This window comes from Bidens hawaiensis, unplaced genomic scaffold (assembly GCF_021521415.1).
Source record: "Bidens hawaiensis isolate Kalapana, Puna unplaced genomic scaffold, B.hawaiensis_p1.1 tig00009659_1, whole genome shotgun sequence".
Lineage (NCBI taxonomy): Eukaryota > Viridiplantae > Streptophyta > Magnoliopsida > Asterales > Asteraceae > Bidens > Bidens hawaiensis.
In genome coordinates, this window is record NW_027491724.1 from 632,768 (window position 1) to 704,856 (window position 72,089).

Here is a 72,089-nt window from a genome sequence, read left to right on the forward strand (position 1 = left end):
CCCCCCTACAAACATCAGTAAATAGATGGGTTGTTGAATTAGCTACCCAATTTGATGGCCCGGTGGGGATAACATGTTGGGTTCGTAGGCCTTGTTGGCCCGGTTTATTATATGAAGTCAAAAGAGGAGACGGGTGTGGGCGGTCGGGCCCAAGCCCGGCCCGGTTTAGATTTCTTGCATAATAATTTACTAACCCTAGTTCAGTCTCTATATAAACAACATTATGTACTTGTAATATTGGTCACTCAATAAAGATATACCTAGTTGCCACCCGTGGACGTAGGTCAGTTTAGACCGAACCACGTTAAATCCTCGTGTTCGTTTACTGCTTTCGTGTCGTGTTCAGTTTCGTGTGTGCGTTTAATCCTAACAAGTGGTATCAGAGCTTAGGTTTGGGATTACACGAAGAACACGAGAACCCACCGAGTTGTCGCCGCCACCCTACTGCGCTAGGGTTCCGCCGCCGTCGCCGTTCGATTCTCGCCGCCACAACAGCCGGTTGTCGCGGTCGCTTGCCGTCAAAGATTGGAGTGTTTGGGTTCCGTACGAAACAAGTTAAGCAACGCATCACCACCGTTCAGTTTGTTGTTGACCAGAAGAGGAAGGCGAGGAGAAGTTCGTTTGGATCGCCGAATTTGTTCATTATTGTGTTGGCCTAAAGTATTTGGCAGTTTAGTCAAAAACAGTTGAATCAAAATCCTATTTTTTTTGTTGAAGAACAGTTGAAGTCGTTTAAAGAAACGGAGAACCAGTGCCAACCGCGTTTGTCAGGTTTATCGTTTCAGTTTAAAGTTTCGGTTTCTGATTTACAGTTCGTTATTCCGCTGCACGTTAAATAGGTTGATTGTTTAACAGAGTTCAGTAGAACAGTCGTTAAGTTCAGGCTCGTGCCATTGTTGTGTCTGTCTCTGTTTTATCCAGTTTTTCGTTTTAGTCATTGTCATGGCAGAAGACGGAAAGGTTTCGATACAGAAGTTTGACGGACAGAAGTTCGGTTGGTGGAAGATGCAGATTGAGGCACTACTTTGTCAGAAAGACTTGGATGTAGTGTTTGAGGATGAAAAACCAGAAAAGATGTCAGAAGCAGATTGGAAGAAGTTAGACAAGAAAGCTAGGGCTTGTATTACATTGTCGTTGTCGGAAGATGTGGCGTTTAACATCATGAAAGAAACCACAGCACGTGGTATGATGGAGGCGCTATCCAACATGTATGAGAAGCCTTCGGCAGCGAATAAAGTCTATCTTATCCGAGAGCTAGTGACAACTCGAATGAATGAGGGTGGGTCAGTTACAACTCATATCAATAATCTTAATTCGATCTTGTCCCGCTTAGTGTCAGTTGACATTAAGTTTGATGATGAAGTTCAAGGCCTCTTGTTATTATCTTCTTTGTCCGACAGTTGGTCGCAAACAGTGACTGCAGTTTGTAGTTCGTCTACAAATATTACTTTCGATGGGATTCGAGATCTGATTCTGGGAGAAGATTCAAGACGCAGAAGTTCAGGTGAATCATCAGGCAATATGCTAGTCACAGAAGGTAGAGGTAGGGGAAAACAGCGAGGCAGTGGGAGCAGGAAGAGGAGTCAGTCTAAGACTCGTAAGGATATTGAATGTTGGGGTTGTAAAGAGAAAGGACACTTCAGGAATCAGTGTCCGAATTGTAAGAAAGAGGTGAACGTTACAGAAGACGACACAGATGACGGGGTCAGTAGTGATGAGGCTTTGGTTTGTAGTGTTGAGAGTAGCGTTGATGCTTGGGTGATGGATTCTGGTGCATCGTTTCATGCCACTCACTGTAGTGAAACGATGAAGAATCTTAAATTTGGGGATTTTGGAAAGGTTCGACCAGCGAATGATGATATTTTAGAGGTTACGGGTATGGGAGACGTTGATTTGATAACTTCAGCCGGTACTTCTTGGACTTTGAAAGACGTGAGGGTTATTCCAAGTTTGAAGAAACGTTTGATTTCAGTTGGGCAGTTGGATAACCAAGGGCACGATGTTAAGTTCGGGAATGGGCAGTGGAAAGTAGTCAAAGGGAATCTCGTTGTTGCTCGTGGAAAGAAAATGGGTTCATTGTATATGGTCGGCATGTCATCAAAAGGAGTGGATCCAGTTTTGGTGAAAGACAAAATCCGGTTCACAGAATCTCGTGGGCAGAAGAATGTTCGTTTTGCAAGTAACAAACCCAGAGCCAAAGTGAAGATTCAGGATGAACGAGCTAGGAAGGTTAAATCAGTTGGGGGACATCGTGACAGTGGGAGCACAGGTCGTGTTTCAGTTACAGTTCCAGGTCGACAGTGGATTAAGAAAACCAGTATTCCAGCTGTAAAAGTCTCTCCAATGAATTACTTGCTGAATATGGATAGTGTTTGTTCTCAGGTTATCTCAGGATCCGGTAGTTCGTTACAGTGGGAGCCGGTAGGGACAGAGAACGGGTCAGGGGCAGTTTCAGCCATGACTGACGTGTTGGAGCTCCGGGGAGCTTCAACGGGCCTTCAGGTTAATTGATGAGAAGGCGGTGGCAACTAGAAGAAGTTTAATGTTCAGATTACAGAAGTACAATCAGGAATGCAGACGAGAGTACTCAAGGCCTCCGAGTGGGAGATTGTTGGGTTCGTAGGCCTTGTTGGCCCGGTTTATTATATGAAGTCAAAAGAGGAGACGGGTGTGGGCGGTCGGGCCCAAGCCCGGCCCGGTTTAGATTTCTTGCATAATAATTTACTAACCATAAGTCAGTCTCTATATAAACAACATTATGTACTTGTAATATTGGTCACTCAATAAAGATATACCTAGTTGCCACCCGTGGACGTAGGTCAGTTTAGACCGAACCACGTTAAATCCTCATGTTCGTTTACTGCTTTCGTGTGTGTGTTCAGTTTCGTGTGCGCGTTTAATCCTAACGTAACATTCGTCAATTTACCATCTTTCTATGAGTTTCAATAAAACAATTATTATTATTATTATTATTATTATTATTATTATTATTATTAATTGTTGTTGGAAAACTATATTATTGCTCACCAGAAAGTCACTTAACATAATTTTTATTATATTAATTTTCACAACATGTCAAACATAAAAATTAAAAAAAATTGTTCAAATTTCATGCGTTTGGGATTATATTTTTTCAACAGTGTTTTGAACATACTAATCTTGACGATCCAAGCCTGATTTACTCAAGAATACCGTCAAGAAAAAACCAATCACTATAGAAAAACCTAATTAAGTCAAGTTTCAAACATAACACCTTAAGATCTCAAGTCTTAACCATCACCCTATGCGTTTACATTTATGATGAAATTGTGCGTACATATTGACTTGTTACAGCCTCAACTATTAAAAAAAATACTTTCATGATAAAATTTATGCGAAAAAAAAAAGAAAAAGAAACTTGATGTGAATATCTCAAATTGTAAATCAAAAGATAATGAGCCATTATTTTAATTATTTTCTAATTACATGCATATATTTTAAACAAATGAATAGACTTCACTATAGTGAAACTGTTTTACATGATTTTTCCATGTTTATAATATGTTAAAGTGTTTTTATATATCAAAAATCATGTTGAATATGTTCTTTTATGTTATTAACTTAATAATAAAAACAATAAATACAAAATTATTATCGGCTTAAATGGTTACTCCTACTAACCAGGAAATATCAAATTTAAATATAGAGTTGTAATCTTGTTATTAATTCCCTCAATCCCAAATTTATCGTATAAATTATGCTTTCGTCTCCAAAATATCACCTGCATGAAGGTATTTAGTTTTTAATCGATTTCTTTGTTTAATTTTGTGTTTCTTTAAATCATCATATTCTTCAGAATTGTTTTCTTGTTTTCGTTTATCAACAGTTGTTGATGTTTCTAACCATAGTGATGACGTCATAAATGGGGTACGTGCTGTTGCCACTATTGATTTGTTTGACTTGTCAAAAGTCAAAGTTAAACTAGTCTGGTTGACTAACTTGTTAAGTTGTAACTCTTTGTTGTTATTTTTTTTAGGGTGTTAATTGTCTTGGAAGTGGGGCAAGTAAAATAAGCCAAGAGATAGGTCTTGTGAATCATTCACAAAAACCGCCTGAGCCAAAGCCTGAGCCTGAGCTCGTTATTAAAAGTGAGCCTGAGCCCGAGCCCGTTATTAAAAGTGGGCCTGAGCCTAAGCCCAAGCCCGAGCTCGTTATTAAAAGTGACAAGTTGATCACTTGTGAATCTATGAAAAAAGATGATTGTATTTTATCTAGAGATGAAGAATGCCCTATATGTCTTGAAGGTAAATTAATTTTCATTATATTATTTGAATTCCCATCAAGAAAACATTAATTATGGTGGCTTTTTATTACTTTTGGTTTGGTTTGGTTTTGGTTTTGGTTTTACGTATACCTAAAACCCAAAAATTTTAACATGACAAATTTATGGAATTTCCGTATGGGACTTATCTAATTATCTATTTGTACATTACAACGAATTGTGTTGCAGATTATACCGATGAAAACCCGATGATTACAACTAAATGCTTGCATTGTTATCATCTTGGTTGCATTTACGATTGGCAAGAGAGAAGCGGACAATGCCCAATTTGTTTAGGGGTAAAACTTCTTTGTTCATCTTTTGTTTATAGCTTGTTAAACACATTTTGACTTTTTTGGTCAAATGGTTAATCTTTCATTCTCATTTGACTTTAACTTTCTTTTGGTTTTCTAAAACCGTCAACTATGATACTATTATAAGCATCAAAATCTGCTAGCTAATGTTTGTGATTGACTATTGTAGGTGATGGAGTTCCAGGAGATCAACTGATAGTGAAATTTCTTTGTTGACTTTTTTAGTCAACAGTATGTTGACCAAGAAATCCTAGCATGCTACTGCAAATAGATCATAGTCTAATTGTGGCCAAGTAAAGATTGTATTGGTTTTCTATCATTTTCTTAATTTTATGTTTCATAAAATTAAAATTAAATTGTCCCTAGAAGTTACAATTCAAATCTTTCATTTACAATCTTATCATTTACACAACAAAATTATTTTTTAAGTATATGAAGGGTTATTTGTCAAATCAGTTTAATGGTTATCATGGTAAGGTTGTGTGTAGAGAGCTACAATTTTCGACACGTGGCGTCACGTCAGCAAATAAGCGATTTACGTTTTAGTGGTGTAATGGTTTTGTAGCCCCATCACACACACACATATATATATTACACACACATACTAATATAATATATTAAACCAAATAACACCCCAAGGCGACAAATACATGCCGCCCTCGCCCCCTCTTATCATGCGTGTCCGGGGGGGGAGGTTCTCACCCTATGTCGCCCGGAAATCGCCCAACATGTCGCCCACTACACTCTACCTAATATGAAGGATTGGGAGTATTAAGTCTGAAGAAAATTTGCATGGTAGTTGGTTTGTTAAATTATTAAAAGCAATCGATATGTTAAGAAATATTGGAATACAAAGTTGTTGGCCTTTATTAAAAAAAAAAAAAAAGAAGAATGAAAAAGAAAAGAAAAGCCTCACCCTTCCTAATGTATGCTTTACAATTTACATGATGGTTTAGTGCTTTACAAATCAATTTCTGTCTTTTAACCATAGGTTATTCTTGACATATGTTCAATTATATGCCTCTTTTGGTGATGACCTATGGAAATTTATACAATTATGTACCTATTTTAGTCTTTTTATTGTTACATCCGTAACTATAAAGTGTATAGTAAATTAATGATATATTGATAAAAGTTAGTGCCATGATTATATATGATGATAACATAGGAGACTACTTAATCACGAGTTGTCAACTAATCATATCATGCACATTTTTCTTAAAATATCCTATTTGCCTCCTAGTGAGATACCGAATGATCGCTAAATACATGATTAATTTTATAAGGAGAGCTATAAGCACCGTAAATACATTCGTATTTATTGATTTAATATATTGTGTGATACATAATTACATGATATTCACCGTTTTTAACTTACACTTGGTTATGAATTGAACATCCCAACTCCACTATCTTTGTAAACCAAAATATTTGATCTCTCAAAAATCAAAGTTTAAATCTTCTATGTTATCTAAAATATAAAACATTACATATATTTATTATTAACAAAAAGTAATTTCATTTTAAGATTTTATTCAATAAAGAAAGGCCGGAGAACATGTAAAAGAAAAAAAGGTATTGAGATTATTTTAATGGATATGAATTATTTCTGGGTTAATTAATAATTTCTATTTGAAAGAATTCTTTACCATCAGCCCAAAAATGTATACTATAATATTATATAGAGATTTTCCATGGTGCACGAATACTCGGTTTTGTGTCTGGATCCAATAATTGCATTAGGTAACCGACTGAAATTAATAAAATTTGTGTAAAATCATTAATATTAATAATCATCAGTAAAGTAAATTAAAAAAATATTTATATTTTTTAGAACCGCTGAATTTTATGAAGAAACCTAATAAACTATTCCGTTGAAAGATACAATTACAATTATTTCTATACTGCCACATGGCCCCCCCAAGTCACCGTCATTACAGCGTGGATACAAGACCACAAGTTGTTTAACCTATTTCAACACCAACGAACCACACCAATTACACCAAGTTGGGATCTTGTTCGACAACATACATCATGAGAAAAAGTTTACCTTTTGTAGAATGAATTTATACCAACCGAGGCAATGAGTAGAATGATCAATGAGGGCCCGCACACTTTTAGCCGAGAAGTCATCTTCATCTCCCAAGAACCAAATCCCCTTGTCCACACTAACCGGCAAAGACACTAGATGAAGAATGTTCGATAAACTATTTCATACATTCATACACACTTAAATAAAGACGTCCTTAATAAAAGGCGTTGTTTTGTTGCATTTTCACTAACTACGGTTGTAACTAATGAGACTTAAGGATCAAAATTGCAATATGAGCACACAAAGAGGATAGTCATGTATTTTTTCTTTTATTAATGGTTGATTCTATAAATATATCTCACTAGTGTTTTAAAAACCGGTTCGTACCGGCCGGTTGAACTGGTAACACCCTTGTTTTACATATCAAGTCGGTATTTTTGGTCCATTTGATAGAACATCGAATCGGCGCTTTTTCTTATAAAATACCAGCTTAAACCGGCAAACCAGTTTTAAGCCCAAGAAATTTTAGAAATTTTGCAGCTCAAGAGATTTTTGCATTTATTATGGAATTATAATTTTGGTGATTCTTTGAGTTCAAGTTGCATTTAAAAAAATTATAAGGTAAACTATTCAACGTAGTTCAACCGGTTGTACCATTTTTTAGTTTAATCCTGTATGAGTGCAAAACCGGTTTTTAAAACATTGCATTTATATGGATGAAGAAGAAAACCTTTATTAATTGGTTGGATTCGTTTTGATGGATGAAGAAGAAAAATGATGTGGTTGAGGTGATTATTTTCACTGCTTCGTGGCTTATTTGGAATACTCGAAAGAAACTTAATAAGAAAGATTTTCTTTTCGATTATGTTGTTTCGGTTTCTTATTTATGACTTTCTTCTCGTAATTGTAATTTTAATTTGAATTGGGTAGTGTGGTTAAGAAACCCGCTACTTAGTATGTGACCTTGGTTTTTTTTTCCCTTATGGTTAGGCTTTTCTAAGCGGTAAAAGTGTTTTTTAATTAAAGTTGCTGGTAAAAAAAAACATTACATTTCATTACATATCGTGATTGACGTGTTAATTAAAGTTTAAACATTATTAACATTACTATTTAAAAAATATATATTTGGATATGTGTTAAGGGATTAGGTAAAAGGTCAACATAATTGTGGTAGGGCATGAACAAGCAAAGCCTGAATTAGGGTCTTTATCATCATGTGTTTATGATTTGGAACATGTGATTCCTCTTAATCCAACACTAAGTTTTGTTTGACCGTCCCTTTTATGAAATTAAAGTCTAATTTGTTAGTTAGGGAACAACCGCACTTTCTCATATCAAATCCCACTTTTTAACCATAATTATATGAGTTTGGTCTTTGGCCTTTTTGTCACTTTCTCCTAATTCATATTATTAATGTTATATTAATTAATACTACCATGCTTTTGTCCAAGACTTGTATCCCTAGACCATCGTCCATACATTAGGGGGTGCTTGGGATTCGGTATTTAGGCTTCTTATAACTTATATAAGTCATAAGTTATAAGTTATAAAGTTAAGTTGTAAGTTATAACTTATACACTCAAACTTACAAACTATAAGTCATAAGAAGATAAAATAAGCAATCCTAGACACCCCCTAAGAATAAAGTGCTTTTTGATATATAGATTGTGTAATAAGTTATATCCAAGGTAATTTAACTTTAACAAATTTTAAGAGTCAAATTCAAGGATGACAAAAAAGTGAAAAATGAGAATCGGATGCGAAAACTCAAAACCTGGAATATGTAGCACGAGTACTCTAGGGAATGGGGGCAGGGTATAGTCGTATAGGATTAGCAGAAAAAAATTACGCAGATTTAGATACAGGTATAATATTAGGTGTATTTACGATCTGTGATTTACCATATCCTGAATTTGTTATAGTTGTATGAAAATGTAAATTGTAATTAATAGATTGTTTATTGGATTACATCGAAACAGAATGCAAAATAAGGTAATATATATGTATGATCGGTACCCCCACAGGTAATTAAGGAATGATGCTAGACTGATATCGGTCAATATTTATCAACGGGCATGTGATTGGGATTATCAATACCATGTAATTGACATCTCTAGTCAAAAGGTATAGGCATATGTTCATATATACATATAAAGGGCCAAATAGTTAATGATTCATGTTTGTAAGAAACGTGGAATAAGTGGCCGTTATGTGAGCCTAATTATAAAGTGTAGCTATTAAATTGTGGCTGTAATCGACTAATATATTATTGAAGTGATGGTAAAGTATATCAATTGATCATGTGACTGACACACTCACCCTACCATGTAGTCGGGCATACAATGGGTCGATTTTGGACATAGCTTATAATATCAAATAGGGTCCGATATGGAGTTGACTAGGACCATATATCTTCATCGTTTAGTGTTAGGAAAGCTATCCATATGCTGGAGTGTAATATAGAGTGTACTATTTAGGTTAAATCTATTTAAGAGGTGTACTTAAAATACATTAATACAATGTAGTTATGTGACCATCAAAGACTGAATTTATAGATGAGAAAGTTGTGATTCTTCTTATGCACTTGTGTAGCTCGTGCATGATTTGTACTCTGGCATGAAGGTGATTTGAGGCTTGAAATCTCATGGTAATTCGAAACCTGATTCAAGGGCGTTTTCTCATAGTGGTGGGTTTCCTTCTTGATGGTGTTTCTAGATGAGTCATGAGGTCTAACGTGTCAAAATCAATATAGACGGTTGACATCCTGTCTCAAAAAGGCTCGCTCGGGTATTTAGGATAGTTCCAAACACTGTTAAAAACATGATTTGTACTATATCTTATCACTACAAATCTACAATGGTAGGAAATTGTGATATGCAATAATGTAAATATAAACAATATAGAAAAGATCAAGGACTTTATGATCAAACTTATTATTAAATTTTACATCTATTTATTTTTTCAAAACGTATACTTTTATAAATAACCATCGAAAAGGCCGAAATAAGCTCCCTCCACAAGCCGGAGGAGAGCCAAACACCTCACACAACACTATTACATGAATCTGAAATTACACCAATTTACCTAATCGATCGGGTATTTTTTAGATCTATAATTATACCATAAAAAACCTAACAATTTAATCTCCCCTAGAATCGGATCAATCCTAACCTCTTTTCCTTCGAAATTTTCTTTTGTTCCTTAAAATAAATTTTACATCTTTAATTTTATATTTATAATAAATAGATCCGTATTTTTTAATAAAAAAAACAAAATATAAATGATTGGTAGCAACTTGTGATATGGATGTTGATTCTTAAAAGGGATAGCAATGTTGCCAGGAGGTGAAGCCTGCAGCCTTTGCTTTTCATTTTCACTCTTTTTCCCATCTCTCACTTTTGTTTGTATGATACTTCCCTTCAACTACACAATTACTACTTTCTTATTCACAAAATGATTGAATGCACATAAAGACATACATGCATATTATATGCTAATATGGAAATCAAGACAATAAGACATTTCGGTTTTTAATCGTATGAACTAACACATATTATAAACATCAAGCCAATTTTAATAACAATTCATTTTAATTTATGAATCCTTATCTTCTATCCCATCCTCTTATATATTAATCACGTTATTATATCTCGGCCACATGTCGTTCCGTCTAATATCATCGATGCTTCACGACCACTGCTACGTCTCTAACACTATCACTAATTAAGATGCTTACTAGATTACACAAGATAAACAAATAACAAGACAATCGAGCGTACGATAAAAAAAAAACATACATATATTAAACTTCATGGTGCTAGTTATTTTTACTATGTTCATAACTTTATATGACGAAAGACATTTTTGCAAACCTCTACATAAACCTTTCAACCAATGTAACTTACACAACATCACCCTTTAATGATGACCAAACATAAAATACACTAAGTTTTTCATCCAGCAACATATAAAAAGTAAATTGATATTACCAGTAGTTGGTATTAAAAACTCGGTTCATTAACTAAACGTAATATTAAAAAAAAAACTAATATCGTTAAGTATATCTAATAATGATTACAAAGTAGAGCACAAAAAACCAAAAGATTACATATTCAAAGGAAAAAAGGGAAAAAACCCTTAAATTAATCATAAATAAATAAATAAAAAGAAAGAAGAAGGAAAAACAAAAAAAACAAAAACAAAATTAAAGATTTAAAAATGGTTTTCTCCTTGATTGTGTTTCTAGTGTTTAATGTGACCCACGTTTAATTCTTGCCCCCATAATTTAGTTTCAGCGGTACCAGGTGATGATGGAAGACTGGTCGAGTAGATGATATTCACTAGTTGGATCCTTAAACTGAACGAGTTTTATCCCACCGCGCCGTCGTGTCTTTGGGCGTGTGTTTATAGGCGTTGACCTTAGATGAGGGTTTTTCCTGAATCGGAAGGCGAGTGTATCCCGATGTATGAATTTAGCCAGTAGCTTATTTGAAGGATTCGCTAGCCGTTCAAAAAACAATTGGTGTCTCTAAATGACTCCGGCCTAAAGTATCAAAATCAGTATGACCAGTTAATATCTAGTCTTAAAAATCAATATGAACAATTAACATCCAGTCTTAAAAATCAATATGTACAGTTGATATCCCGTTTTAAGAGGCGTTCACAAGTCGAGCCCGAGTCAAGCCAGGGCGGATTCGAGCTCGATGTTGAAATTAAACGAGGCAACTCAGCTAGGCTCTATCTCAATTTTGAAGTTAAACGAGCCTAAGATCGAGCCAACGAGCCGAGCCATGACTCAAGCTGAGCTTGGGACGAGTTTGACTCGATTGCAAAAATGTGTCAACTCAGCTCATAACTCAGATTGTTTTAAATCAAGTTTCTTTAACTTATTTATTCGAACTTTTATCGAGTGAGTCACCAACCCAAGCTTCAAAATATTATTAAAAAAATAAAATTTTTTACTTTTACAATATAGAGTGAGGAACAAGACAAGAAAACACACTAACAATTACATTGAAAGAGAGAAAAAACAAAAAAAAGTCAAAAACACTTAAAAAAAAAAAATCTTAACTTCATTACATTACTACCTGTTGAAATAGAAGCCACTACTTCAACTCATTCTCTTCACTTTCTCTCTCATCAACACACAAACACTAGATTCCATTCCTATTCCTATTCCTATTCCTATTCCTATTCCTATACACTCTACTTCAATTCCAGATTTAACAAACTAACTAACAAACCCTAACCAAACCAATAACCACTTCATGCTTAATTAATCAATTAATTAACTAACTTAACTTACTTCAGATCCAATCCAATGGACGATCTCACCGACGACCTGATCCGACTACCCGACGACTACAACGGCGGCAATGCACGTGACACCACGCCGTTTACCGGTTCCGGAACGAGAGGATCCAGTGGTGCGAGCCGTAGGAGAGCTACGGTGAGGCCGAGCTTAGAGGCGGATGATCTTATTAATCTGCTCCATGGATCGGATCCGGTTAAGGTTGAGCTTAATCGCTTGGAGAATGAAGTTAGAGGTGATTAATGCAATATGATCTCATTATATTGTGTTTTGTTTTTTTTATTAATGTTTTGTTTTGAGTTTTGTAGATAAGGATCGAGAATTGAGCGAATCGCAAGCGGAGATCAAGGCGCTCCGGTTATCGGAACGGCTGCGAGAAAAAGCGGTTGAGGAGGTATTGGTTTTTTGGCGTGTAAATAACTAGAGTAATTATTAATTTATTATTGCTTTACGGTTTTTGGATTAGAGTAATTATTATTACTTTACCTTTTGTAGCGTAATTACTTTTGTCCGAAACTAAAGCGGTTGAGGAGGTATTGGTTTTTAGTGTTACGGGCGTGTAAATAACTAAAGTAATTATTGATTTATTATTGCTTTTACGGTTTTTGGAGTAGAGTAATTATTATTACTTTACTTCATTTTTTGTAGCGTAATTACTTTAGTTCGAAACTGCAGAGTAATAATAATTACTTTAGTAATTTGTATGCTTAGTAGGTTGAGTTTATTTACGGGGTGGGATCTAATAAAACGGGATTAAACCTACTAAACGTACAAATAACTAGAGTAATTATTGTTACTCTACAGCTTTGAACTAGAGTAATTACGCTACAAAAAATGAAGCAAAGTTATAATAATTACTCCGGTTCAAAAATTGTAGATGATTAATCTAGTTATTTGTATCTGTTTGTATTTGATCCTTACACTACTTTTTAAACCTTTGTTATTTTGTATGTTCAGTTGTTCACTAATGAAGTTGTGCTTATTAGGAATAATTAAGTTGTTTTTTTGATTTTTTTTCTAAACTTAGCTGCTTTGATTGAATGCGTATCAGACATTCGTGTCATGTTTTGAATTGTTGATGATTATTGCTTCTCGGTTTTATGTATAAGATATGCGGTTTCTTATTTAAGAATATTTTTTTAGATATGATTTGCAATAATTAGAGCCATCAAGAATATAACTAATGCTTATGTGATAATATGGTCTTTTTGATGTTGATATTTCATATTGCCCATTGAGAAAAAGGTCTGCATTGTCATTGTCTTGAGTATTACTTACTATTTGGTACTTAGTCCATTTCATGATTGAGAGATGGAACATGGTCTTGCTGTTTTCATGTTATAGTTTGGTGGTTCTTGGATACGAGTATCTTCTTCTTCACACGTGCCATATCCACTAGTCGTTTCCTTTTTCTAGTTTGTGAAATTGACATGAATACGATAAGGAACCAATAGAGTTGTATAATACATGATGATACGATATATTGGATTACTTTTTCTTGCTTTGTTTGTTTTCTTCTTTTATATCGGTGTTGGGCCATTGTTGTAAAATGTAAAGTATAATTAAAAGGGCCAAATTTTCTATTGTCGTCTTTTTCACTTTTATGCAAAATATCAATATACGCATGTTTGAATACTTTCCAATTTGTGTTTCTCCATGACTATAAATGTTATTTTTTCACTGCCCATTGAGTTATTATATAATGTAGATATTACTCTGTAATCTCATTGTTTTTATTAATTGGTGCTTTTCCATTGCACTTTTGTTCTGTTATATGGTTTCTTGAGTTTGTATTTTGTATTAGTACTGACATTAATTATTATTTTGTATTACTGCACCTTTTAGCTAACCGAAGAGTTGTCAAAAGTGGATGAAAAGTTAAAGTTGACTGAGTCTCTTCTCGAAAGCAAGGTACTCACTGAATTTGACCCGTTAGAGACAGAACATAACACAAACTGATCATAACTATACACACTTTTTTGGCTATTTAGAATCTTGAAATCAAGAAAATAAACGACGAGAAGAAAGCATCAATGGCAGCTCAGTTTGCAGCAGAAGCTACTCTAAGACGGGTTCATGCAGCTCAGAAAGATGATGATATGCCTCCAATAGAAGCCATTCTTGCACCTTTAGAAGCTGAGCTCAAGCTGGCAAGACAAGAGGTTTGACTTCTAGCCTTTGACTAGTCAATGCAGACGGTGATAACTGATAAATTCTCAAAACTATAATCTCACGGTTTTTGTATTTCAGATTGCGAAGCTGCAGGATGACAACAAAGCATTAGACCGTTTGACCAAGTCAAAAGAGGCTGCATTACTTGAAGCCGAGAGAACCGTACAGGTGGCATTGGCCAAAGCATCCATGGTGGATGATCTTCAGAACAAGAATCAGGAGTTGATAAAACAGATAGAAATTTGCCAGGTCAGACATTGAATTATGATCATTTCTTGTTTTTGGAAATTTGAACTCATGTTTCCTTTTCCCTTTTTGCAGGAGGAAAATAAAATTTTGGATAAAATGCACCGTCAAAAAGTTGCTGAGGTGGAAAAACTTACCCAAACTGTACGCGAACTAGAAGAGGCTGTCCTCGCTGGTGGTGCGGCTGCTAATGCTGTCAGGGACTATCAACGCAAAGTTCAAGAAATTAACGTAAAACATAATGTATTTCCATTCATTATTTATTTAAAGTTTATGCATGTTTGAACTAATAAATCAACTGTTTTTTTTATTAATAGGAAGAGAAAAAGACGCTAGACAGAGAGCTAGCTCGTGTAAAAGTTACAGCCAATAGAGTGGCGACAGTTGTTGCCAACGAGTGGAAAGATGGCAATGATAAGGTGATGCCAGTTAAGCAATGGCTTGAAGAAAGAAGGGTCTTGCAGGTTTCATGAACTTATATTATTAATTTCCATTATGTATTTTTATATGTTATTTAGTTATTGACTTGGACCCATGTGTTAATAGGGCGAGATGCAACAATTGCGCGACAAACTAGCTATAGCCGATCGCGCTGCAAAATCTGAAGCACAGTTGAAAGTACATTTTCAAAGATTTTCATTTATTTTCTTATGACTTCAATTTTTAATTAATTTTGGTAAAACCGTAGGAAAAATATCAACTTCGACTCAAAGTACTAGAAGATACATTAAGATCACCAAACACTGCTTCTTCTTCACGGCGACAATCAATAGGTGGAGCTGACAACTTTACCAAATTACCCTCAAACGGATTTTTACCAAAAAGATCACCATCTTTTCAAATAAGATCAACACTTCCATCTGGTTCAAGTTCAATATTAAGGCACGCTAAAGGTACGTCAAAGTCGTTTGATGGTGGGACCCGATTGCTTGACAGGGGAAAGCTTATTTCAAGTGGCGAGCAGTCTTGTGATGGAAGTAAGGATAACGATGCCCGCGACGGTTCATGGGAAGCTAATAATAATCCAGATGAAAAACCCGAGACAGAAGATACCGTCCCGGGCTTGTTGCATGATTTGCTGCAAAAGGAAGTTATTAGTTTGAGAAAATCTTGTCTTGAAAAGGATCAGAGCCTTAAAGATAAGGATGATGCCATTGAGGTTCATATCTTTTTTCGTTTATGTATTTAATAATATCATTCATTGTTTGGATCGTAATATTAATATGGTTTTATAAAATTAGATGTTAGCGAAGAAAGTTGATACTTTAACAAAGGCAATGGAGGTGGAGGCCAAAAAGATGAAAAGGGAAAAGAATATTTTGGAGAAAGAGGTAGCTGCGATGCGGGTCGATAAGGAGCAGGACAATCGATCCAAACGGGCTGGGAACTCAACGGGTCACGTGAACACACTTCCAGCCAGGTATGTTATATCGGGTTCCAGGAACATATACTCAAAATGGGCCGGGCCCGTTCCTGCGTTTTATTAAGTTGACCGTGTTGGTTGACGTATGCAGGAATGTTGGCCCGAAACAGTGAATAACAAAGGAAGGAGTTGGATAAAAGGTTAAGGTTATTAAGGTTGTTTTTACTTTGATTATATAAGGGTGTAACTAGCATGCATGCATACCCATGGGTAGATGGGTGGGTATGATTTTGTGACTATTTGTGTAGAAATCAGCAGGTGGGTGCGAAGCTGAGCTAACTTTTTTTTTTAATATTTTTTTTATAAATTTTTTATGAGTTTATTTGAGGATGTGCATAGTGTGATTGTGTTATGAGAACCAAGGCTTTTACATTAATTAGTATTGATTTGCTTGTGCTCTATGGGGCAGTGTTTTCATAACTGTCATCGACACGGGTCGAACTGGTGTTGAAACTCCGGTAATTTTTAATAAAATATGGAATTAATTTATTTGTTTTTTTGTTGTATTTTTTTAGAACGGTGACATTCTTATATGTTAGGCTACCGCACTCTCAAATTTAGAGAGCCTTGTTGCGCCTCACTCTAGCCAAACTAAGTTGTCTCTATCTGGGCCTATCTTGGCTTCAAGGTTTGACTTGGGCGTTTCCTCGGGAAACCATACCGCCGGCTGCCATTTGACAGTAGGAAATGAATCAGAAAAAAAGGTTTTTCTTAAAAAGTATAAATTCAAGCCCAACGCCGGTTTAGTTCAAGTGGTGCCATTTTTAGTTCGTCGATCTAAATGATAGCTGTTTAAGGATGTTCCAAAGTACTCCAAACTGGTTATGTAGGCGGCTTTCTGGGATGAACATGGTGTAAAAACCCATATGAACCTGGAGTTGTGGTTAGCTAGGTAAATCAAGCTCTCGGTTTGCTTAAGGCCGTATAGTGCCTTCAAAGCTGATGTCAAATTGAGTCAACAAAGCCGAAAGATTGTAATTTATGTACTTGACAAAAGGTGTTTGGCTGGTGATATAGGAATTAGTAAGAGGCATGAAGTGTAGCGAATTATATGTGCATGACTTCCTACCAAGCCAATCCTGTACTGTTACCTTAGTTTTACCATTAATTACCCTAAACTAAACTAAGTGGTGGCGCTAATACGTTCAATCACCCTAGAGAACTTTAACTTTTAATTAAAAACAAGTTCTACCCGCGCGCTGCGGCAGAGCAGGTTAAATGCATTTTATGTTCGAAAGCTATGGCGCGTTGCAGCATGTACACGGTGGGAAGTCAGATAGTATCAGTTCAATTCATTATGGTAAAAATTATGGAAAAGTTTTATTAACAAAGTCGAGGGGCTAAAAGTAAAGATGCAAGTCGAAAGAGCAAATATTTTATTACCAAAGTTGAGAGGCCAAAAAGTAATTATGTGAAGCTAAAGTTGAGAGGCCAAAAATTATATACGTGAAATTTTTGTGATCAAAATCTAATAAACAAAATTTGGTAAAACAATTGAGGGGTCAAATTTTATATATATGTCAAAGATTAGTGCAAAAGTTTAAGGATTGTAACTTCACTTGTTTTTCAATTGCCCGTGGGCTGATATTATTTGAGTAATAGTTATAATACTTTTGTTTTTGGCCAACAATTATAATACTTTTCAGGATTGAATCAAATACAAATGAAATAAACGTGCTAATTATGAGAATCAAATAGAGTAATTACATACACAAATAGAGTAATTATGTAATTACATCATATAGTAATTATGTAATTATTCAATAATATAATTGCATAATTACTCTACTTGTGTATATAATTACTAATTACTCTACTTGATTCTCACAATTAACAAGCTAATTTCATTTGTACGTTAACTTTCTCTTACTTTTTATTATGTTTGTATAATTTTAATATCTTGAGTTATTTATCTCGGGTTCGTGTGAAAGTTTTTTATGGTTAGTGTTAAAGTGAGTGCTCTTTCGGTCCACTGGTATCATACTGAAACAAATTGATTCTTATCGAATAGCATCCGAACTGGTAGTGAAATTATTTGAACACTAGATCATTTTTAGACTAGACCCTTATTGTTCATAGATAGGGCATATTACCAGCATTTGTTTTTATGGTTTTAGTTCGATGTATCTATTTTGGTTGCATATATAATAACGGTATATAAAAAAGGTTGATTTTCATGAAATTTTAAATTCTGCGATAAATGTTAAGAAATAGAAAAGTGAAGATTGAAGAAACCCGTTGTTGACTATTGTGTGCTCTAAAGTCAAACGAGACATGCTTAATTGGTTATCCCTGATCACATTCTAGAATCATTAAAATAAGTGTTGATAAAAGCAACACGGTTTCTATATTTTTTACCTACGAACACACACGACTCTACATCTGAAATCATCATTAGTGTATTTCACACGACTCTACATCATAAATCATCTTACGGGGTGTTTGGTACAGAGAATGGAATTGTAGAGAAATGGAATAGAGAAATGGAATTACAGAGAAAGGGAATTGGTCTGGAGAATGAGAATTGACTGTTCTGTTTGGTAGTACAGAGATTTCAGTAGAGAAATATAGCTGAGAATCATTTCTCTTGTTTGGTACATAGAAAATAAACAGAGAATTATATCAACTTTATCATTAGCACAAGTATTTTTTTCATAACAAATATTTATTAAAAAATAAAAAACATATAAAAAGATGCATAAATTCCAACCAAAATATGCATTGATCAAACCAATTCACATACAAAACATAGTTTTTAAGCAAAAAACATCAACCATAGTTAAAACCAATTCACATACAAAACATACTTCAACCATACACAACTATCCCATTGAACCATCGGTATACAACTCGACCATCTCAATTTTCTCTTCTATTGTCAACGCAAGAAAAGAACGTCCTAGATCCACATCTTTACCAATCAAATGAGCTGCTTTGAACCGTTTTTTCGTAGTGATACATAAGTTAACAATTCAACAATCTCAACATCTTTACCAATCAAATAAGCGGCTTGACATTTGACTGACCTCTGCATAAGTTAACAATTCAACAATCTCAATTAATTAACCACTTCCTCAAAATTATTTTATAAACAAGGTGTCACATTATAAAAGAACAACATTTTGACCAATTTTATAATGGCATTTTATGATAAAATACTATAACATATAAGATAATCAGAAACTAAACATCACACTTAATTTCACTATGCTATACTACTTCCAAACCCAAAAACATGCAATATCTGACTATACACATATTAGTTTAACGATTATTTTACTACTAATTAAAAATAAAGAAACGAACTTACGGTCCAATTTTTCACCAACGCCAAGAACTTCTTGTACGTTACGAGTCATAATTTGGTGAACCTCATAAAGTTCATCATTCAACTTAGAAATGTTCCTCTGAGTTCTTGTGTCCTGGTACAGTTTCTTAGTCCTCTGTATAAATGTATCTATTCAACAAATTAAAAAGAAGCAATTAAGCACAATACCATAATAACAAAAAAAGCAAAATGAAACAAAAAACAAGTAATATCTTACCAAATTTTATGAAAGCATACGGTCTTGCAGCAGTTTCAATTTGATTTCCATAACCACGCTCGAATTCATTCTTAAGATCTTCAAGATATTGGAAAGCAAGTTTCTTCGGATAAGCACGATCACACATTGTTAAATAACAAACACGCCCTTCAATAATATAACTAATTACATAAGTTAAGGAACCTAATGCATATGATTTAGCATTTTATATGAAAATTAGCGTACGAAAAGGAATGCTAAAAAAACACTAGCACAAACTTGGTAGCCAGACCGTGAGTAGCCAGTCTGTGTTTGTTCGTTTGTGTTTGTGAACCGTTCACAAACAAATCCAATTTCTTAACGAACAAAAAATTCCGTTCGGGTTAGGTGTTCGTGAACCGTTCGCTTATCCTATAATAGCTTAACGAACGAATATGAACACGCAATCATGATATTAAACAAGTTAGGGCAAATGTAGGATACTGGAAAACATAAGGGCCGGTTTCAACGGACATCCTGGATGCATCATTTTGTCCCCTCGAAAGATTCTTAAACAATGCTTTAACTTGCTGTTTGTAGAACTCTGCATCCTGCAAATCGCGACCGTCGTCAAGTCCTTCGGCTAACGGAAGGCCATCAGTGACACGTGCAATCATTGTCAGCTTCACCATCTTTAGTTCGAGAAGCTGTCACTGTAATAATAATAAATCACATAACAATAATATTATAACAGATCGATACAACAAGATGAACATTATTTTCTATCCTATTTCACAATTCATTCAGGTGAGCATAATCGATCGAGAATTAACTTGATTCAGGTGAACATAATTGCAATTTGATCTGGAAAATAATAAGAAATTGAAGATTACCTCATGCGTATGTGATAGGATCCGACGGATTCGAAACGGATCCAGAAGAAGGCAAATTGAATTGCGATTAGGGTTTTGGTGATCGAAAAATTGGGGATGCAGTCCAAATAGAAATAGAAATACAAATAGAAAGATCGAACAGCAGGGAGAATTCTTTCCATTTCTCCGCTTTTTTTAGAGAAACGAAATCAGAGAAATGGAAATGGTTTATTTCCATTTCTCACCTCTTTCTTTCATAAACAAACAAGAGAATTCTTTCCAATTCCATTTCTCACCCCTCAATTCCCTCTACCAAATACCCCCTTAGTGTATTTTGTATTTTGCAGGATTTTAACCCATAATAATTAAAGAGCATATCACTTTACCATCAGAATAGCTTCTTGAAAGACCAATACAATTTATATACCTAAGTTTAAAATTTAAAAATTGGTTGAAGAGCATGTCACTGTAATTTATTCTTGATAATCCAGTTTCTTCGTATTTCGCTTCTTCATCAATGCTTCCTAGGGATAACTATCGGTCTTCGAGAATAGTTAAAACTTCCTGGGCCGAAGGTGAAAAAAAATTAGGCCTTAAATAAAAGGGTTTTTTTGTTGGGTTTAAGTGCAAACGAGCCGAGCCGAGCCGAACCTGAGCTCGGCTCGTTTAACTTAAGCAGAGCTTGAGCTCGACTCGTTTTGAGCTCTATTTTCAAAGCTCGAGCTCGGCTCGTGAGTAGATTTTTAAGCTTGATCTCGGCTCGGACTCAGCTCGTTTACTATTTATTAATTATTTACTAGGCTTTTTAACTTACACAGAGCTCGAGCTCAACTCGTTTTGAGCTCAGCTCGTTTCGAGCTCCATTTTCAAAGCTCGAGCTCGGCCCGTGAGTAGATTTTCAAGCTCTAGCTCGGCTCGGGCTTAGCTCGTTTACTATTTATTAATTATTTTTTATATAATTATAATTATTTCTATATATTTTTTTCTATTATAATTTTATATATAAAACAATATATATTCTTTAGTTTTTTTATTTATTTTTGATAATATTATATATATATATATATATTAATTAATAATTATTAAATACATATTTTAAAATTTTATATAAATGACAAGCTCTTTAGACTCGCGAGCCAGGTCGAGCTCAATCAATGAGACTCGGGCTCATTTATTAAACGAGCTTACTTTTAGGCTTGAGCTAGGGCTTGGGCTTGATAAAGCTCGGTTCGATCGAGGTTTTAACGAGCTGATCCCGAGTAACTCGGCTCGTTTGGACCCCTTTTTTAAACTATTAAATTTTTAAATATAATTAGTTGGTTATGATTTGGGTTGTACAGTTTTTTATTTTTATCTTTTCTATAAAAATAAGCTTAAATGAGTTAAGTAATTGAGTTTAAACAATAAAAATACCTATTTTTTGCACACATATATATATATAGGGTGGGATCTAGTGAAAACTTCTCTTAAAGAGAAAACTTAAAAACTTCTAAAAGCTCCTAAAAAACTATTTTTAACTTTTTTTAAAATTTTTTTTGAAGTTTCTCTATTTTTCCATTGTTCTTATATGTTGTTGTTGGTTCAAAAAAAAAAAACCTTGTCGGTAACCTCGTCGGTGTAGTGCGCATGTGTAATAGTGTGCATTGCATATATGCAAAAGTGTTTGTATTGTATATAATACAACACTATTGCACATATTTGATACACACTATTGTATATATGCAATATAAGACTAATACACACATCAAATACATATTAGTATGTGTAATACAACAATTAACGCACATGTGCACCACATCGACTTTTATTTTATTATTTTTTTTTCATATAATACAACACTACTAAACATATACAATACACAAATATTTAATATATGCAATTAAACACTATTTAACTCAAAAATACATAGTAATACACATGTGTAATACAATGGTATCGCACAGTAATACGTATGTGCATTATAGGGGTTTTTTTTATTTTTTTATATTTTTTTCGAGCAAAGGGTAAGATATAAGAATAATGGCAAAAACAAAATTTGAAAATATTTTTTTATTTTAATTAAAAATAATTCTTTAGAAGTTTTTAAGTTTTCTTTCTAAAGATGAGTTTTCTCTTGATCCTCTTGCTATATATATATATATATATATATATATATATATCTTAATTATATATAAACGAAACCTCCATACATTCTCTCAAACAACCAAATTGTTTTATTTGTAAATGAATGTGTCTCAAGCATTTGATCAGAATTTATGGGTATGTGTCTCACCGCCCTTAAACGGGTTATAGCGTCTCATTATATTAAAAATTAATCTCATCAAATATTTGATATAAAAATCATATAAAATACGGATATAGTAAAAATTAATATCTGATTAAAAAAAAGATATTTAGAGCATTCTCATCCAACCCCTTATTTTGTGCGAGGTGTATAATTTAGAGAGTGATTGAGGGTGTTGTGAGTGAAGAGAGTTTTTATATTTTAGAAAAAATAGTGAGTTTTCTGTATATTTGAAAAGTTATTGTTCATCCCCTATAATTTTTTAATATATTTTGAAAGTGGTTGTGAGTGAAGGAAAGAGAAAAGTTAATGATAAAAAGTATTATTTAATTGAAATGGAGAGAGAAAATGTAATAAGTTTTAGTGTAATTTTTGATTTAGAGATAGGGAGTGGGATGAGAATGCTCTTATTCAACCCCTTATATTATGTGAGGGATGTTTTTATAATTTAGAGAGTGATTGAGGGTATTGTGAGTGAAGAGAGTTTTTATATTTTAGAAAAAATAGTGAGTTTTATGTATATTTGAAAAATTACTGTTCATCCACTATAATTTTTTAATATATTTTAAAAGTGGTTGTGAGTGAAGAAAAGAGAAAATGTAATGATAAAAGGTGTAAAAAGTATTATTTAATTGAAATGGAGAGAGAAAATAAAATGAGTTTTAGTGTAATTTTTGGTTTGAAGATAGAGGTAAGATGAGAATGCTCTTAGTTAAGAAAAATTATATAGTAAAAAAAATAAGTGGGTCATGGGTCTAATCAAATCCAGATAGCTTTTAAACCGGGTTATAACATCACATTTGTTTATAAAACACTTTCATCATCAAATATTATGTATATTATTAACTAATTACTTATAATAAATAAAATTAAATTCAAAAACATATATAAATATTAAACGAATAATATAAAATAACCCCGTAATAACGGGAATAAAAGCTAGTGTGAATGTATGAAGGCCTTATAAATTTAGTTACCAACACTCAATAATTTTGTTTCACAACAAAATCAATTAAAAAAAAGTTATGCTATTTGCTGAAGATCTTGAATACAAATATGAAAAAACCAAAAAAAATGTTCAACTTGGAATAATGGAAGGAAACCATGGATTATTTAAAATGAAAAACGAGTTTAAGGGTAAAATAAAGTAAACTTAATAGAAAAGGTAATTATCTAAAACAGTGAGATTTTATCATACTAATAAACCTTTTATATAAAATAAAATAAATTTTGAATCATGTTTTATATATTTTTGGGCTGTTTTTTACAACTTTATAGTTTTCTTATAATTCTTTCCACATCTTTATATTATATTCTTAAATGTATAACGTGATCTGATTTTATTGTTTTTAAAAGGCCCACTTTTAAAGTTAGCCTTTTTCTGCCTCTCATGGATCACAATGATATTCTATAAGAAGTCATAAAACACATACGGACCTCCTCATTATAATTAATTTAATCCTACTATCCTAGATTACCTGTCCTTCGTTTTTTTAAGAAGCTAGGTTAAGTTAAGCAGAGCCGGCTCAATTTAGTCGGAGGCCTAAAGCTATATAAAATGTTGAAGCACTTTTTTATGTTTATAGTATTAGAGAGTATCCAATAATTATGAAAGATGAATGACATATAAGGATAATAGATATAAGGCATTCCTTCTTAACTTATTGCCTATCACTTATGTACTTATTCTAAAAAAAATCTATTTTCAAAAACCCAAAATACATACCAGCTCTTTTAAATGGAGGCCCTATAAGACTGGAGGCCTAAAGTTATGACCTGAGTTAGCTTATCCACGAAACTACTTTAAACTTAAGACACTCATTTGGGTTTAGAGAGAGATTTGTGTAAAAGAGGGAGTGTGTGTAAAAAAAAGTTGTCTGTATGGCAAACATGTTTTTTTTTTATCTGAAACTAATCCACACGATTGAAGTACAAAACACACAATTAGTTAGTTATAAGCATGCTTTAAGTGAAAGTTGATACTTAACAAATCACATGCAATCATGTGGATATCTTGACTAGAAACCACTTCAATTATATTATCATTCGATTAATTATTAATTTGAATAAAAAATGAGGTCGCTCCAAATGCAGCCCACAATCCAACTTTATTAATCTTAGTATACGAGTATCTATCTATTTATCTATCTACCTATCTATCTATATATATATATATATATATATAGACTCAATTTCATCCCATTCATCAACTGCGTTTTTATAAACCATAAATATGGCAACAAGTGATCATCAACTCAAACTCACTCAGATGAAAGAACATATCCAAAAGCTCGGATCTTCAGCCGAGGTATGTAATTAGTCTTATTGCTCCAGCTAGCTTCATGAGGTTCGTTTTATGGTCGGCTCAACCTTTTGTGTCGCTTTAATTAATCGATCTATTTAAAAAAAAATAGTTTTATGCTTAGCTAGAATCTTCACAAGTATTTTTTGTATACGGTTTCCAAAAGACACAAAATCACAAAATTCCAACATAAAATTCGCGACATGATTAGAAAAGAAGAAACGATATTTTTGGAAGTTTGATTTTTAATTTTTTAGAAGTCATGGGTTTTTGGTTTTGTGTAGAAATATGGAGATCCAACACTAGAGAGGTTCTTGATAGAAAAATCTATGGATCCAAATAAAGCTGCAAAGATGTTTGTAGCATGGCAAAAATGGAGGGCTTCTTTTGTCCCATTAGGGTTTATCCCTGAATCTGAAGTTGCTGATGAACTAAAAGCTGAAAAAACATTTCTTCAAGGTTTATCCAAAAGTGGGTTGCCTGTTGTTATTCTTCAGGCTAGCAAGCATTATCCTGCTAAAGATCAACAACAATTCAAGAGTAATAACTCTTTTACTTGTTCTTAAAAGTTAAAGATGCATTTTTTTTTTATTTTTCTAGTCACTTAAATCGTTGTTAATAATATATAAACACTCCGTTAATCAAGAACGCACTGAACCATATAATCATCCATATAATTATCATGAATTAGTAGTCGCTACCGGTTTACATACTTTGATTGAAGAGTTAAATTGGTTTTAATGATGTCTAAACACTCCTGGTAAATAAATGTGTTGCTAAAAGAAAATATAATTACATTGTAACATTGATGAATAAAAAAACATTACTTAAGTAGTAATTTTATGTAACTATATTTAGCTTCATCAAATTTAGCTTTGAGCATCAAAAGTTAAATATTGGTTTATCTTTGTATTTAGTTAGAACTTATTCTACAAATGTGAACTATTTTTCCTTTCATATTGCAGAATTTTTTGTTCACATGCTTGAGAAAGCAATTGCTAGGTACGTACGTGCTATTGTTTATTGAATTTTAAATTAATTTATTTTTTTTCTGTATTTAATGCTAAACAGTTTTAAAAGAAATATCTAGTACCATAAGTTATCATTTGGTTTTATTATGTAAGTAGCAAAGCTAGAATATTTTTTTTATAGCGTCACTATTATTTTATGCTTGAATTTCTAACTTGACGTCAGAATTTTGGTTCTGCTCGGGTCATATAACAAAAAAATGCCTTAATAAAAGTATATTGACATTGAAAAATGATATAATCAAAGGCCGCGGGACTGAGGTCGCTCACTATTCAGATACGATAGTTAATTCAATCGACTTTTATTTTTTTTTAGGTTAAACATTTATGGAATTGGGAAAAATAAAAGGTGATATTTTAAAATGGTAAAAGATTTAGGCTTATTCAAAAAAGAAAACAATTAGGATTCTTTAAATTGAAAATAAGACTAATGGTTTGAATGATTAAACTTTAATAATAAAAATAAAATTAATTAGTAAAGTTTTCATGAGCAGTTTGTTTTATTTATTTGTATCACAAAATCAATAGGCTCAGTCGTTAAAAAAAGACTGGGTTCATTCGAAATTATCATGTTATACGTTTTATATGAAACTCAACAATGAAGGGTATCAGTTGAAGATAGCATACCATCCATGTATGGAAATACATAATTAACTTAATTGTTGAGCGCAATTTTAATGGATTGGTACATTTTGCATTCAGTGGAATCAAAGACAAAGAAATTGGAAATGAGAAGGTAATTGTGATCATGGATATGCAAAACTTAGCCTATAAGAATATCGATACTCATGGATTTATCGCTGGATTTCAAATGTTGCAGGTAAACTTCATCATCTATATAATATATATTCACGTATGAAAGATTCATACCACTAAATCCTGTTGCAACTATCATAAAAACTAGCAAGAAGTTAAAATAGAAAAGGTTTAATGATAAAGATTCAATAGTTTCTTTCTAGTTATTAAGTTTCCAATTTCCAACTATAATTTTATGGAAAAGTTAAAATAGACAAAAATGAGAAGTGTGAGAAGGATTTGTAGCCACACAAAAAATCCCTTAAAAAAAATTTCAAAAAATTAATAAAAAAAATCATAAATCAAAATATAAACAAAAAAACTAAAAAAATTAAAAAAACAAAAATGTTTCCCTCGTCATTCTCGTTCCAAAAAGGAAAAAAAAACACCGAAAAGACACAATGCAGAGACAAAAAACACAATGAGAAAATAAACAAAAAACACAATTATAACTAAAAAAAGACACATTAAATCGCAAAATATAACACAATGCCGAACAAAATATAACACAATGTTGAGTAATATAACACAATATCAAGAAAAGAAGACACAATCAATGACGAAAATAAATATAAAACACAATAATAAACAAAAAGACACAATGATCTTTTGCCCTTAACATTGTGTGTGTGTGGTTTTTTTTTTAAGAACGAGGAATACGATGGAAACATTTTTATGTCTTAGTTTTTTTTTTGTTTTTTTATTAAATTTTGAGTTTTGATTTTTTATTTAATTTTTAAAAATTTTTTTGAAGTATTTTTTTTATGTGACTATAAATCCTTCTTATTTTTGTCTTCATTTATAGAATAACTTGCCCCTTATTTTATACAGGACACCATGCATAGAACATTCACATGTTTTGTTGGAAAAGTGAAAAAAAAAAATTTAGTGTAATAAATTATTACGCATGGGGTCTTTTTATAATGGTATCAGTGAAGAGATTAATTCCCGTGCATTCAAATCTCTCGTGGTTGTAAAAAAAACAATAAAGTAATATTGGGATATATAAGGTAGCGTGTGAGTTGTGATAACATATTCTGATCAGAAGGTGCCGTTCTAAAAAAGAATAATATTTTTAGTATGCACGTGAGAAAAACAAAATTTCTTACATACATGCTAAATGACATACACATGCATGCCATTTGTTTCATACCAACAATAACTCTCAAAATGCATATAGTTCCTTAGATTACAACCATAATTTGTATGTGTTCCTTTTTAGTTACCATGTTCCTGAGGATTGGTTACTAAATTATTCTCTTAACAAATTTTAAGTTAAGGTGTGTATACATTATTAATTATATTGTGGTTCTTTTTGCATAGGACTACTATCCAGGGCGGTTAGCAAAACTTTACATGGTAAGCATGCCATGGTTTTTTGTGAGTGTTTGGAAGATTATATCTCGTGTTCTAGAGAAATCAACATCAGAGAAGGTACGCACGTAAATCACATTGTTTGAACAAACATAATTTATTTAGATTCGATCTATATATACCTTATTCGTATACTAAATATTTTAAATGTGGATGTTGAGATATGTTGTTTACTTAAATGTGGAAATATACCATATTTTGACATGTAATTGGTGATAAAGATTGTGATGATATCGGGTGAGAAAGGAAGAAAACAACTAATCGAAGAAGTTGGTAAGGAGACGTTGCCTGAAGACCTTGTTGGGATCGCGAAACCTGTGCTAATTCAAGATGTCCAAGTGCCCAAACTAGCTAATGTTGAATAACATGTTAAGAATAAATTGGTTATGTATCTTTTAATTTCAGTTTGGATTAAGTCATCTTTTCTGTTTTGTGTGTGACCTCCAAAATAAGTTAAATTGGCCATGTTGGCTAATTTTGATGTTTGAATGAATAATATTACATGTTCTTAGCAATTTCCTTCTTTTATAACAGTGATTTTAGATCGACCGATAGCGTTTACATGGTGTTGTCCGTCTTCACCCACACTCGGCACTCAAACTGGAATAAACTTACCACCAAACTTTTACGTGAGACTCAGAAAATAATTATATGAGTATGGTTATTTGGTCGTCCATGTGGTATATTGAAACCATCCAAGATGGCCTAGTGGTAAGGCACCTAAATGGTATTCTAAGGGTCAAAGGTTCATACCTTTCCTACTTCATTTACTACAACTTTTATCTTTATCACTACTTCATTTAGAAAATAGGCTTGTGCTTTAGGCCTTATTTTAGTGCTATTCACTAGCAGAGCCGAACGAATGAAGGCTAGCTTGCTCGTTGATTGGCTCGTTTACAACCAAATCGAACCGAATGGCTGAAATTCGAACCGAGCCAAAATCGAATCGAGCATTTTTCGATCGAACGTCGAGCGATTTTCGAGCATTATTTATTTCTTTTTCACTTTAAAATTTTCAATAAGAAACAAGTTTGAATGTTGTAAATAATATATTTTAAATATAAATTAGTAGTTTTTAGACAAACGTATAATAGATTGTAAATTTTTATTAAGAATAAGTTTGAAGTGAGATAGAATGATCATGTAAACAAACTTCTAGTATTCTAAAATGTTGAAGCGAACTAATGAAACTATAAAATTAACGGAATAGAAAAAATTTAAAAGGGTTAAAAAATTGTAAGCTTATATTTATGTGTGTTGTCTATATATTTATAAATTTGTTTATATATAATTATATACAAACTAAATTAAAAATATTCGAGCCGAACCGAACCGGGCAGACATTTGCTCGTTGCTTGGCTTATTTACAAACCGAACCGAACAGAGCGGCTCGTTTATAATCGAGCGAAAAAAGAACGAGCATTTTCGAGCGAGCGACCGAACGGTTTGGAAGGTCATAACTTAGTTGGCCAATAAAATAATTATCATTTAATGTGGCCCAAGCCCAACCTTCCCATTAGGCCGTTTCACTGGTTATTAGTAGAGGTGTACAAAACCGGTTTTAAATCCAAACCGAACCGGTTTGGTCAACGATCAAAACCGGTTTGACTCAAACCGGTTCGGTTTATAAACCGGTTTAGACACAAGATAGGTCGACCTGGTCACGTTGGTTCGGTTCGGTTTATAAACCGGTTTTCCTCAAACCGGTTCGGTTTATAAACCGGTTTGATCGATCTTAAGGGGAACCGGTCCTGAAACTGACGGTTTGGGTCGGTTTGAGAACCGGTTTGGATGAAACCGATTTTCAACCCAAACCGATTCGGTTCGGTTTGCCTTTTGTACACCTCTAATTATTAGTTTAACTTCCTTTTGGAACTGCTGCAAAAAATTTACAAGTCTCACATACTACTACCATTACCACTATTATTATTATTATTATTATTATTATAATTATAATTATTATTATTATTAGGTTATTATTATTATTATTATTATTATTATTAGGTTAGATCCCGTGTATTACAAGGGGTGGTAATAAAACAAAATTTTACAAGTCTCACATACTACTACCATTACCACTATTATTATTATAATAATAATAATTATTATTGTTATTAGGTTATTATTAGGTTATTTATAAACCGGTTTGATCGATCTTAAGGGGAACCGGTCCTGAAACCGGCGGTTTGGGTCGGTTTGAGAACCGGTTTGGATGAAACCGATTTTCAACCCAAACCGATTCGGTTCGGTTTGCCTAAAACCGGTCCCAAACCGGTTTTTTTGTACACCTCTAGTTATTAGTTTAACTTCCTTTTGGAACTGCTGCAAAAATTTTACAAGTCTCACATACTACTACCATTACCACTATTATTATTATAATAATAATAATAATTATTATTATTATTATTATTAGGTTATTATTATTATTATTAGGTTAGATCCCGTGTATTACACGGGGTGATAATAAAACAAAATTAACAAAAAAAATAAATAAATACAAAACATATCATAAATAATTACAGATATTTATAATTCATATTACAAATTACAAATAACACATTTTTGGTCATGCTTCAATTCAAGGTGTTGATACTAGACTGTCGCTATCTAGTCAAAAACAAGTAAATTAGTGTCTTAATCACCTTAAGCTAGTCAGGGTAAGTAGGGTGTCGAACCACGAAGAGTATGTGGTCAGTGTGAAGTGAAATCGATTCCCAACATTATGAAGTGAATTCTACCAAAGTGCTGATCACACTAGCAAACAGTTGTGTTTTATAATAAACGAACAATTAATCAAGTATTCAATCAATCAAACAAAACAAATCACACCCGGGAATTCAAGTAAGCAAACTAACAACAAACTTATGCACATAACAGATAAACTATCCTGTGTCAACTACAAACTGACTAACCGGTTAAACCTTAGGCATCCACGCTCGCTAACACACGGCACTGGTTATGAAACAGTCCCTGCCAGTGTGACTCAACTAAGGGTAAACATATGCTTTCTTGTAATTAACAGGTCAATACAATCCCATAAGCAATTATCATAGCAATTGGCACACTAATCGTTCTGATCGAAATAAACCTAAACTGACGTTGTGCACAATAATACTAGACATCATTACTCATAGATTAACATCAAAATAATTACAATAAATAATTCTAGTACATGAGAAAACAACTGTTATATACAATACTCTACATCCCGGGTATGACTCGAAGGGTCTAGCCGCGTCTCGGCATCTCTCGGGCTTCGATTATGATGGTTTGGATCATATCTATGGCCTTGAGATGAATGGAAGTGATGGTAGGATGCTATTCCTCTCCAAAAATGCTCTGGAAACTCGATAATGGCGTCTAGGGTCGTCAAAACGTAATATAACATAAAACCCTAACTTTCCCGTCTGTGCGGACCATCGCGTAGCGCGATTGTCATATGACCCTCCCATCGCGCTACGCGATGGTAGGTAACCTAATTTTTGGATTCCTCTTGTTGAGAAACCCAAAATTCATATATTATGGGTTCCGTAACTCATTTTCTAGGCCAAGATATGCTCGTTTTACTTCCTGGTCGCTTTTTGTGAACCCATCTTGTTCAGTTTTAGCATCGGCTTTAGGTTTCTCATCCAAACTCCTCCCGAATCCTTCTAACACTTCCTAAGACTTCAATTTATGCTCCAGTATTCCCGAGATATTATTCCATGCTCGTACAAGTCTCCAATTTAGCATCTTTAACGATCAATTACCTGAAATACAAAAGCACATATGAAGTACCAAAGTTCTAACAATATACTAAACAACACTACATAATTATCCCACTAATATATGTACAAAATACCCGAACATCAGGTGCAAAATTACGATAAAAAAATGCCCCTTCCCATATTATTAAGGTGCAAAATCAATTTATAGAATCATGGATGTTAGCATTCTCCTAAAGTAGCTTTATATTTTGTTGTACTAAACCAGTGCTTAACACATATAAGTAAGGCTTTCATGTGAGTGACGACAAAAAATGTCACTTCCCATATTATTAATTTCTAGAAAGATGGATGTTAGCATTCTTCTAAAGTAGTTTTAGATTTTGCAGTACTAAACCAATGCATATAACATATATAAGAAAGGATATTATGTAAGTGACTCGTTTTTAGTATAATGCACATGTAAAAAAAGATTTAGTTCTTTATGTTATGCAAAATGTACATTACAAGTTTAATTCTTTATATTATTCAAAATTTACATTCAAAGGCACATAATAATAAGATATTTTTTAATATGTAGAGATTCTTGTCATACATAAATTTTTAATTCTTTACTTAACTTATTAATTTAACAAAATGATCTAACATTTTGTTTAAGTCATCTGCAGATTGAATAAACCAAAAATTCCCATGAGAATCCGTTAAGAAATAAGTTTCAATCCATATTAAGAGGTAAACGAAGTACACACGATTTTTAATAATGTCAAATTTACTATTGTTCAGCGTCTGATCAATCTCAATCTGATCAATGTTTTCAATATCGTATTTTTTGGATTTAGAAACACACATAATAATAAGGTTTTGAAATGAGAGTTTATATGTAGATGCTAATTTTAATGTTAATATTAATTAAATATGGAGAACCCAAAGGTTTAATTTTTTAATTTGGAGTTAAATGACACATGGCAATTTGAAGGATTAGAAAGTTGCCACATAGGATTGAAAGGAGTTAGAGAAGGACATATGGCATTAGATGGTTTTTATTTTTTATTAGTATAGTAAGATAAGATTATTGTTATTTCTGTTTCATAGTTTTAGTTTATGCTTGAGGTGTGAGTTACGTTTTAAGTTTTGTCAAATATTATAGTGGTTTCATATATTACTTTATATTTGTGCCATTTGGATGTCTATGTGAATTTTATGGAGGGCAATAGTTTTGGCACACAATCAATTTGGAATTGCATTTAACTTTTTTGCTTGTACATTTTCCACACTTTCTGGGTACATTTTATAACACTCCTCCATTTTTAATCTTTCATTTGCTCATTCTTATTTATTTTTATTTGCTCATACATTATTGTTTTGATTTTGAAGATATGTATTGCATACTCGCTCTAGACTATTGTATGTTCTAACGCTTGATTCTCCAGTATGAACTGATTATCAATGAAAATTGGTCTACTGGTGGCAACTATGATTGACAAAAATTATGTTATCAGCAACAACATCACTAGTTCAAAGGTCTTGATAATCTTATGCAAGTTTCGCTACTCCAAGGAACTGAACACCTTCTCGAGCTAGAAGCAAGACTACAAACATTATGTACAATCCATTAGAAGGCCCACCATATGGGGATAAATGAAGTATAAACATAGTATAGAAGTCATAATAATAAGATAGGTACGTATTGCGAGAGAATTTTGCCAGGAGAGGCGATGTAGTTGAAAAGAGAAAGAAGAGGACTCAAAAGGGAAGTTCCCAGGCGAATGGGTTGATGAGGAAAAAGTCTGAGTATATTGGATCAGGGCTAGAATAGATTGATCTTTTGTTGTAATCTTTAGTCATTTTCTAATGAGAAGTTGATTCAAGAGTTGACAAAGTCTTACTTGGATCAGTTGGACACGGGAAGACGACAGAGTTACGGAGTAGAGTTACGGAGCCTATGACAGCGAACAAAATAGGTCGAGCTATCCAACTCAAATTTCATCGTTTAGGGGTCCAATTTCGTCAATGAACAGTTTCCCCCAAATTATGCCAGCTTTAAATTGGATGGTTGAGTCAATAAGCCAATTACACAATAACTTATCTAGCCGCCGGTTCGATTTTCACAAGCCACAAAATTAAAATGAAAAATGGGCTTAGGGCCTACGTCCAAATATCCAACGAAAAGTAAAACTAATAAATTACAAAAGTGGTCCAGGGCATTTATACGTGTTGACTATATATTCAATAATAATTTGTATTCTCAGTTGATTTTATCTGCCAACACATAAGATGCATTTATTATTTTGGCCCTCAAAGTGATCACATTAGTTTGCTCCATATGAAAATTGTAGTTAACCATAGTCATACCGAAGGCCTCTTGTCTAGTATCAAAGTGTTAGGTAAAGATTTGTCTTTCTAAATGATATAGTCATATAGGTTCGGGTCCCATAATCAACAACAAGCATGGGTAATAGAATTAAAGAGTGTGTGAGTTGAAGTTCTAATAAAAAGTTAAACATTCTCATAACCATGACAATCTACTTTAATTTATACAAGTCTATAAAACTAGACCATCCAAAATGCGAATGTGTAAATTTGAGCAATCGAATCTAAGCATAAAACTAACCTAAATTAGGGCGTGTCGGTATAAAAAATCATAATAAATTCACATCCGTCTAATCATACATATACGTTCTTTTCATACACGTACACTTGATATTATGAACAAGAGAATGACCATCAAGGTTATATAGCTAAATATTTAATAGATTAAATAAAACATTTTCATGATTTGAACTTCAAAACACTTCAGTCATATCATTTGAAAATTGAGGGGGTTAAAATGTTAACCTTTTTGAATGTTGTGGATAGCTAACGCAAGGTTGTCATATGCGTGACAAATGTGAATGTGAAGTGCACGTTATCTCAACTTGCTCTATTCCAAATGCATATGTAGACAAGTATGTGAGTCGTTATGAAAAGAGATGCATCATGTATGCAGCATACGTGAGGCAATTTTAACTAGCTGCGAGGATTTTGTTGAATTTATTAGCTCGAACATCAATCATATATTTACAATAGACATGTATGCAAATCAACGCATTTGAGTCATGATTTTATTTCGTATAGTACACTATGTAAATTTGTATCCCTAAATATATTGAGGTTATGAGTACTAAAATTGACTCTCGTTATGCTGTCAGAAGAGCAGAACCCTCTTGTGTAACGCATGGTATAAATAATTCTTAAATCACTCATTTTAATAAAAACATTTTTATTTCACCTCCTTTAGAAATTAGAAAAAGGTAAATAAAAACCCTCTTAAACTGAAGACGAAATGGATGTCATCCATTCCTCATGAAAGCATTCTCTTTACGTAAGGCTAAAGGGTATGGCTCATTTGACCCATTCATCCTCATTCGCCGCATTTACGCCACGCTAGCTTTTCTTCTATCATTCAACATCACCTTTCAACTATGGGTATAGATTATTCCCCTCATTCTTCACCATTTTATTGTTAATTATCATAAAGAATTGAAAAAGAAAAAAAAATTGATTGACCACTGACCAGCGTGACCATGATCAGTGCCTCATGTCACCACTGAAATGAGGAAGGGGGCGGCGTTCACTGATTTTATCGTATTAAATAATATTACTATTATTATTAAAATATATAACTGATTTTAAACGGTAGATGCTAGAATAACACAAATTATAACTTAATAGAAAATAAAGAGAGAAAAAGTAAATGCTTTGATTTTATCGTACTTGGCTAAATATAACTAGGTACTAAAATAATGGTATACTAGGTTAGTAACCCGTGTGTTACACGGACTAAAAATAATATAATGTCAATAAAAAATATCTTTGCATATTATATACAAGTTATATATGAAATCAAACATGAACTACGTGTCATAGCATATGAAACAGTTATAACCTAACTAATCTATTAAAGCAAAATATGTTTTGCAATGGCTTTCAAATATGACATCCACATTGGATGCCAACTAATCAATTTCTATTTATACATATTCCACCAAATTAATTAATTTTTTAATTGTCATTCCTTCAATTTAATACATTTTTATGTTAAATGATATAGCAATTAATGCATTTATTACTATTTAATATTTATTAATTAAACCTCAATTAAACCAATTATAACTTTTTTAAAATTATATCATTAACAATTTCTAATTACTTCAATGTGGATGACATATTTGAAGGTCATATGAAAAACATGTTTTGCTTTAAATATATATTATAAATATTATAATTGTTTCATATGCTATAACATATACTTCATATTTGATTTCACATATAACCTGTATTGGATATGCAAACATTTTTTTATTGACATTATATTATTTTTCAGCCAACCTAGTATATATTTAAAGCAAAACATGTTTTCTACATTGTCTTCAAATATATCATCCACAGTGAGGTAATTAAAATTTGTTAATAATATAATTTTAAGAAAGTCATATTTGTTTTAACAGAGGTAATTAATAAATATTAAATAGTAATAAATGCATAATTGTTATATCATTTAACATACAAAATTATTAAATTAAAGTATTGGTAATTAAAAAATTAGTTAATTATCTGAAATATGTATAAATAGAAATTAATTTGTTAGCATCCCATGTAGATGATATATTTAAATGTCATATGAAAAAACATGTTTTAATTTAATAGATTAGTTAGATACAAAGTTGGATTATTTGGTTTGAACCAAATTAAAATGATTTGAAACACAAAATTGAAAACTTAATTTGGTTTCGGTTTGGGTTTAAAACCTAACCAAATACGTGGTTCAATTCGGTTCATTAATTAAGTTGTTTTAAAACCTAATATTATTAAATTATTAAAACCGAAGAAAAGCCGAAATATGTACTTGTTAGTTGTTTACTCATTTATTTCCCTTTTGACATTCTTCTTTCCTTAGTCATCACCCCATGCTCAATTTTCCACTTTGACGTTCCTTATAATTATAATATTATTAATAGTCTCCCAACTAACCCAAAAATCCCAGAAAACATGGACACAAATCAAGAACTCAAACTCAAACTCACCCAGATGAAGTCTTGTGTCCAAAAACTCGGTTCATCTACACAGGTAATTATTTATTTATTAATCAATCAGTCTTCATAAACGTATACAGTGTTGCAGAACTCGCTAGACACTAACTAGTCAGGCTGTCTGGTACGGACTAGCCATTAATCTGGATTAACCGGATTTGAATTTATATGTAACTTTTCAAATATACAGAAGTACGGAGACCCGACACTGGAAAGGTTCTTGATTGCAAGATCTATGGATCCAAACAAAGCTGCAAAGATGTTTGTTTCATGGAAGACATGGAGGGATTCGTTTGTACCGTTGGGATTCATCCCAGATTCAGAAGTGGTTGAACAGTTGGAGGCTAAAAAGGTCTTTTTACATTGTTTTTCAAATGATGGGTACCCTATTATGATCATCAAAGCTAGCAAACATTATCCTGCTAAAGATCAGCCACAGTTTAAGAGTAAGAGTAATTAATTTCTTATTTCTGTTATTATTTTTATTATTATTTAAATTTGATTGCAAGTGTCGATTTTCAACTTTTCATAGAAGTATTTTTAGAGATTTAGAATTTTTTCAGTTTTGGATGGTTAGGTAAACTCTTATCAATAGTCTCACATAAAACCTTATTTTATTTACATATGAGGTCGTATAGGATGTATAACCTTATAAGACCCGTGTACCAGTGGTGTCCCCCCTCTCAATGAAGATGAAATCAAGTTATTTAATTATTCTGGCGTTCCTAGGCCATATTAAATTATATTTCTTTGTCGTTACTCGTTATTCGTCTTGGTTATTTCATTTGATTGGGACCAATTGTTTTCTAAAATACTCTTGTCCTTAGTGATATTCTTGATATTGTTTTTTTTATAGTTCAGTTTTTTAATGGTTAGCTTCTTGTCTTGTTGAGTAGCAATTGCTTTTAAATTAAAATTCGGCATGTAAAATTCGTTCTTTGAAAAATGCCGTTAACAAATTAAGCAACTTAACATGCCTTCTTTATTGCCTTACACTTTCAGTTAGGTTTATGTATACAACTTCACCTACTAATGTGACAAACTTAAATTGGACACAAATTATAGTAACAAGTGTTTCTACCCGCGCTTTGCAGCGGGTATGTGGCGGGAAGTCGGTCGGTATTGATTCTATTCGTTATGGTAAAAGATTTGTGGCAAAAGTTTCATTACGAAAGTCGAGGGCTAGTACATATGCAAAACTAAAATCGAGGAGCTAAAAAGTATATATGTGAAACTTTTGTTCCAAATTTATAATAAACTAAAGTTTGTAAATAAAGTTTAGGAACTAAAAGTATATGTGCTGAAAGTTTAAGGGCCTAAAAGCATGTTTGCTAAAGTTGTGTGGCAAAAGTTGAATAAATGAAACTGTATAGTGTTAAAAGTATAGGGGGTTAAAAGTATATTTGTTAAATCTGTATGTTAAGATTTGAAGAAAATAAAAGTAGACTTTTAATATATACAATTGAGAGAAATGAATGTGGTTGAGGAATGAGTTGATTGAGAAGAGAAAAGATGGTAGGATTAACAAATATTGTGTGGCTGAAAATCTAACTTATTAGTGAGGGCATGAAAAGTTACTTTTTGATATATATATATATATATATATAATGAGTTAGGTTGATCAGTTGGTGTCTCAGTTCTAAGTTATAACAGAATGAATTTACGCATAAGAACTTCTAAGTTGAATTTTCTTGAGTTGACTTTGTCTAATACTATTGACTGTTGACTTTCCATGCATCTTTGTATGACTAGTGCAAAACTAAAACTTCTTTCTTATGTCCTAAAAACAGAATTTGTGGTTCATCTGCTAGACAAAGTAGTTGCAAGGTATGCTCTTTATACAAGTGAGTAATTATTGAAATTTGTTTTTATTAAAACCTTAATCGTGCTTTGTTCATTTCAGCGGCGTCAAAGGAAAAGAGATAGGAAATGAGAAGTTGATTGGTATTCTTGATTTAGATCAAATTGCTTACAAAAACATCGATGCTCGTGGATTAATTACCGGATTTCAGTTTTTACAGGTAAATCTTTGTCTTTATTTTCCTATGTACATTCAAGTCATAATTAGTCATTATTCATTAAACATGCAAAAATCATGTTCTTATATATTTAGCGGTTTTATACCTTGGTTTCACTTATTGTAGGCGTACTACCCCGAGAGGTTAAAAAAGTGTTACATTTTAAATATGCCGTGGTATTTTGTGAGTATTTGGAAGATGGTTTCACGGTTCTTGGAGAAAGCAACTTTAGAGAAGGTATATTCAAGATGACAAATGCAAATAAAAATTTGATAACATGAAGAAATATGTGTTTGATAATTTCTTTGTGCAGGTTGTAATAGTTTGCAATGAGGAAGAGAAGACACAGTTTATCAGAGATGTTGGGGAAGATGTTTTGCCTGAAGAATATGGCGGGCGTGCGAAGCTTGTGCCAATTCAAGATGTCGTACTGCCTGCGTTGGAGGATTAACTGTAACTTTAATTGTAATATAACTAAACCATTGCTTACAACAATAACCTCATATCATTATATGAATTGTTTTTATCAATTCTAGTATTTAAGTTCATAGTTGAGTACAAGAAAATGGATTGGTGAATGGGGAAGTAGAGTACAAGAAAAAGGTCTTTAGGGTAATGCTAACCTTAGTCTTGTTAACAACTGATTTTTATTACCTGATAGTGAATGATGCTTAAAAAGGGTGATAATTAATAATTGATGTGTAACCACCTAAAGTGGTTGGGTGATTTTCTTGTAAACAAAGTATAAGCTTATTTCCAAATGTTACTTTTAGTTTGCTTATTTTCATAAACTTTACAGTTATGCAGTGAGATTTTATTTTTTTAAAAACCAAAAATCTAAGCTCTGACGACTCACATAGTCACATACCAATCTATTTCTACTCCTATTCTTAAACTACTTCAAGAGAAAATCTACCACTTACCAATATTTAAACCACGGTCTTCACTTCAAAAGGCATAGCCTTTAAAATGTATACGTTTATTAGAGCACCTCAAATGTGCTACACAAATCGAGCTCTGGATCTAGGTGGCAACTGGCAAGCAAGGACCACCCTTCTAAGGACTTCCTCCACTGAATATGGCTCGGTTTGCAAGTGAGCAAGTCTATAGAGTAAGTTTGCAGACAAGGAAGAGCATCCAAACATTGTTATTTTTATATTAATTATTTATTATACAAAAAGTGAGGTGTGATGTGGAGGTTAGTGTTGTGGAAAAGATTAGGTTTTTATAAATGTTTGAAATATAATATGAGATGCTGAGGTGAAGGCTTGTAGGATTCAATCATTTAAATACATGTAAGTTTAAAAACATGTACGTTTACAAGAACCCAAATAAGGAAGACATCCTCATCTTGCATAATTGTTGCATTTGGACCCCCTCACTTTCTTATTTATTATTTTCGGGTCACATGTTCCCTTCTATTCATGCAAGTGTTGTTTTGATGATATGCATACTTCCATAGTTGTTGCCAATACACTTGGTCTATGACATAATTTTGGCCATTGGTTGATCATAGGTCTAAAGGTGCATAGTGACCTAAACTCGAGATATTGCGGTCGAAGTCTTTGTATGGTTAGAAGAGTAAACCTTTTATGGACCTCCGATGCATCTAATAATTTATCATCATGGAAGATCGAAGTTGATTGTTAAATAGTTATAATTAAATTAAATTAAATACTCCTGTCAATAAGTTGGGCCTTGATCTATATCATTTAATATGATCCATTTACATAACCCAACTTGTCAAAATCGTGATCCATTGATTGATCTTGCAATAATAGATCGACCCATTTAGATGGATAATTACTTTGGATGATTCATGATCTTTATGGCTTGATCCATTAGTTCTTATTGTTCCACTTTAAGCATACTAAGGCTATCCGCTATGGTGAGGGGGCATCGAAGTTCCTCCACCGTGCCACGTCATCGCCACGGGGCTTCGAAGCTCGCCCCGCTATGATTTAAAGCCCCTTGGGCGCCCCAATACACACACACACACACACATATGTATGTGTGTGAGAGAGATGGAGAAAGAAAAGCCCACCCCACCCTCCTCCGCGCCCCCAGCGGTGTCCCTCCCCCCCCCCCCCCCCCCGGCGCCCATAGCAATAAGCCTAACCTACACCCATAAATTAATGTCAAACCCTCCACCCTCCCAATTTTAGATAAAGAAAAATGTTGCTTACCTTTTCTCCTAGATTATTTCAGGAAAACATGTCATTTTATACGGCCAGAAACTCAAAGCAAAAATCTGCAACAAACTAGAAAAACAATACTAATAAATACTAACTATACTTTGAGTGGCATGGTTATGTTAGTGTTCGCGTGTTGGAAGAATTCTTTCAAGGCATCGAGTGAGAAGAAGTCAATGTAGAACACGTAAGCGGAGATCATCAAAGGGCCGACATTCTCACGAAGGCGTTACCAAGACTGGAGTTCGTTGAGGTGAAGGGATTCGTAGGAGATTTACAAAGAGCAAACATCCTTACAAAATTGTTGCCACAGTTGAAGTTTAATGAGATGCGTAGCTTCATCGGTGTCACAAGATTAGGGGGTGATTGTTAATGTAATCTTGCGTAAGTACGGAGACCTAGTTGTCGTATTTACAAACCTATTAGTTTTTTGAGTTAGTTTTTCTTCTATTCTTGTCTAAGGGCATCTCCAATGAGTGGATTATAAGGAGTTTGAAGCCAATGTGAAGGAGAGAGTGTGCCACATGAAGGACCGAGAGAGAAGAGAAGTTTATATTTGCAAACCCTTCTTTATGACAAAAGTAAGAGAGAGAATAAAGTGTTGAGATGGTGATGATGTGGAGGTGTTTGATATTAAAATCAGCCCTTACCATTGGAGATGCTTTAACAAGGAATTGTATGGTTATAAATATTGTATTTCTAATCAAGTAATAACAATCAATAATACAATCGAAGTTTACACTTGAAGTCTGATTGTCTTTTAGGATATGTTCCTACTAATTATCCCTTACACTAAATTATAACATTAACACTGCTATATGGAGCCTTGTGAATGTGATGGGTGACGTCTGAAGTGTCATAAAGCTATATTGGGTAATTGGGATTACTTGTAGACCAAACAAGAACTCATAATAAACATTGGTACAAGTTAGGCGAGGTAAAATAAACAGTCGTTCGATATTATCATGGTTTCATACTATGGGGGTTCAAAGGGGTGATGCGTGGGTGAAATCACGTGTTTATAGTGTTTAATATCGTGTGTTTTACTTGTTTATATATATCGAACACGGTTACTTTGATTAGTTTTATGATTTCAGGTGCTCAGAGCTTAAAGGAACTAATTTGGAGCTTTAAAGATACTAATTGGAGGTTGTTTCATGCATGCTTTTAAGTCCGAGTGAGTTAGAAAGTGATTCGCGTGCGTTTAAAATTTAAACGGGCATATACAGGGCTAAAAAATAAGTTACGGGACCCACAATATATGAATTTTAGGTTTCTTGACGAGACGAATATGAAAATGGAAGAATCTTGATGTCACCTCCACCATAAGCTGCGATGGTTCCACCGCAGCTTACGATGGATGTGACAACAAGATTCTTCCATTTTCAGTTTCGTCTCGTCGAGAAACACTGTAGCTTACGGTGGAGGGTTCGTAAAAAGTGTCGTCAGCAGGCTGTAAGGTAGAAAAATAGCATCGTAAGGGCGGAGTTCACCATAAGCTACACTGGCTCCATCGTAGCTTATGATGGACCTGGCAGGGAATGCGATTTCTAAGGATTTTCTCGTATATTAAAGCCCGGTTAAACCCTAAGTTGATTATCATTCATACCCTATCATAGTTGGGCGATTTTGGGGCCATTCTTCACCATATTCATCATTCCAACCAAGAATCAAGAGAACCGAGGTACAGAGGCAAGGATAAACCGCTTGTGGCCACTTCAAGTGTAGGGTTTGTATGAACTAACAGTTTTTGTGACTTCTATCTATAATTGGATTGAGTTTCGATTTAATCATTCGGTTAGTCTAGCTTTACATTTATTTAAACTGATTAGACAATGTTTTTTTGGGATTTTTGTTTCTTATCAGTCAATTGGTTTGTGTTCATCAACATTTAGGATTAAGTTCTTATCGTCATTAGACCATTTACCTTTGATCATTAATTATCTGGGGTCCTATACTAATAAACTGGTAATCAGGTTAACCACGTCTAGTTGTGTCAATTTGTCGGATTAAGTTATGTGAATCATCATTACCAAACTAATGTGTCTAGTAACTATTTATCAAAATTGATTAAGGAACCATGTCATTGTGGTTATCCATGAGATAGGAGTTACAAGAGTTAAGTGCCATTTTGGTACCTGTGTTTTGCTCAACTACGCAACTTTAGTACCTATTTTGAATTTTGTACAAATGGCTACTTCAGTTTCAAAAAACTTGCATTTTTAGTACTTCTTTAACCTCGCCAATTTTCATCCGTTAAGTCCGGGGTATTTGCGTAATTCATTATTTAAATCAAGGTTATTTTGGTAATTTTATTATTATATTTTTGTTTTTCCTTTTCTTTTCTCCCATTAACTCCTTTCCCCCAAATGCAAAACCCAAATAATTCTTCAAACTAATCGAGACCGTAAATTCAAACTAATATAAAAAGGGAAAGAAATAATCAAACTGGTGATTCACCCGTATACCGTCGTCGTCTTCGTAAATTTTCATCCGTTTTCTTTTCCGCTAACCAGACCGTGATTCATCAGATTCCTTTCGCGGTGGATCGTCTTCGTCGTCGCTAGCGGATTGCGCATTTTTAGTGTGATTCTTTGGTCTGCGTCAAGAGATAGCATGGGTTGGGCTGTCAACTGGTGATTCACATGTATACCGTTTCCATGGGTTCGGTAATCAAGCGTCCGTGAAAACGTTCAGGCAAGTGCGAAGGCGTTAACTCTCTGTAACGGCTCGTACTGCGCCTCAATATTCTCTTCCATCAATTTCTCGGCGTCCGATCGAACAATCTCATGTTTTCTCGAACTCACCGGAATCTCGTTAACTATCGCGAGTATTTGATGAAGAGCACGTGCCACCTTGTAATCTACTATCTCCGGCGTTTGTACACTTACCGTATCCACCGGAATTGAAGTATTAATCAGAATCGAAAGAAGAAGAGATGAGGTTGAGGAAGAACATGAAGGCTGTGATGATGATGATGTAATGTACGGTGTCAATTATTATTCTGGTTCAACAATTTAAAATGAGTGAAAAATAAAAGAATAAAACAAATAATAATGAAATTACGCAAATACCTTGGACTTAACAGATGAAAATTGACGGGGTTAAAAAAGTACTAAAATGAAAGTTTTTTTAAACTGAGGTAGCCATTTGCACAAAATTCAAAATATGTACTAAAGTTGCGTAGTAGGGCAAACCACATGTACTAAAATAGCACTTAACTCAAGTTACAATTATACAGTTCATTGCATTACTTGAACATGAAGCGTAGTCACTGTTTTCCTAAATTGTTTTACAACTAAAATAATCATGTTTTCATAATCAACTCTTTGAAACCGCTTGACATCGTCTGTCCATTTTGTTTAATATTTAAAAAGTCATGAGTTTAACCTGCAGTTTCCATTGATTCCCTGTGAAGATAATCTTACTTACTCATACTAGTTATAGGTATATAAGTGATATAAATACTTGTTTTTTATTAGAGCACGACATCTACGTCAAGGGTACTACCTCTTGACAGCCCTACTAGTATAATGTGCAACTTCCCACGCCTATTTTCGTAGGAAAATCGTGGAATCCAAAAGGTCTAACCCCTTGACCATGTCAAGGCATTACCCCGAACCCTGCTAAATGACAATAGCCCTTAGAACCCCCTCATTGTATTAAAACCATATAGGTCTCTTAATATTGAAGTCATAATATTCTTGGAGAAGCGTCTACTCCACATATTTCCTAAATTGTGTCAATGTGTAAGGTGAATTTTCATTTGATGATGTAAAAATCCTAATTATTTAATAGCCCGATGACACTAACCATCACCGCCAATGAGTTCCATCGAATGTAGTGAATTTAAGGGCACTTTGCAAATTTCACTTTTGATTCATCCGCGTGAAATTTTAACTATTTATTTTTAGTTATTTATGTTCAATCTCAAATGTTGAACTTTTAGCCACGCTATCAAATTTGACCTAGCTATTATAATGGAATTTCCATATAAGACCATGCGTAGTTCATATAGCCTCTTTGGGGCTGTTTTATGTAGGGCTGTTCACTAGTCGAGCTCGAGTCGAGCCAGGTGGTTTCAAGCTCGGGCTCGAAATTAAATGGGGCAACTTAGATAGGCTCAAGGTTGATTTTGAAGGTAAACGAGCTTAAGATTGAGCCACGACTCGAGCTGAGCCAGGATCGATTTTGGCTCGGTTACAAAAATGATCTAAATCAAATCAGGATGTTGCAAATCAACTTTTTATAGCTAGTTTTATTCGAGCTTTTTTCGAGCGAGCCACGAACCCGAGATTCGAGCCTCGAGCTTTTTGAACAGCCCTAGTTTTATGTAATGTCATTGTAGGTTTTTTTTTTCTTTTTTTTACAACGGGTGTAATGGATGGGGTCTCTTTAGCCATTACCCAATTAATGTTTTTTTTTTGTTTTGTTTCTCTATTTTTAATAAAACTAAAAGATTTGATTGGTTGGAGTTTGTGGCAAAAAAATTTGATTGATTGAATGAATAATGGGGGAGGCACTTTGTAGGAAACGCTACCAACCCAAAACCAACCTAAAGCGCCCCAGGGTGGTGTGTGCGGGCGCTTTGGGGTGTTTTTGTGTGCTGAAGACATCCACTACGCATGATCTAACATATTTGGTACCACATTAATGCCCATTTGTTGAAGAGAATGAATAAAGAAATGTTAGATATGAGTAGGTCCATGCAAAGATAGATAAAGAAAAGGCCAAAAGGGTGCAAGTTTGACATTAGCAATACATAAAGAAAAGGGTGCATGTTAACATTAGAGTGGCAGGGGTGGGTATCGGGTAGTGCCCCCGGATGCCCAGGGTACATCGCCACTATCCTCCCTAATTTCCCTACCGGATATGGATTCCAGGAAAATTGGCGATACAACTCGGAGAAACGAGATGAGAGAGGAGCATGCTTGTGTGTGTAGGGTAGAGAGGGAGCATAGGGTTGGGCGGGTACTGTGACGCCGATGGGTTCAAGTTCCTGTGGGTTCACAACAGCTGAGGTGGTAGCTGGTGATTGGTGGGCTAGCGGGTGTGGGTGGATTGCGCCTCCTCCGCTCTTAGCAAAGTTTGTTCATTTTTATTTGAACTATTTGGATAAGTTCGAGTTGTCATTATTTAGTTGAACTATTATTATAAGTATTTTTATTAGTTAATTGTAGCTCCTTGTCATATTGAATACTATTTTCTCTAGTTTGACTAACTATAAACGTGTTTTGATAGTTGTCTGCTAATTTCTTTCGCAGTTAATAAGATATTAGACATGAGTACGGTTTTTATTGGGTGTAATTGCATGTTGGATGCCGGGTATACCCACAACTATTAGGTATATCGTTGGTTTTTCAAAAACAAAAAAAATATGGCATATTAAAAATACAGTATAGTAATATATGTTGATACAAAAATAAGTATCACCAGCGTAACAAGAAGATAGTCATAGGTAATTAGCGACGGATTATCTTAAATTAGAGATAATTAGAAAGTTTATAAGTTTTCTTTGGAAGTAAAAAAAGTATAAGTAGTATATCCTTGTACTCCGAAATATCATCATACTATTATTAGTGTTCAATTAATATTTGGTCATTCGTACTATTTTCTTAAATTTTTAACAAATCAAGTTTTTACATATAAAATTAATGTGTTTGAATACTCACTCTATGAAAACAACTTTTGTATCCTCAAGGATAAAGATAACGTGTGTTTACGTCTAATTCTTGCTAGACCCTACATGTAGCTATACTATGGATGAGAGGCATGATAGTGGTTGTTATTGTGTTTGGATACCATATATATGTATCCTAAATAGCAACAACACATTGAATTAGAATGGTGAGATGCAGGCACACGCTACGCTATCTTTATCCTTGAGGACAAGAAGTTGCTTTCATAGATTAGGTATCCAAACACATGCTAATTTTATATGTAAAAACTTGATTTGTTCAAAATTTATAGTATGATATTAATTTTTCTACATGCATGTTCCTTTCTACATAAATTGTCAACTCTTAAGCTTGTGTTTTTTATGTGTTAGTTAATCATTTCGTAATAAAAAGAGCTCCGTACATGACTTTCTAAAGTCTAAACCCACTGGCTTTAGTTTATTGCATACTCTAGAAATTTACTGAAATTAAATATAATTGAAAATTTAACAGTTTCTCATTACAAACTCAAATTTGAATGTTTAAAACCTGAGTCGTGAGTCCATTGAATCTGTTTCTTCGGAGTGGTTCATTCTTTTAACTGTTCTTCGAATTAAACTTCCATTTTTTAAACTTTTCACACCTAATCTCATATCTTACTCTTTCAAAAAGTGTAAACTAGACATAATCAATAGGTGCTCTCCAAGATGTATTAAAATTTTTTGGGCCGAAGGCGAACATAATTTTGGGACGAAGGCGAACATAATTTGGGCATTAACTAAAATATATTTTTTTAGTATTTAAAATTTTAAATTGGCTTAAACATTTCAATTTTTAAATAAGCTTACATAATTATGATTTGAGTCGTGCATAAAAGAATTATGTCTCAAGTGAGCTAGTAGTTGTGTAATTGAGTTTAAACATTTAAATTACATATTTGTTTGCATAAAAATATATATAATTTTTTTTTTTAAAAATTCGGGCCTTGTGGGGTGTCGGGCCGAAGTCGATCAACCACCCAGCACCCCCTTTGGGTCGGCCATGATAATCAGATAAGTTGGTCTTCAGTTCAATGGCATGAGGGCGATGGTTAAAGCTTTGAATTATAAGGCCTCAAGTTCGAAACCTGACTCAAGAAGGTTTTTCAACAGTGGTGAGTTTCCTTCTTGATAGTGTCAAATCAATATGAACAGTTGACATCCCGTCTCAGGAAGACTCCACTGATTAGGCTCTCTGTTGTAGAGATAAAAAAAGTCCTAGTCATCACCAAATAGCGCTTCCATTCCAAAACACCCTAATCTCCATGATGGCGCCACATATATTTCCCCCCTCCAGCACCATCTCAACTACGACGCCATCCCCTCTTGGTGGATGGGGTCCATTTCAAATCCGCCAATCATATTCAAACACACACATTTATTTACTTTTTAATTTTATCTTTTATTTTAAATATTAGTTAAACCATATTAACCTATAACGCACTAGTTAAGTTATAACTCTTTTGCCTACAGTACAATAATGTGACACGATAACTAGCTCTTGCTATTTATCCTACAACACAGCCTTATTGAGAGTGGTTCTAAGCGCAGTTAAAAGAGACATAATCAAAAATCTCGTATTCCGGTTTAGCACAATCCATTTAATCCTAATTTATAGCTATTTACTTTCCATCTAGTTAAAATATTGTTTTTTTTTGAACGGCTAACAAACATAGAATGCCTAAGTTCTTCGTACGGGGTGACCCAATGGCAAAAGGCCACCGCCGGCTGGCCCAACCTAGGCGTACGGAGCCTTTAAGCGCGTCCAAGTTATCTCCAGTTCCGGAGAAAACTCACCGCCCGAAGGCTCACTGATGGTAAAACCCGGATGCCCTCAAGATCAAACTAAATCACAAAGATCTCAGCTTTCTTTCATATAGCCACCCATATCCTCCAAAGTGTTGTAAGTAGGAATTAAACTTGAGTCTTCATTGAGAAACCCAAAACTCACTACCACTACACCACATTGAATGGATAGTTAAATATTGCTAACTTAACTATATATAAAAGCCAAAATATAACTCCATTAAAAGTTAATATGAGTGTAGGAAAATCTAAATCAAGTTCATATATCTCTATATAATCTATGCTAGGTTAGAGCTTGTGTTCACACGGTAAAAATATAATAAAAATAAAAAATTATTATATGTAATATTTAAATTCAGTTATTTCATGTATCAATTTTTATTTATGACTTTAGTTTTTAATATATTATGCACTATAATTTTAAGTTGAAAAAAAAACGTTGGTATTAGATTTATTTTAAAAATAAAATATTCATACCAATATTGTTATATTAAATATTGTGTGTATAAGGATGATATTTATGACAAGATGTTATCACAGATTTAAAAACTAAATTTACAAAGACGAAGGTTTGGTTGTAAAATAAAATAAATAAAAATATATTATATTTTAAAATAAAAAGAGAAATAACGAACAATTTTAAATGGTTGTGTTAAAGAGATATGTGAAGACAATGTGATATTGTGAATTAAGGAAATGTTAACAATTAATTAAGTATAATTTTGGTTTTATACTTGAAGACAAATTACATTTATATATGTTAAGTCAAAAATTTTAACGCAATGACCACTTTAGTAGGGTTGGTAAGCACATTTGGTTTGAAACATGAGGTCTTGGGTTCGAAGCTTATATTACACAATAATTTATTTTTCAAAATTTTATAAAGCCTTAGAGAAATGGTGACATGACATATACAAGCCTCAGGGGTTATATGCCATGATATAATAGGAAAATGGTGACATGACATCTACACGTGTGAATAACTTGTTTTACTTTAATATTAGATTAGATAATGTTAATGTTAATTTACTGCTTTCTCACCAGTGGCAATGCAGAAGTTTTCCTTAATTAGTGGGGAAAAAAATGGGTCAAGAAAAACAAATCACCGTTTAAAAGATTGTTAAGTAGACGCAACGTACTATTATTATAGTTGAGTTAAAAATACATATTGAAATCATGACATTGAAATATGGTGATGTTTTAAGTGTTAGGTTGAACTACCTTCTCTTACTCGTCATCCTTTTTTAACAAAATCACAAAAACTTATTATACTCTTTCTTGGAAAATCATTATTTTTAAAAAAAGGTTTTATAAAAAAAGCTTTGTAAAACACTTTTAAGAAAAATGTAAAAATATTAAAAAATAATAATAAAAAGATGTTTTAGAGAAATATAAAATAGAAATTTTTGAAAGATTAAAAAAACTTTTTGTAAAAATTCAAACGTTTATTAAAAAGCACATATAAAATGATTTTTTTAATAAGAAAAACTTTTGAGAAAAATAATAAAAAAAGGGATGTGATCCTCATACTCCACCCCCATATCTTTATATGACTCGTATAGACCTATACGGTCGTATAGACTACGCATGACTGACAAAGGGAACAAAAAAACAGCTTTTTTAACAACATATACGACCATATAGACCTATACGAGCCGTATATGTGTTAAATGGCTCGTATTGCTAGCTGACACACAATAAAACCTATACGGTCGTATAGGGATATACGACCGTATAGAAAACTTTTGCCAAATGTTTGGGGTGCACTTTTATTTTTACGTATGTGGACCAGATATATATCAGTATGTTTTGGCCAAATGTTTTCTTGTTTGCTTAATCATTGATTGATTATTGTGTATAGACTATTATAAAATGTAACATAATATAATCTTAAACGAATGTTCTCGGGATATGAAGAAACGTGGATCTACTCACTGGTAGCAGATCTACTTTCCTCGGGTGTGATTATACTATTTCACCTATGGTTCTTCTGGTTCCGTGTTCTTCCACCTACAAAATGAACAGCGCCGTTACTTACCCCTCAGAAAGGGACAGAGGGGTCCTCTTTGGGGTAACCCTCCGGCGTGAGAATCAGTATCTTGTGGAGAAGATGATAATGTGTGTAAAGGAATCTCAAGAGTATTGCTGAATAGCTGAATACCCTCTGATTGTGAGACTGTGTGTTTGTATGTAACTGACTGTGAGTGAATGTAATTCAATATGATTGAATGTGATATCACTGCCTGTAACTGTCAATGATTGAGTATGAATGTGTCATCAAAGTGGAGTTGATGCTGTATTTATAATGCTAGGGTTTCCACTGATTGGGCTCAACCTCGTTGGCCTCCTCCAATCGCACTGCGCCACGTGTCCTCTGGGACACCTGGCGTTTTCTCGTTGGTTGTAATCACGTGGTAACACATGTGTCATGCTGAGTTGTCGACCTTTCATTTGGCAGCTGTCAACATCAGCATATTCTTTCTCCTTAAAAAGATGCCTTCTGGAAGGTTGTCTGACGTGCACAATCAAGGTTGCCCTAATCCTGATTTGGATAAGGACGAGGTTGATTATGCGCACGTGTGATATGCGCTCATCCTGTGGATGCGCGAGGTCTTCTCTTTATTCTCACGCGCAGATATTTCATGCGCAGATGTGATATGCACGAGCATGTGATATGCGCCGCGCGCCGATGCGCTGCGCGCATATGTGATGCGCGAGCATATGTGTGCCTGGGCAGATGTGATATGCACGAGCATGTGATATGCGTCGCGCGCTAATGCGCCGCGCGCATATGTGATGCGCGAGCATATGTGTGCCTGGGCATATGATGCCTGAGCATGTTTTGTATGCGCCATGCGCATAGGTTCTGGCTTTGTGCCCTCGTAATGTCTTTATCTTGTGGGTTGACCCGCCTTGCTCGGTGTTGAGGCGGGTACATACCTCTTCAAGCCCCCCCAGTCTAATGTGTGTCTTATCTCGCGCGAGCGCGGTAAGATAGATATTAGACTTACTGATTTGGTCTTTTAAATTGTGTTTTGTCGTTTTCTTTGTTGTTTCCATCGTTGCGCGAAGTTCTATCCATTTGGTTGAAAACGAAGGGTTGAAAACGAAGGGTCCAAACACGTGGTTAGTTGGTGGTGACGTGCGCCGTAAACATGTCAGACGTTTCGTGTGCTCGAGGTGCTACAGTTGCCTTTCACGTCCCCTCACACAGCTGTCTTGAACACGTGTCGCGCTCGCATTGGTTAGCACCTGCGAGTGGGGGCGCGTCTCTGCTCCGTGGCAGGTCCGTTACGTTTTTATGTCCCCTCAACAGTGTTAGGGACACGTGCCGCGCCCTCGTTGGCTTACACCTGCGAGTGGGGGCGCGTGAAATCCCATCAGTTACCACTTTTCTCTCTCCTGGGCCTATAAAAGCAGGCCCTTAGGAAATTTTTATCTTCATCTTCATTGTTGCAAATTTTTGATTTTCTGCCTTTCATATTCTGAATTGAGTATTTTCATCGTTTCGAAACTTCTATTATTTGCTGCTGCAGTTGTATGTCTGATAGTTCAGACTCGTCTAGCCCCTCAATCACCTCTATTGCCTCTCGAAGACGCCGTGTGAAATCTGTGGTGATGTCGACACTGAAGCAAAAGGGGGAAGGGAAGAGGGTTGTTGAGACCACATCGGAGGAAGTAGGGAGGACCAAGGCCACCAAAAGGTGGAATGAAATCCCCTGCAAATTGAAGCAGGCCGATCTCGACAGCCTCATCGCCTCTCAGGGCTTTCTCCCCCTGTTTGGCTGCATGTTGCCTGGGGCCGGGCAAACGGCGGCGGACCCGCCTGCCGGCTATATATCCCTATATAGCCACTTTTTCACCCACTGCAACCTTCGTCTCCCGATAACAAGGTTTGTGGGTGCACTGCTGAAGTTCTATGGGATTCATATATCCCAAGTCCATCCGTTTGGACTCGTGCGCGTGACTCACTTTGAGTTCATGTGCAAATCCCAGCGCGAGGAGCCGACTCCTCGGCGCTTTCAGTATTTTTACAAGCCCAAGATCCAAGACAATTGGATCTCTTTTATTCCTCGCAGTCAGAAGGTGAAGTGCTCCACTGTTTCATTCAAGAGCCTTCATGACTGGTCTGAGAGGTTCTTTTACATAAGGGCTGGTGTGATCCCCATCCGCATGACCATGCGCTCTATCTCCTCTGCGCCTGCGGATGAGGGTGTCCTCAAGAACCCAACTGGCGCCTAGGTTAAGAAACTGACCGCCGAACCATCCCCCGCGAAGAAAATTCGCGAGGAGGCGCTGGTGGGGGTCGGCATGAGTAAGCTATGGGCCGACAGCGCTCTTGAGCCCGTTATCCAAGTCGACGGTTTGTGTAAGTTTATTTCATTGCTTTATTTCTTTTTCTGCGCGAACATAATTCTTTTGCTGATATCACTTGACTTGTTTTTGCGCAGTCACCAAGGATTATGTCCTTGCCGCTTATGATGAACAAGTGGAGGGTGGCTCCGTCGCGCTTGGCGCTGGGGAGGTTGGTTTCCCAGATCGCTTCGATGACATGTTCATCCCAGTGGATCTGGAATTTGACTTTGACAGTGACGCGCCTGGTAAGCCTTCGCACTTATGCTCATTCCTTTAGAATACCCAAGTTTATTAACAGTTCTGTTGGTTGTTTTTGCAGATGCGCTTGAAAACTACGAGCTGGAGCTCGCGGAAGAGGAGGAGGAGGAAGAGGAGGCGCCCCTACTAAAGCGCAAAGCTAAGGGGAAATCTGGCGCAGGGGCCAGTAAAAAACAGAAGAAAAATGACACCCCTGTTGCTCATCCCCATGCTCAAACGAAGGGACCTAAGGAAACCCAGGTGTTTACCACCAAGGTTTCTTTAGCTTCCCTGCCTGTGAGAGTGGGCAGACCTCCTGTCCACTTGAGGTATGGTGGCGTCACCTCCTCCGTTCGCGCGGCTGAAGAGAGAAGCAGTGCCGCGCCTGCAACAGGTATACTTTGTTTATCTTCATCTGGTTGAATTGTTATTAAACCTTTGCTCCTTTGAATGTTTGCAGAACCGGCGACGGTAGCAGATCAGCCGCAGGCGCCACAAGGTGCTGAGGCTGCGCCGGGGGCTGCTTCGGAGTCCCCTGTTCTACCCTCTGAAATGGGTAGAATGAACTTTATGGCGATGTTCGCCGCTGCGAACAGAATTGCGCCAAGGTATGTTTTGCACACTTGTCTTCTGAATTTTTCTTTTGGATTCAGTCATAAACCATTTTTCCTTGTTGATTTGTTCATAGGAGTTGTAGCTGGCGTACAAGTTGCCGGTGACACTCCTGGCGCCGTTGGCGGCGCCGCTGGTTCTGGTCCTGCTCCTGCTAGTGCTGATTCTCCCCTTATTGGGGTTACAAAGGAGCAGGAAGCCGTATTGCGCGCCGAACTGGCGGCGTCGAGACCTCCCTCGCCTCCTCCTACGCGCAGCCCTCTCCGCGAGGCTGGTTTGGAGCCCCCCAGGTCGCAGGAGAAGAGGCCTATTCAAGAAGATGAGGAGGATGAGGGGGCTCAAGCTGAGGACTCCTTGGGAGACCGCGCCAGCCCTGCGATGCCACAAGTCTTCGCAGCGCATACTTCTGGTGGGGCTGGCGCTGACTTTTCTGCTTCATCCCCGCAGGTATGTTTTAATTTGTTGCTCCGCTGCGCGTACCTCCATATAAGTATGTTTATGACTTAGAACATTTCTTGTGTTTTGTAGGAAGGTGACCACGTTTATCGCCCGAGATGGAATATTAATGAAGACAGTTCCTTCCAATCCATGGGCGTATGCGAGGACTTCTGGGCTCATGCCGTGCCTCCTACTGAAAGGAGGTATCAGGAGGAGCGCACCCGCGCTGACTTGCTCAACGATCACATTTTCGCTGGGTCAGCTTTCTTTGCTGCCTCCCAAGAGCTTCATCGCGATTATATTAAAGTACGCGATGCTCTTGTGGCAGCCCAGCAAGAGGCTAAGGTGGCTGCCTGGAACCTTTCTGATGCTCGCGCACGAGCTGAGAAACTCCAGGCGGAGCTCAGCGAAAACCGAGCAAGTGCCAACACCGCCTATATTAAGCGCGGGCATGAGCTCCAAGCTGCGCGGGAGAAGCAGCAGGTGGCGGAGGCCGAAGTTGCCAAGTACGCGCGTAGAGTGCGTGTCTTGGAACAGCAGGCTGAGGCGCGTGACCAAGCTATCGTCCAGAGTATCACTGAGAAATCATCACTGGAGAGCGAGGTTGCGCGCCTGAAGAGGGAGTTGGCGGCCGCGCAGGCCGATAGAGATGAGGCCTTGGCGACGGCAGCGTCCAGCCAGGAAGCACTTGGTGCTGCGCAGGCGGAGAAAGAAAAAATTTTGGCGGCAGCAGCGTCTGATAAGGAGGAGCTAAAAAAGACCAAGGAAACTGTTGAGTTATTAAACTCCCAGGTTCCTGCCCTCGAGACGTCTGTTGCTGGCCTCGCGCAGGATCGCCAATGGCTGGTGTCACAGGGCATGACTCGTTGCGCTTTGGCGATGAAATATTCCGCCCTTGTGATGGACTGCAATGCTGCCGCGCGCTTGGTGGGTCGCGCTGAAGGGTTTACGGATGGGTATGAATATGGCATGTTGAAGAAGAACCCATCCGAGTACCCTTACAAGAGCGACGCGGCCTGCGCGGACATGGCCGCGGTGGGGGAGAAGTACATGAATACTCCCATCCCCATCCTTATGCAGGTACCTTGACCTTAATGAGTTTTACTTGATTAATTTTCCAAGTGTTTTGTACTCAATACTTTTCTATTGATTTTGCAGATAGCTGCGCTTGCTGACCAGCCCGACCTCGGCGCGCTAAAGAAGTTGCTCGATGAATGCGAGAGGGCTGGTAGCGATGATGGTGGCGCGGGGGATGTTGCCCCTGCCAGCGGCTCTGGCGCTGCGAAAAAATCTGCTCCTGACACCGTCGTGATAGAAGACTCCAATGAGGAGGAAGAACTTGACTATGGTCAGTTCGGAGATGAGGAGCAGGCCGTGTTAGATGCTGCGGGAGATGATGAGGGTGATGAAGTGGCTGACGTCGACGTGGAGACTTGAGAAGCCCTTCATGAAATTTTATAATTTTTTTTTTATACTTGTAATTTGTAACTCATCATACTTGTAAATTTCAATGCTATGGAATGAAACTTGTTTTCTCTTTTTTACATCTTGCGCATTTCCATTCATCTCTTCATGTTTGCTTGTATAGATATAAGATATGCTTGCACGTTAAAATAAGAACAAGGTTGTAAGGAAATTATTCACTTAACCATAGTCCTATTTTGTAAGTGGTTTCGCAGTATCTTGTTTATGCTGACATGCGCGATAACTTTTCACAATTCCTTTTTCGCGCGTCGTTGTCGCGCGGTTTTTATATGGAAGTATGAGTTTTAGCCATTACATGTCAGCATGTGTTACTCAGATACCCACTATGATTCCGAGCGCGACCTTGACCTGAGACCTTAACAACTATGATATGGCATGTACTTTGCCTTAGTTGTGTTTAAGGATTTTTATGATCAGGCTGCGCGGGATGTAAGATGGATATTTGTGAGTGCTTTGAGCTAAGGCTCTTTGTTTTGGGCTAAGGCCCTGACGTTTTAGAGTTAAGACTCATTAACGTGTTTGAGCTAAGGCTCGTAGGTTTGGGCTAAGGCCCTGACGTTTTAGAGTTAAGACTCGTTAACGCGTTTGAGCTAAGGCTCGCGCATGTATGTTTTACTTCGTTTTATTTTGTTTTGAAGTCAATATAGTGTTGTCATATTGCTCCAAATTAATAAAGGAAGTGTGAAACATGTATGCAAAGGTTATAGAACAAATATTGAAAGATAGCGCGAATCATCATTCATGATGGCTTAAAAGCCTTGATTACATATTTGAACTTTTACATGAAACATTTTCTAAGCTGCGCCGCGTTCCACGCGCGCGGTATCTTTTTTCCATTCAAATCTTTTAAAGTGTACGCGCCTTTCCCAAAATCTTCTGAAATTTGATAAGGTCCCTCCCAATTGGGGGACATTTTTCCTGGGGGTATCGCGCGGCTAGCTTCATTGTTTCGAAGGACAAAATCATTTTTCTTGAAGTGGCATTCTTTAACGCGCTGATTATAATATTTTTCCAGCTTTTTCTTGTATCTGGCTTCATTGATGATAGCCGCTTCTCTGCGCCCTTCAAGCAAGTTAAGGTCCAATCTTCTTTCGCGCTCGTTATCAGTCTTGCTCATCATGAGTACCCTATGGGATGGGCATCCAATTTCTGCTGGGATCATAGCCTCTGTCCAATAGGTTAGGCTGAACGGGGATTCGCCATTGCTAGTTTTGCTTAATGTCCTGTGCGCCCACAGGACATTAGGTAACTCCTCAACCCAAGAATGGGATTCTCCCTCCAACCTTTTCTTCAGCCCATTTAACAAACTTTGATTCGCGCGCTCCACTTGGCCATTCCCCTGAGGGTGGTAGACCGAAGTGAAGATTTGGTTGATGTGCAATTCTTTGAGCCAGCTGGATATCTTCCTGTCAGTGAATTGTTTGCCATTGTCGCTCACAATTTCCATAGGAAGGCCAAAACGGCAAATGATGTGGCTCCAGATAAATTGCTTCATCGCCTCAGCTGTGATTTTTGCTAGTGGCTTGGCCTCAACCCATTTTGTGAAATAGTCTATCGCCACTACCAAAAATTTCACTCGCCCTTGCGCTTGCGGCAGGGGCCCCACAATATCAATGGCCCATTTGTGGAAAGGCCATGCAGAGGTCACCGGAATCAAGTTGTTCTTTGGCCGCATGGTGTTTGGCGCGTAGCTCTGACATGCCTTGCATTTTTGTATTTCTTTTAGCGCATCCAAGTACATGCCTGGCCAATAGTAGCCAGCGCTCATTGCCTTGGCAACCACCATGCGCGGGCCAGCGTGTATTCCGCAGATTCCTTCGTGAATCTCCCTAATCACATAGCTTGCGTCTTCAGCATCCAGGCATTTCATGAGCGGTCCAAGATAAGAGCGTCGATATAACGTACCCTCAAGTAGTTCATAGTTCTGCGCCTTGTGTCTTATCTTCCTCGCCTGCGCGCGATCGTCCGGTAACTTCCCCTCCTTCATGAATTCCATTATTAGAGTTATCCAGGATGAAGGGGTTGTGTGAATTACAAGGACCGATTGCGTTTGCACTGACGGGTTGCTCATTACTTCCACCCTGACATCTTTGCCAAAGTGATCAAAATTAGTTGATGCCATTTTACTCAACGCGTCAGCGGACTTGTTTTCGCTGCGCGAGATGTGTATGATTCTGAAGAAGTCAAACTGCTCAACGAGCTTTTTTGCCTGCTCTAGATATAGAGGCATTGTGTTCTCCTTGGCGTCATATAGGCCGTTGACCTGAGCAGCTACCAAGTAAGAATCAACATGGGCCTCTAGCCTTTTAATTCCAAACTTGCGCGCAATGCGCAGACCAGCCAGCAAGGCTTCATACTCAGCCTCATTGTTGGTACTCTTGAAGTCCAACCTAATAGCATAAGTATACTCATGATTATCAGGATCCACCAGTTTGAGGCCTGCGCCAGACCCTTCGCTGTTGGAGGCTCCATCAGTGAATAGCCTCCAAACATTTTCTTCATCATTTGCTCGCGGAGGGTCTACCTCGCGCTGAGCTTCTTCAATCTTTCCCTCTGGGATTTCCGTGATGAAATCCGCTAAAACTTGACCCTTTATTGCTGGACGGGGCTTATAGGTGATCGTGTGTTCACCTAATTCCAGCGCCCACTTTGTCAGCCTTCCGGATAGCGCAGGGCGTCGCAAGACTTGCTGGATGTTGTAACCAGTCAGAACTTCAATAGGATGACCATTGAAGTATCTATGGAGCTTGCGCGACGCGTGTGTTAGTGACAAAACTAACTTTTCCATGACGGAATAGCGCGTCTCAGGGTCTGTGAGCACCCGACTCACATAGTATATTGGCGTTTGGATCCCCTTGCGATCCACCAATAATACTGCGCCGATGGCGCGATCTCCAGCTGACAAGTACAATGTAAGGGTTTCGCCAGGAAGTGGAGCTGTGAGCGCGGGCAGCTTTATGAGACATTCTTTTATCTCAGTGAAAGCTTGCTCAGCCTCAGGCGTCCACTTGAATTGGCTCTTCTTCAAGCAGTTCCTCAAAGTGTTAACGAATGGAGTAGATTTGCTGGCGTGGTTCGCTAGGAACCTGTTGATTGACACCAGTCTACCATTCAGCTTCTGAACCTCTTTCATGGTGGATGGTGAAGGCATATCAAGGATGGCTTCCACCTTTTCAGGGTTCACCTTGAAACCATCCTTAGTGACCATTACACCAAGAAATTTCCCCTCTTCCGCGCCAAAAGTACATTTGCTCGGGTTGAGCTTCATGTTAACTTCCGTTAGGCGCTGAAGAGTTTCCTCGATGTCTTTGAGCATTTGTCTCTCCTCCCTGCTCTTGATCACCAAATCATCAACGTAGACTTCTAGATTTCTTCCGATTTGTTCACTGAAAACCGAATCCATCAGTCTCTGATAGGTTGCGCCCGCATTCTTTAAACCAAAGGGCATTTTTGTGTAACAAAAAACACCCTTGTCGGTTCTGAAGGCAGTCTTGTCTTCGTCCTGTGGTGCCATTTGAATCTGGTGATAGCCTTTGTAGGCATCCAGGAAACATTTGAGCTTGAATGGCGCCACGGAGTCCACCTTTGCGTCGATGTTTGGGAGGGGGTAACAGTCTTTCGGACATGCTTTGTTGAGGTCCTTGAAGTCAATACACATCCTCCATGACCCGTTGCTTTTCTTTACCATCACAGGATTGGCTACCCACGTCTGGTATCGGATCGGGCGGATGATGTTTGCGCGCAACAGGTCCTCAACTTGCTCATTCATGGCCTTCGCCTTTTCATCCCCCATGATTCTCTTTTTCTGAGCAATTGGCTCCACCGACTTGAACGTGTTAAGAGAATGTTGCGCCAAGTCTCGCGGGACCCCCGTCATATCAGAGTGTTGCCACGCGAAAACCGACGTGTATTTTGTGAGCAACCTTTTCATTCTCAATCTCGTTTCGTCTGAAATGGTAGCGCCAATTGTGACCGTTTGCTCTGGGAATTTTGGGTTTAAAATCCACTTCTCTGGCGCATTGTCTGCCATTGGAAGTTTCATTCTCCCTTCCCGCGGCGTACTTGTCACTGCGCACAAATGATCGCGGTAAACAAATGTTACGCCTGTTGGTGTAGGGAACCCCAATGCGCCGTGCGCTGGCGACGGTACAGCATTAAATTGGGCAATCGTTCCCCTACCCAGGATCATATTATGGCATGACGTGGTGGGCAAGACCAAGAAGTTGACGACTTCTGCTCGCTTATGCTCATCATCCCCCATAGTTAGTTCAAACTGAATCTGGCCTAGGGGATGGATGATTTCATTTGAAACACCACAGATCGGTGCGTTCACAATTTCGAGCCGCGCTTGGTCTGCCGGGTCTAACTTTCTGAAACATTGCTCATACATAATGTCAGATTCGCTTCCAGTGTCCACTAGGACCTTTGACACTTCGTAATGAGCAATGTGTGTGGTGATGACGAGAGGACTGCTTATTGAAGGGCCTCCCCTGATTCTTGGGAAGATGACTTGCTGCTCGCGCCAATCCCCGTGGATTTGCGCGCTTCTCTTTTTTGACGTCTGCCCTTGTCGTCCCCCCTCAGCCACACAGATTCTTTTGTATTTCTTGCTGGCTGAGGCTCCTTCTGGTTGCTCATCTTCTATTCTTTGGTTTTTCACCAAGTGAGCCAGCCTGCCTGACTTTACATCCTTCTCGATCGCATCCTTTAAATGATGGCATGCGTCGGTGTTGTGGCCCGGGGACCTGTGAAATTCACAATATTTGCCACTGTTTTGCGGTCCCTTGTAGTGTAGTTGCTTGGGGGGCTTGAATTGGACATTCTCAGTACTTAACACCTGTGAAGGTGTTTTAGTGAGGGGTGTCCATATTCTTGGCAGAGGTCTGCTAGGATCTCTGCCGCCCTCCCTCTTGTCACCCTCCCCGCGATTTCGAACTTCTTTTTGGGGCTGGGGTGAGCTTGGTTGCGCTTGTTTTTCCGCGGAAGAAAAACTTGTTGGCTGCAACCTGGACCATACAGAGTTCTGTTTGGCCCTCTTCTCTTTGCTGCGCGGTGATTCTGCCTGATGCGCTCTTTCTCTTGCCCTATCTTGGGCAATCTGTTTTTCATTTCTCGCGAAAACTCGCGATGACTCCATTAGTTTTGCCCAAGTGGTGGGCATACCATCTTTGCTTACGAGAGCCCGGCGGAGTTGATCACTGCACGCGCCCTGTATAAAGGCCACGCGCAGGAGCTGCTCAGTTATACCCCCGATTGCCAGGGACTCCTGATTGAAACGAGTGATGTAATCTTCAATCGTTTCATCATTCCTGCGTATGCAGTGCATGATGTCATCAGGATCGCGCGTGTGCCTGCGCTGCTGTACGAAGTGGGCTTGGAACTTTTCTAATAGTTCCTCGAACCCATCAATTTGCCCTGTCGGCAAGCTCTCAAACCATACCCGCGCTGCGCCCGTGAGGCAGCGAGCAAACATATGACACCATGTTGGCATCGTCCAGCTCTCTAGGTTTCCCGTGTTATAGAAACCTTGCAAAAAGTCATCTGGATCTGTTGTGCCATCATATTTGCCCAGACCACTTGGCATCTTGGTCTTGTGCTGGATGGGAGCCTGCGCGATGCGCGCAGTAAACTTTGAGTGTTTTACCAGGATGGCTGGTCCCACGGATGGCGCCAATGAAGAAACGTGGATCTACTCACTGGTAGCAGATCTACTTTCCTCGGGTGTGATTATACTATTTCACCGATGGTTCTTCTGGTTCCGTGTTCTTCCACCTACAAAATGAACAGCGCCGTTACTTACCCCTCAGAAAGGGACAGAGGGGTCCTCTTTGGGGTAACCCTCCGGCGTGAGAATCAGTATCTTGTGGAGAAGATGATAATGTGTGTAAAGGAATCTCAAGAGTATTGCTGAATAGCTGAATACCCTCTGATTGTGAGACTGTGTGTTTGTATGTAACTGACTGTGAGTGAATGTAATTCAATATGATTGAATGTGATATCACTGCCTGTAACTGTCAATGATTGAGTATGAATGTGTCATCAAAGTGGAGTTGATGCTGTATTTATAATGCTAGGGTTTCCACTGATTGGGCTCAACCTCGTTGGCCTCCTCCAATCGCACTGCGCCACGTGTCCTCTGGGACACCTGGCGCTTTCTCGTTGGTTGTAATCACGTGGTAACACATGTGTCATGCTGAGTTGTCGACCTTTCATTTGGCAGCTGTCAACATCAGCATATTCTTTCTCCTTAAAAAGATGCCTTCTGGAAGGTTGTCTGACGTGCACAATCAAGGTTGCCCTAATCCTGATTTGGATAAGGACGAGGTTGATTATGCGCACGTGTGATATGCGCTCATCCTGAGGATGCGCGAGGTCTTCTCTTTATTCTCACGCGCAGATATTTCATGCGCAGATGTGATATGCACGAGCATGTGATATGCGCCGCGCGCCGATGCGCTGCGCGCATATGTGATGCGCGAGCATATGTGTGCCTGGGCAGATGTGATATGCACGAGCATGTGATATGCGTCGCGCGCTAATGCGCCGCGCGCATATGTGATGCGCGAGCATATGTGTGCCTGGGCATATGATGCCTGAGCATGTTTTGTATGCGCCATGCGCATAGGTTCTGGCTTTGTGCCCTCATAATGTCTTTATCTTGTGGGTTGACCCGCCTTGCTCGGTGTTGAGGCGGGTACATACCTCTTCAGGATACAACTACAAATTATTTAGCCGAGTATGTTATGTAATTGTTAATAGACAATTTATTCTATTCTAAAATATCATATTTAGCCAAGTATGTTATGTACTTAATACATTAAAATGTAAGATATCAACGTATTTATATTTAAAATTAAAAAATCGTCTATACGACCATATAGCCCTATACGGTCGTATAGGGCTATATGGTCGTATGGACGTATAGGTCTATACGCTCGTATAGGGCTATACGAGGCACTACAAACAATGAACGACAAGCTCCGACACAAACTGATATGATTCAGGTGCTATACGACCTTATAGTTCTATACGAGCCGTATAGAAAAAATAATGGTGTATGAGAATTCAAGATAGTGTGGGAGGATCCTAAACCTAAAAAAATCATATGTGAAAACTTCCAAAATCGCTTTAAAAAGTCCACTTTCTCTTACTTGTATTGTACATTTTTTTTTGCCTTCATATATAACAAATAAAAAGTTAGACGCCGCGGGTCAATGTGGCATAGTATGACTGGATCAACTAATATTTTTTTTGATTTTCTTTAATTCGATAACTAAATGGTTATCCAAGTCGACTCGTCGTGGCAATGTTCGGGACCAACAACGTTTGGGTTTTACCGACCTTAGGTGCCATCACAAATGTAATTGAAACCGCCCAAATTTACATTGACTCGCCGCGTTTTGTTTTAGTTCCAATACCATAACGAAAACGGACCGAATGCCGATCTTTTTTAGTTATGGTATCGTAACGAAGTGGCGGAAGCCAACTGAATTTGCATAGACTCATCTCCTTAACGCCAGAAACCAGTGGTCGGTTTTACCAGCACTTGAGTTTTACCGACCGACACCACCCCCATTGGTCCATCTCCATTTTTGTAACTTTTTTGTTTTATATAGCATGTAACTGAAACTGAGAGAATTCACATCGACGTACCGTTTCAATGCTTGAGTTTTACCAACATGTCTGACGCAACGCGCCGGTTAAAACACTAGTTCAGAAAATCTATTATAAACTTCGTATTCATAATAACTTCTGTTAACACATCCATTACAACATTAGAGAAAACAATCAAGTTCAGTATACATTTTTTTTTGTCATAACAACAAACAATATTTCGTTCCAAAATAAAATGAACATCAAACCAACATAAAAATTATACATGTCAACACATTAAATTAAATTTGAAGGTAATCAGAATTTATGGGCTTAAACATGTGATCGGCATGGGACTCGATGTAGTTCATTTGTTTTACTGGCAAATGCATGTAGACAACCCAATCATTATGATTGGTTGGACTAGGTAATGTCATCACGTAGCAGTCTTGCCTGCCATATGGGACATGACATGATCCAAACACCACTTTGCCCCACCCAAAATCCATCTTGTCCATGATGTGAAACCGTGTTCCCGATGACACCATCACTGACATTTCTTTGCTGGCAAATGCAATTGCTACTAGTGGTTGTGTGCGACGTTCTTCCACCCAGTCGATTACATCCAAGAAATGATCTTTTGTGATGGCTGTTTGCAAGAACTCACGAACATCCGTAGCTATATTGCTTAATGACATCTCCTTCAACTCCTAATGTTTCAAATCAGAGTGAATTAGATTATTAATCATTAAAATGCATACCATCATATAGGTGGTCAAGAGAACATGATATATGTAACTAATACTTTTCAAGCAAATTAACTCTTAAATGAGTTCATTACCTGAGCTCTTTTCAATCCAGATGGCATCGATAAAACATTACCAAAGTGAGAAATCATTAGTTTTTCTTTCTCTTCTCCATCTCCCTCACTCAACCTACTCCGTCCATCTACTGCAAGAGCCACGTTACACATTTTATTGTGATTTCCCGACTCTTCCATGCTCAGTGCAATTATCTTCCACAAGAAAGAGGTGAATGCCTCTAAGTTTTGAGCTCCTTCGGCCATTTTCACTTGCCAACAATTGTAGTTTGTTAAGCTGCTCTCCCTCAATGTAATATACACGGTTAATGAGTACGTGGTCACTATTTATATCGTTTTCGTCAAGGTCTGGCTTTGTTGGTGGTTCAAATAAAGCAAACACGTCATTGATTGATGAATAAGTGGTTGGGCACCTCGGATTGAGAATGGACCTATTAAAAGAGGGTATCATAGATGGGGTTTCAGATCGAGCTAAGTCCGCCCATGATGAAATAAACATGTTGGCTGAGTATCCGTCAGCTGCCCGGTGATCAAACATGCATCCTATCACTATGCCTCCACATTTTAACTCGGTAATCTGCATTTTATGGTAGACAATGCTATTATAATAAGTTGATTCAATTTATATTCATATACTTTATATAAAGTAACTAGATAAAATTACATGGCATTAACGTGACTATTAAAACATTTGAATATTTGATAAATGATCATATGGTTCACGCTGTTACTATAAAACTGTTGGCTATATTATTTTAACTTACATGATTATTAGTACATCAGCCTTTTGGATTTATAATATTGAATAATCATAACATGATTGACACATAATTATAGGTCTAACAATCTCTTTACAAAGCAATGGGAGAATGACAAACATACATGAGTTATATCGTTTGTAGTTACGGTGTGTCTTAGACTATTCACTAAGTAATTTCTCTTTCTTCTATCTAAATAATCGAACCCAATCCAACTTTCACTCCAACACAAACCATTTATTAAAGAAATATGATTAATAATTAATGCTTACTATATAAAAAACATTAGAAATTATGCTTGTAAACAAACCGAACATTTGTGAACTTTTCATGAACAGTTTGGCGGGAAGTTCATTTATGTTCGTTTATTTAATAAACGAACGAACGAACACGAACAAAAAATTTGTGTTCGTTTAATTAAACGAACGAACATGAGCACATGTTCCGTTCGTTAATTTATGTTCATGAACGTTCGTTTATGTTTGTTTATTTATGTTCGTTTATGTTTTAATAGAAAATAATTAAATATTTTTTTGGATAGTTATCTATTTAAAAAGTTTTATATTTGTTAATTTGTGTTCATTTATGTTTGTTTGTGTTCATTTATGTTTATTTATCTTTGTTGAATTATGTTAAACGAACACAAGTGTTCAATTTTAAATAAACAAACAAAAACTTAAATATTCGTTCGATTAAGCATTCGTTTCTGTTTAAAGTTAAATGAACGAACACTAACATACCCTTGTTCATGTTCGTTCGAATTTTTTACATGCTTTTATTATTCACGTTGATGAATATATCGGTCTCAATTTCTAGACTTTGCCGGTTTTATTTGTGTTCGTTTGTGTTCGTGAACCGTTCGTAAACACATTCATTTCCTTAATAAACGAACACGAACATAAAATCTCGTTCGGTAAGTGTTCGTGAACCGTTTATGAAAAAATTATTTCATTAACAAACGAACATGAACAAGGTCTTGTTCTTGTTCGTTTGGTTTGTTTACAGCCCTATTAGAAATACTAAAAAGGACATACATATGAAAAAAAAATTATAATATTAACATGCAGAGCCTTTGTTGTGCTTACAACCTGGTTGAAGACATACTTTATAGTTTTACATATTAAAAAAAAACGTGTTTGTCTTATTAACAAGTGACAACCGGTTACAAAAGAAATCATGTATATAGCTCGCAGTGAAACACATGTATATAGCGGTTGGACTAGCCATTCCCGCAAAATTCTCACATTCTGTCGACGGTTTAAATTAGTTTACCCAAATTTAATGAACTTTGGATCTTAGTTTATTTTTGTTTTTTTTATTGTAAATCACGTGAAAACCATGATTTGCTTTAATACCATAATATAATATAAACTAGCTATTCAGTTTCGGGTTTAATCTATAGTTAAGTTACTTATCTTGTAAGTTTAATACCATTGGATGCATGATTATAGATGTTAACTTTTTTAACGTTTAGTTTTCTTTTATAAACGGCTAATTTTTTTAACCTTTTGAATAAATATATACACTTTTGTCGTTAGACCAAAATAGCTGTTGTTATGATCATACGTAATCACTGTAAAAGATTAGTCATATATTATTTTTAACATGAATATTAAATTCTGTTTTATGTCTTGGACCATTGAAAGAGACAAAGTTCCTTAATCACGTAAAGCTTTGGTTTTGAGTCCCGAAAATTAAATGAAATTTGGGAATATATATATTGCAACATAATTAGTAATAATTAGAAATTACCTGAATGGCTAGCACCCCATGCAGCTTCTTGGGTACTAATTTACCTTCAATGCTCTCATCAGGGTTATGCAAATTGAGCTCCTTAAGCTCCACGTCCGCGACGGCTTCAGTGAAGTCCACACCGCCGTTATTGCAACGAAACTGATTCTCTCCAACCGCTTCATTCCACAGGATCTCGCCAGCAAGTGGGTAGTATAACTTAAGAGCTCGAGATAACGAATCTTTTAGGGATTTCAGAATGTCGGAGAAATTTTCATGTGAGGGTTTCTTGTAGCAAAAGAAAGAACCAACATCAAAAGGTGGCACAAGCAAGTCTAGGTTTGTAAAGGGTAGCCAATGGTCAGTCCATGGTTCTTCTGCATGCACCACTACTTTGTCAATCACCTTCACAAAGAAATAGTTACCATCACTACCCATGTTTTGAAGATAAGAATTAATTGAAAGAGAGATGATTATAATATATAGAAAGGGATGCAGGTTGGTATTAGCAAATGGAAGGTATATATAGTAGTCACATTACCGTGTGGAAGGTCCCTTCATAGCTTCGAATCTTTGTGATTATTAATTTAACTTATATTATTAATTATAAAAACTATAAGCAATCATATTATATAAAGCTACTTGACATATTAATATTCGTTTCCTTAGGTTGACTAATTCTATGCGTGACATATTAAATATTCATTTGATAGTTGATGTGGTAATTTCCTCTGTACAAACTACATCATCGCAACTAAATTCTTTGCTGGTTTAAAAAAGAAATAAAAAAAAATCCACACATTGTTGCTATTAACATTTAACAAAATAGTTTTTAACAATCATGCTTATAGAGAAACTTTTATCACCAACCAATAGTTTTAAACTTTAAACTTAAATGTTATATGACTTAGTCTGCATTTCCCTAGATTTATCCACTTTGTCTTACCTATTGTGATCACTTCTATATGTTTGTATGTATAGTAATTAATTAGTTAATTTATGTTGGTTGTCTCATGTTTAGGAATATGGTGACCATTTCAATTGCGAATTGTTTATTATTGATCCAATATGCGCCTTTAGTTCGATTATATATCAACTACTAATATATATTATTTTGAACAAGTTTTAGTATCAAGTATAATTTTCTTTCGTTAGACATTTTGTAAATCGTGCTGCTTTACATGATAAACTATAGGATAGTTGCAGGGGCGATGTTGGGTGTCCGTTTGAGTGGTTGAGAGGTCTAAAAAGATAGTGTCGAAACACGAAACGAATCTAACCTGATCCATGACGATGTTTCCATGGATTTTCGAGATGAACGAACCACGTCTTGATCTTCTTTTCCAAGGTTGCGGCTGTGACCTGCAACTGTGAGACCTGCGATGGCTTTTCTGGGGGTGTGGAGGTGACTGCTAAGATATCCTGAGGATTTCTTGTTCACAGACACAAAAAGCGGTGGTGGCTCTTATTGAGCATGACCCCATGATAAGGAGGTGGAGACCTCCTTATATAGAGTCTCATGGCCACCATCATGGTACCCTAATGGGCCTAGCCCAGTTAGGGTTACCTCCACAAAACCCCTCGGCCCAATAACATTGTATTAGTCCATGCGATGAAATAGGCCAAACATAATAGATTTAGGGTCGTAGAACCGGGTTTTAGTACCATATCCCTACAGATAGGTCTTGAATTTTCTTGCATTATAGAAATTACTACTTTTTCTTTCTGTATAAAATATTCTTTAACAAGTTAATCGTACTATAACGACATGACTAACACCATATATATTTTTGGATTACCAACGTGTAGGTCCCAATTCGGATGGATCTAACAACTTTTTTGGATCAACCTAACTTAGTGCTAGCGGAAATCACACTAAGCAACCAAGAGGTCTCGGATGTTGAATTTATTTTCGGTTATAGAAAGGTGAGTGATAGAGTGAGAGAGAGAGAGCCGAGAGATAAGTAGAGAGAAAGAGATAAAATTGCCAAAAATCTTAGTTTCTCATGGCATGCACCCTATTTATAGGGAGGCATGCATGAGAAGCATATTTCATATACACTAAGGCCCAATGGGCTTCTTTACAATGGACCGTGGCCCAACTACGTACAAAATGACCTATCGGCCCAAATACACAACCGAATCAATACAAAAGACTAAATATACAAAACGGGGCCTAACAATCTCCCTCTAGTCTTTAGTATTGGAACCCGTCGGTGTCATATACCAAGCATTCGTCCTCGGTTAGTGGAAGTTCAACAAGTCTACGCACGAACTTGTTGAAGGCTTCCACTATCCGGTCGGTATTTTGACGTCCCAAATCCTCGACGGTTCCCAGCGACTTGTTGTAGAGCTTCTTCACATCTTCAATGTGTAATCCCATAAGCTCATGCTCGTCAAACATTCTGATCTCGTGCATATCACGACAGTGAATGACGGCCTCCCCGGTTGTGTTGTTGAACTCCCAATCGATGAAATCTCGGAGAGTGTTGGGAAGATAAGGCTCGCCATGATAAATCTCGTGACAATCTTTCGGCGCCTTGTATCTCCACATCGTGCGAGGCTCTCCGGTAGCCGGGTTTATTTCTTTTGGGTTCTTGTACTTGCGACCCTTATTCGGCTCGAAGTCCTTGTAGTTGACTCTCAATTTTTGATGCTGTAGATAAGTCGGGACCCAACTTTCCAGCGTACTTCCAACAGCACCATAACCTAGAGCTTTCTTTAGATAGTTCAGATCAAGCTCAGGTAAAGTCTTCATCTCGTAATGACTGAGATAGATGAGGTCCCCGCTGTAACGTCTGATGGCCCAAACGCTATTCCGCTGATCGTACCTTGCGGATACGATCAGTGAGTCGTCATGATACGGATAGTTGAGCACGCGGGCAGACGCACAGCTTGAGACAATGTGCGTCTTTCGTTTCTTCTTTGGCGGATGGTCAATGACAGGATCGGTTGCAGGAGCCTCTGAAGCTTGAGCGGGAGGAGTATCCGGATTTGGCGAGTAGTTAATGTCATCGTCTTGTTCATTTACTGCCTCCTCCGTTCCCGTTCTCTCGATGAATTCCTCAAAGCTCATACCTGCATTAATAAAATCATCGATCACACCTGTATTGTCAGTCGGAGAGATGATATCTTTATACAAGCTCTCAAGTAGCGAGTCATCCTCTCTGACTTTGCTGGCTGAACCGGGGTTAGCAGGGTCTTGAGCATCGTGTTGAGAGTGTGGAGGTGATTGAGTGTTATCTCCACCTCCAACTCCTGCCGCCCCGGCCCCTCCATCACCACCACCACCGTTGCCACCATCACTATTATCGTCATCAAAGCTGTCGTGTACATCATCATCTCCGTCATCTTCTTCATCATCAACATCATCTTCTTCATCACCATCATAACCACCACCAAAACCGCTAGATTGCCCGCCCTGTTGTACTAACCTACCAACAGTCGTCTCTCCTTCAGACACAACAGCATGTACGCCCCGCACGGTCACAGAAGGACCCGCTGCAGGTTGTGAACCACCAACTTGAGAAGTCTCACCAGACCTTCTCCAAGTTCCAAAAACAGCGTCAAGCCTATCCTCCAGACCATGAAATTCGTCTTCTTGAATGCCAATGAGGTCTGAGGCCGCCTGGTACTTGCTCACCATATCTTCGTTAGTCTTGAGCTGTAGCTCATTCAGACGGTCTTGTTCCTTGATCCTTTCTTTTATGGCCTCCATTTCTGCTCTGAGCGTATCGAGAGAGGTGGAGGAAGCAAGTAGATTTTCCAAATTAGCAACTCTTGAGTTTGTAGCCTCCTTTTCAACATCCCACCTTCTCGTAGCATCTCCAATCTTCTTGTTTACGCTTGATCTGAGAGCGCTAGCACTTGGTAAGTCTCTTTCAAGTGTAGCTAGTCTATCTCCAAGTCTAGTGTGATCTGCTCTCAGATTAGCGTTCTCAGAGGCCTCATGATTCATCAACGCTTGTAGATTCTGGATTCGGGTGTGGAAGGTGTTTGTCAACAATCTTTGGTTTTCGGCAAGAGCGTCACTTACCTCCTTCTGCTCTTCCAACACCCTTATCCTATCTCTCAGGGCCGCCTTTTCTGCCTCATCCTCCAACGCTTTCTGCTTCATATCCTTGATGAACTTGAGGAGCACCATTTCTCTTTCTGCCCCTTTTGCGTTTGATTCCTCCAGTGCGACGATCCTATCGAGGATAGGATCAACGTACACTGGAGGTGTCGAAGGCATCCCTCGGGAGATGGGTTTGGGTGAGATAATGGTGGATGGTGGGGTGGTGGTTGTTATGTGTGGTGAGGTTGTTGGCAAAGTTAAGGTGATGGCTTGAGTAAGGATTGGTGGAGTTATAGTGGTGGGTGGAGTTAGTTTTATTGTAGATGGTGTGACGGTTTGAGTTGGGGAAGTAAGGATGGTTTTGCTCCATAAGCTTGTTGTTTGTATTGGGGAGCTAAAAACTGATGAAGTGAATATGGATGAGGTTGGTTGGGTATGTGGTGTTGAGGCTTGAGTTGGCTTAGGTTGGGTTTGTTGTGGTGGTGAGTGTGCTAAGGAAGGTATTTGGGGTAGAAATGTTGAAATTGGTTGGTCTGTTGGTGAGGGTTCGGGTGAGGATTCTGGTGAGTCATAAAGTAGGGTCTTAGTTTTCTTGGCTTTGGTTTTCTTTCTGGATTTTGGTGGCTTGAAGGCAGGGATTTGTATTTTGGTTACATCTTGTGTTTTGAGGGCTTGGGCCAGGGCTTCTTTGGTTATTTTTGGTTGGTCGTAGGGCTTGTCTTGTGAGGGAGACTTGACATGAGACTTGGTTGACATCTGGGAATCTCCAAGTCTCCTCAAGCGCTTCAGGGGCGGCAGGTCTTCTTCCTCCTCTTCAAGTTCTATCAATTTGCCCTTTTCAACCACTTTCCTCTTTAGATCATGCTTGGCCTTTGTTCGATCCTCGGCCAGCTCATCTGATGAATCTTGTTCACCTTCAATTTCATGTTCTTCATCACCTTCACCTTCACCAGACGCCTCTTTCCCAGCAGGCTCTGTCTCTTCAAATAAACCAAATTTAGGCCCAGGTCGTGGTCCCGTATATTGATGACCTCTGCCCTTGGTGCTCAACAACACACCAAAAACTGACACCTTGATCTCGTGTACATGTAATGGCTCGGGGTGTAACTTCTTGTCCTTTGCCTTCTTGAATCCCGGCTTTTGAACATCTGGAATCATATCATCTAATAACAGCTGCACGAATCTCGGGTACATCAACCATGTAGCTTCGCTCTTGATGTTCGCAAGCATGCACAAAAATATCCGTCTTGAGTAGTTGAACTTCTCCTTGTTGGTCAATGCGGACATAATACGAACCCAGTCCGTACTCATGCTATCAAATCCACCTCGAATGTCTGTGAAACAATGAGTGACAATATGGAAGAGAAATCTCCAACATGGTGACAGATGAGTCTTCTCTAAACTCCTCCATTCTATGTCGTACCCCATCTGAGCAATGTAACCTTCCAGCTTCTTTTTGTTTCCTCTCTCATACTTGTAATTTGGTTGGTCAGCAATCTTTAATACTCTTCGTATATCTGCTTCTGTGATGGTTAATTCCTTTCTTGCAACCGTTGTTGTGA

The 72,089-nt window shown here is 36.6% G+C and overlaps 4 protein-coding genes and 1 pseudogene across 5 annotated transcripts; 3 read left to right on the forward strand and 2 right to left on the reverse strand.

The window, feature by feature from the left end:
* Positions 1-13,804: 13,804 nt before the first annotated feature.
* Positions 13,805-16,108, forward strand: LOC143533305 (microtubule-associated protein 70-2-like). The gene is made up of 9 exons (XM_077028133.1): positions 13,805-13,868; positions 13,949-14,119; positions 14,208-14,378; positions 14,451-14,606; positions 14,693-14,839; positions 14,922-14,993; positions 15,064-15,534; positions 15,617-15,795; positions 15,890-16,108. The coding sequence occupies exons 2-9, from the start codon at positions 13,991-13,993 to the stop codon at positions 15,909-15,911; spliced, it is 1,347 nt and encodes a 448-aa protein (XP_076884248.1). The 5' UTR covers positions 13,805-13,868; positions 13,949-13,990; the 3' UTR covers positions 15,912-16,108.
* Positions 16,109-18,788: 2,680 nt separating this feature from the next.
* LOC143533268 (25.3 kDa vesicle transport protein SEC22-1-like) lies at positions 18,789-20,329 on the reverse strand. The gene is made up of 5 exons (XM_077028106.1): positions 20,195-20,329; positions 19,806-20,014; positions 19,344-19,504; positions 19,109-19,255; positions 18,789-18,826 (listed from the first exon to the last, which is right to left on the reverse strand). The coding sequence occupies exons 2-5, from the start codon at positions 19,991-19,993 to the stop codon at positions 18,789-18,791; spliced, it is 534 nt and encodes a 177-aa protein (XP_076884221.1). The 5' UTR covers positions 19,994-20,014; positions 20,195-20,329.
* Positions 20,330-24,634: 4,305 nt separating this feature from the next.
* Positions 24,635-28,321, forward strand: LOC143533269 (sec14 cytosolic factor-like). The gene is made up of 6 exons (XM_077028108.1): positions 24,635-24,765; positions 25,044-25,299; positions 25,725-25,761; positions 26,490-26,607; positions 27,906-28,016; positions 28,178-28,321. Exons 1-6 carry the CDS (start codon positions 24,691-24,693, stop codon positions 28,319-28,321), a joined length of 741 nt encoding a protein of 246 aa, XP_076884223.1. The 5' UTR covers positions 24,635-24,690.
* An 8,330-nt stretch (positions 28,322-36,651) lies between these two features.
* On the forward strand, positions 36,652-39,240 carry LOC143533289 (sec14 cytosolic factor-like). The gene is made up of 6 exons (XM_077028120.1): positions 36,652-36,766; positions 36,920-37,175; positions 38,520-38,556; positions 38,633-38,750; positions 38,874-38,984; positions 39,061-39,240. The coding sequence occupies exons 1-6, from the start codon at positions 36,689-36,691 to the stop codon at positions 39,196-39,198; spliced, it is 738 nt and encodes a 245-aa protein (XP_076884235.1). The 5' UTR covers positions 36,652-36,688; the 3' UTR covers positions 39,199-39,240.
* Positions 39,241-63,463: 24,223 nt separating this feature from the next.
* LOC143533290 (coniferyl alcohol acyltransferase pseudogene) lies at positions 63,464-66,908 on the reverse strand (annotated as a pseudogene). Its single transcript, XR_013135325.1, has 3 exons — positions 66,492-66,908; positions 64,003-64,558; positions 63,464-63,871 (listed from the first exon to the last, which is right to left on the reverse strand). The product of XR_013135325.1 is annotated as a coniferyl alcohol acyltransferase pseudogene (transcript).
* Between the last annotated feature and the right edge of the window lie 5,181 nt (positions 66,909-72,089).

What these genes read in the sequence shown, in the direction of transcription:
- LOC143533305 (XM_077028133.1), top strand. Translation starts at nt 13,991, where the DNA reads ATGGCAGCTCAGTTTGCAGCAGAAGCTACTCTAAGACGGGTTCATGCA. An exon ending in AAGAAAGAAGGGTCTTGCAG is followed by an intron (nt 14,840 to 14,921) that starts GTTTCATGAACT and finishes ATGTGTTAATAG; the next exon opens with GGCGAGATGCAACAATTGCG. An exon ending in AATCTGAAGCACAGTTGAAA is followed by an intron (nt 14,994 to 15,063) that starts GTACATTTTCAA and finishes GTAAAACCGTAG; the next exon opens with GAAAAATATCAACTTCGACT.
- LOC143533268 (XM_077028106.1), bottom strand. Translation starts at nt 19,993, where the DNA reads ATGGTGAAGCTGACAATGATTGCACGTGTCACTGATGGCCTTCCGTTA. An exon ending in ACCGGCCCTTATGTTTTCCA is followed by an intron (nt 19,505 to 19,805) that starts GTATCCTACATT and finishes TTATGTAATTAG; the next exon opens with TTATATTATTGAAGGGCGTG. An exon ending in CGTTGGTGAAAAATTGGACC is followed by an intron (nt 18,827 to 19,108) that starts GTAAGTTCGTTT and finishes TAACTTATGCAG; the next exon opens with AGGTCAGTCAAATGTCAAGC.
- LOC143533269 (XM_077028108.1), top strand. Translation starts at nt 24,691, where the DNA reads ATGGCAACAAGTGATCATCAACTCAAACTCACTCAGATGAAAGAACAT. An exon ending in CTGGATTTCAAATGTTGCAG is followed by an intron (nt 26,608 to 27,905) that starts GTAAACTTCATC and finishes CTTTTTGCATAG; the next exon opens with GACTACTATCCAGGGCGGTT. An exon ending in AGAAATCAACATCAGAGAAG is followed by an intron (nt 28,017 to 28,177) that starts GTACGCACGTAA and finishes TTGGTGATAAAG; the next exon opens with ATTGTGATGATATCGGGTGA.
- LOC143533289 (XM_077028120.1), top strand. Translation starts at nt 36,689, where the DNA reads ATGGACACAAATCAAGAACTCAAACTCAAACTCACCCAGATGAAGTCT. An exon ending in AACTCGGTTCATCTACACAG is followed by an intron (nt 36,767 to 36,919) that starts GTAATTATTTAT and finishes TCAAATATACAG; the next exon opens with AAGTACGGAGACCCGACACT. An exon ending in AGAAAGCAACTTTAGAGAAG is followed by an intron (nt 38,985 to 39,060) that starts GTATATTCAAGA and finishes TTCTTTGTGCAG; the next exon opens with GTTGTAATAGTTTGCAATGA.